This window comes from Lepus europaeus, chromosome 6 (genome assembly GCF_033115175.1).
Source record: "Lepus europaeus isolate LE1 chromosome 6, mLepTim1.pri, whole genome shotgun sequence".
Taxonomy (NCBI): Eukaryota; Metazoa; Chordata; class Mammalia; order Lagomorpha; family Leporidae; genus Lepus; species Lepus europaeus.
In genome coordinates, this window is record NC_084832.1 from 44,800,940 (window position 1) to 44,873,028 (window position 72,089).

The window sequence follows — 72,089 nt, forward strand, 5'->3', positions numbered from 1 at the left end:
TCCCCTTATTTCTTTTATGCAGGTACTACTTCTTAGTTTATTATCTTACAAAATGTTTATAAGGTAAAATAAACAGTTGTTCATCAATAATTTTATCAACATAACTTTTTATATCTACAGCTCACATTGTTTTTATTAGAATTCAACTATATTTCTTCTTCAGAAAACCTTGAAAGGATAATTGCTCTATGTTATTTATCTTTTTGGTTTTCTTTTTATCTCATTCTAAACAAGAATGAATGTGTCTGCATATGTGAATCTTATATTGCACATTTTTATGATTTATTTTATTTATTTGCAAGTCAGAGTTACACAGAGAGTTGAGAGGTCGAGAGAGAGAGAGAGAGAGGTCTTCCATCCAATGGTTTACTCCCCAATTGGCCACAATGGCCGGAGCTGCACCAATCGGAAGCCAGGAGCCAGGAGCTTCTTCCATGACTCTCACGCAGGTGCAGAGGCCCAAGGACTTGTGTCATCTACTGCTTTCCCAGGCCAAAGCAGAGAGCTGGATGGGAAGTGGAGCAGCCAAGTCTTGAACTGGCGCCCATATGGGATGCCAGTGCTTCAGGCCAGGGCATTAACCCGCTTTGCCACAGTGCCAGCCCTGCACAATATATTTTAAAAATGCAGTTGGCCCAGAGCTGACTTCATTTTTAATTCAAAGATTAATCCAAAATGCAGTGTCACATTGTGTGGGTGGCCTGTAAATTCTATTTGAGTTTTTGGCCATAATTTAATATAAGTGATTTATTCACAAACTGAATTGCCTCGTATTTTAATAGTCTATTTAGATAGAATAGAAAACAAATAATTTATTAGATAATTTGTAGATATTATAAAATTTTTGAATTGATACCTTAATAATAATATAATGCCAATTATTCCAAGAACTTAGCTATATATATATATATATATATATATATATATATATATATAGTTTAATCCTAACAACAATCTTATGAGATTTTATTAGTTTCATTTTACATTAAGAAAATCAAGGCTTATACTGTTATATAATATTTTATGGTCCCATAGCTAGCCTATGGCAGAACCCAAAGTTGATGATTCTAATCAAAAACTATAGTTAACTATATTGAATGATCCTGTAATCACAAATTAGATAATATTCCAATGCATACATTTCCTTAGTTATTCTAATGTCCTCAAACAAATTCAACTTAATTGAGCTGAAGTCAGGGTCCACATCTTTTCACCTAATTGTAGCCTCAAATTCTAGAACAGTTATGTGCAACCATTAACTATCCAAAACTATCTTAATATGATTTACTTGAAAGGCAGAGAAAAAGAGAAAAAAAGATGGTATCTTCTATCTGCAGGTTCATTCCCCCAATGCCCACAGCAGCTGAGTCTGGGCCAATATGAAGCCAGAAGCTAAGAATTCCATTCAGATCTCCCACATGGGTGACAGAGGCTCAAGCACTTGAAGCATCATCTGCTACCTCTCAGGATGCATTAGCAGGAAGCTGAATTGGAAGCAGAGGTGCCAGAACTCAAACTAGCATCACAATATGGGATGCAGGCATCCTATGTGGTGGCTTAACCATTGCACCTAAAATCTGCCAATCAGAACTGTTTAATAAATATTAGTTTAGATACACATCACCCAGGTTCTTTTTAATATGGGAATTTGTAGCCAATAGTCAATATCTCCTTTAAAAAGTGATCCAGATTACTTGGAAAACAAGGGAAGAGTATGAGACATTCTCAGACATTTACTCTTCTAAAATCATATATTGTTTGAATAATCTTTGATAAGTCCTTGAGGGTATGGGTTAAAATGAGGAAATACTTAGAAGCCTTCTCATCCCTCTAATCTGAATCTTCTTCTAGTAAAATCCTTTGCTATTTCAAATTTTCTAAAAGCTGGATTCATTTTCCAGATTCATAAAATTAAGTTGCTCTTGGTAAGATCTTTCATTACAGGTACTAAAGGTTTTAATTAGCATGGAAATTACTTTGGAAATTAAATAGTAACAATGAACCAAAGGTCTTTAAAATTAACTGGAAGCAAGTGTTTATTGCTTTTAGAGACCTTTACATCACAGCAAATGCATAGTAACTAATTGGCTACCTTAAAATTGTAATTATTGTTTTCTGCTGAAATCATGTTCATTAAAATAACCTTCAAAGGGAGGAAAAATAATCAGAATATCTGATATTTTCCTTTTTAATGTTTTTATACTATGAGATATCAGAAGCAAATCAATCACTTCCTCTTTTTTTCTTCATGTAACATCTATAACAAGTGATATTTTCCATTTCCTTTTATAACTTATGTTATCTTTACATATGTATGTTTTTTAAAAGAAAACTGTATTTTGTGGAATACTTTTCATTCCATGGTGTTATTTTCCTTTCCACGTGTTTTTGATATTTATTCTTGAGAAATTTTGTATATTATTTAAATTAATTAAATGATTGGCTTTTTATGCTTCTTTACTCATCAATTTTCCTACAGTAACTACATTACTTAGAACTTTTGTTGCAAATACTCCAGGGATCATACTTGCTTATGTTGATTTGGACATATGAGACAATTCTTTTAAGTTCTTTGTTCAGAAGCAGATTATGTTGAGCTATGACCTTCTAGTTTCCTACGCAATATATTTATGTAAATTATGAAATCCACCAGAATTACTCAAGCACATTTAAAATACTTTTATTCATCACATAAAGATTGCTAATCCAATATATATGAAACAATTCTCATGATTATGTTTATTTGATTTTACTAATTATATAATTGAACATTTTCATGCAATGTTTTCTCTTTTGGGTGAATTGCTTTCTTCATTTGTTCATTAATATCATAATCTTTTTTGTATATTTTTACTTATTTATTTTTGTTTATTTGAAGGGGAGGTAGAGAGAGAGTTCTTCCACCCACTGCTTCACTCCCCAAACACCCACAACAAACAGCTGGAGTTGGCCCAAGCTGAATATCCAGGAGGCTGAAACTCAATCTGGATTTCCCACATGGGTATGGAGGGGTTTAAGAACTTGATCCATCAACCGCTGCTTCATAGAAGGAGCATTACCACGAAGCTGGGTGAGAAGCAGACCCAGATCTTTAAATCAGGCACCCTGATATGGGATGCAGGCTTCCCAATTGGCATCTTAATTGATGTAACCAGTGTCTGTCCATTTTGTTTGTCCATTTGAAAGGTAAAGCATTCCATTTGGATGCCTATACTTTCACTTCATTTATGGTGATATTTTTATGAAAGTCCTTTTTTTCTTTTTTTCTTTTTTTCTTTTTTTTTTTTTTTGACAGGTAGAGTTGGACAGTGAGAGAGACAGAGAAAAAGGACTTCATTTTTCCATTGGTTCACCCCCCAAATGGCTGCCACGGCCGACACACTGCACCAATCTGAAGCCAGGAGCCAGGTGCTTCCTCCTGGTCTCCCATGCGGGTGCAGGGCCCAAGCACTTGGGCCATCCTCCACTGCCCTCCCGGGCCACAGCAGAGAGCTGGCCTGGAAGAGGAGCAATCAGGACAGAATCTGGTGCCCCAACTGGGACTAGAACCCTGGGTGTCGGCGCCGCAGGCGGAGGATTAGCCTAGTGAGCCGCGGCGCTGCCCATGAAAGTCGTTTTAAATGTGCAAGCAATTTAGCTTATTTTCACCTTGTAAGTTATGCTTTCTGTACAATATAATTGAGGGCATACTGTAGTCTCTTTTTATTAGTTTCAGAAATTTTTCCTTCATATTTAATGCTTAATTGTCGGAGGCCACCCAACAAACCACACGGAGACGCAGCACTCAGTCAATTCATCACCACGTTTATTGCCTCATCAAGTTCCAGGCCAAGGTAGGGGGCCCGGCGATGAGGGACTGGAGGCCGTCTCCCTGGGGAAACTCTTCAACCTCCAGCTGAGAGCACACAGAAAGACAAGGATATATATCCCAGGCCCCATACAGATAACATTCATTGTGTGCAATCATGCATAACACAGGAACAAAACAAGTTTACAAGGTAGCAAAGATCAGGGTACAAGCTCTGCTGATAGAGCAAAGAACATCATAAACCTTCATCAGAAGTCACATCCTGCCTGCAGGAACGTGGGACGAAGAGTCTTGTGGCTTCAGAACAATAAGCACAGGAAACAGGATTAGATAAGGGACAGCCTCAGCCTGCTGCATCTCATGTAGAGCCAGGGCCACTAGCCCCGACACTTAATTTCTACTTATAGAGCCTATATAACTTCAGTATATTTTTATTCTATGAAATGACTGTATGTGTTTCGAGCATTTGGCCTAGCATATAAGAGATCAATTAATACATTTGTAGGAGTTCCTGGGTTCAATACCCACCTCCAACTCTAGCTCCTGACCATAGCTTCTGCCAATACAGAGGCAGTATTTCCTGTTAAGGTTTCATGAATACTAAATCTCTCCTTCTTCTTCAGCAATAGGAATTTGCCTGAACCACTCCAGATCAAGGCAATGGATCCTGAAACTAGGTCTAGAAACGTGTACAAAGTTTAGTTATGGAATATAAGCAGTAGTAGTCTCTTCTGGCAGCTTCCTTTAGACAGGGAATCCTCTTTCCTAACATTTGCTTCATTATGTTACTTTAACTATGGGTAATAATGGCTACAATTCCTGAAGTAAAAAATAAAAAATAAATAAAATTTTAAAAATATTATAAAAATAACTTTGCCACATCTCTTTTTAAAAACAATTTATTTATTTGAATGGCATAGTTACAGAGAAAGAGAGAGAAAGAGAAAGAGAGAGAGAGAATCTTCCATGTTCTTGTCCACACCCAAAATAGATGCAATGGCCAAGGCTAGGTCAGGCCATAGACAGGAGCTGGTACTGCATCCAGGTCTCCCATTTGGGTGCAGAAACATAAGCACTTGGGCCACCATGTGCTGTTTTCCCAGGCACATTTTTAGGAAGCTGATCTGTAAGCAGAGCATCTAGGATTCAAACCAGAGCTCACGTGGTATGCTGGTGTCACATGCAGTGACTTAAACCACCGGCTACCCACTATCTTCTGAATAAAATAGGAGGACATTGAGGGTATCAGAACTTTTGATGACTGAAAATTGACATACCTGGCCTGCATAGCCTCCAGGTGTTCAAGTGGAATTTTAGATGAACTTCTATCTCCTTTAAGATGACGTGTTTGGAAGTTGGTTTTACGCTGCTAAATATATTTAGTATCTAACTGGGAAATGATGGATTGTGATAAATGAGGGAATTTTGATAAATCCCAAAGTACATGCATCTGTCCATCCACACAAAACAATACTGGCTTCTTGTTTTAAAACATTAAGTAACAAGAATCCAGTATGGGAAGTGAGCTAACTGATCATACTTGTTAGGCAAAGAAAAAAAATTCATAAAATTGACTCATATTAAAAAGCAAGTTTCAAGCCCACGAAGTTTTAGCAGTGGAAATAATAAAACAGAAAATTCAGATACTGGTGTGTGTACCTTCTTGATGTTTTTATCAAAGCTCCCTAAATTAGACACATTTATAAGAGATCTAACCAGTATCCAGACATCCATAAAAATGAAGTCATCCATACTTAGAACAATGCCTGCCTGTATTCTGAAAGCCATAGTGATTGAGAATATGATAATTTCAAGTCTTAAAATTTCAAAAATCCAACAACTTTTGATTTTCCCAGGGCATTAGTTATAAGAAACAGCTTGGAAGCAGCAGCATTTGCAGTATACTAAAATTACGTGCTGCTGTACGAAAGGTTAAGAGATTGCTGGCAGATTCAGGATTAAGGGTACAGGCTTCCAGTAAAGCCAATACGTACATTTATGCTCCAATGTAGATCAATTAACTTGAGTAAAATATACTGATAAACAGAGTTTAGGTGCTTAAAACCCATGTCTAGTCAGTCATTCACCATGATTAAGAGACCAATAGCAAATAAACCCAAAACCAATTTGTTCTCCAAAAGTTTGTATCATCAAAGAAAGCAGACCTGAAGTTTTCAAAACATTTTGTTTTCTGAAAACTCCTGAACCTTCAAACTAGAATAGCCCAATAAGACTGTACGGCCTCCAAAATGGGCCTTTCATATAAGATGGAAGAGAATGATACATGGGGCTATCAGATGGACTGACAAAGAAATCAATCAGACATTTTGTTTCCAATTTCATTTTGTCACAAGGTCAACTGTCCCTCCACCACAAAATGAGGAGCTGTAATTACCTTGAAGTATTTATAGCAAAGATGTGCAACAAGGAGAACATGAAGTTTGTTGGCTAGAAATCTTTCTCAATTATGCTATTGTTTATGATGGACTCTCCCAAATTAAATGGCTTCATAATCTTAATAATTGTGAAAAGAATATTTGACATGCATTTGCACAAATACATAAATACATGCGCACATACAGACATGCAAATAATGGTCAGTAACATAGGAATTTTAATCCAAACAAAGCCTTGAGGCAGGCATTTGGCATAATGATTATGGAACTGCTTAGGATGCCCAGAACTCACATCAGAGTGGGTTTTATTCCTGGGTCTGCACCCAATTCCAGCTTCCTGCTAATGTGCAGCCTGGGAAGTATCAGTGGATGGCTAAAGTGCCTTGGTCTCTACCACTTGGATTGAACTCTGAGTTCTGGGCTTTTGCCTTTGGCCATGTCCGCCTCCACTTGTTGCAGGCGTTTGGGGAGTGAACCAGCAGATGAGAAATCATTTGCTAGCCTGTCTTTTTCTCTCTGCCTATCAAACAAAGTTTTAAGACGCCCTTCATATTACTAAAAGTTCTATGATATTTGTGACCTAGAGGAAGGATAAGAAGAATAAGATTGTTCATTTATTCATTGATAAACGGTGGCTTAACTTTATATAATAAAAGTGGAAAACATTTACCTGTTATTGTATGTTCAAAAGAATACAAAAATAACAGGACACCAAAAGGGAAATTTTGTTGAAAAACAAATTATGAGTTACAGAAGATACTATAAGTGAAGGAGAAGCTGGAATAAATGCACATATAAATGTTAAAGCAGCCTGAGAAACTTATTTTTATTTGTAGACTTTATAGAAACCTGTTATAAGATGGAGACATGCTATCTTTATATGTTTGGCATAACACATAACGAAGAAAGGCTAAAACTTCGAGCATAAATACAAAGTTATGAGTATTTAAAATCCAGTCTATATTATACCCTCTTTGTGTAAAAACATATAACAGATAAATTTTAAATTATACTATTTTTGGGGCCAGCACCGTGGCACACTAGTATATTCCTCTGCTTGATCTGGCTTCCCATATGGGCGCTGGATTCTAGTCCTGGTTGATCCTCTTCCAGTCCAGCTCTCTGCTGTGACCTGGGAAAGCAGTGGAAGATGTCCCAAGTTCTTGGGCCCCTGCACCCACATGGGAGACCAGGGGGAAACACCTGGCTCCTGGCTCCTGGCTTTGGATCCATGCAGTGCACCGGCCGTAGCGGCTATTTAGGGGGCGAACCAACGGAAGGAAGACCTTTCTCTCTGTCTCTCTCTCTCATTGTCTGTAACTCTCCCAAATAAATAATAATTATTATTAAATTAATTAATATAAATTAAATTAAATTAATATAAAATAATTGATATTATTAAATAAAAATTATTATTTTTTCCAAAATTGTTCTACAGTATCCAATTTTGGATATTGGAGGCTGTGAATCTCTAGAAGGCTGCTGATTTCCTAAGTAAGTTGGCAGGGGAGAAAAATATTCGTAATTTAAATCATTATGAAAATATGACCTTGTTACGTTTTTCTGTTTATAAGTATTCATTTATTCTGATGTGGGACATAAGGTCTCTAAATCAAAGGAGAGTTTATGTGCTTACTCACACATCATCTTAACATCACCGTTCACCTTGAGTCAACTCTCCACAATGTGGCATGCTGTAGGTCAAATGTACCTAAGAACCTAACAAAGTTAACATTGCAAATGAAATATCCTGAATGTAGGAGATTTCGAATCTAACAATGGTATCTGTCACTTCTTTTTTTTTTTAAGATTTATTTATTTATTTGAAAGTCAGAGTTACACAGAGAGAGAAGGAGAGACAGAGAGAGATAGAAAGTCTTCCATCCACAGGTTCACTCCCCCAGTTGGCTGCAACTGCCAGAGCTGTGCCGATTCGAAGCCAGGAGCCAGGAGTTGCCTCCCAGACTCCCACACAGGTGCTGGGGCCCAAGGACTCAAGCCATCCTCTACTGCTTTCCCAAGCCATAGCAGAGAGCTGGATCAGTAGTGGAGCAGCTGGGACTGGAACCAGTGCCCATATGAGATGCCAGCACTGCAGGTGGCAGCTTTACCTGCTGTGCCACCATCTCACCAGCCATGATATCTGTCACTTCTGCTCCTCCACCAGAGAACTATAAATAAACTTTTATCTGTAATGTAAATATATCTTCTTTGCGAGGAGTGGTGAAATTCCAATTGTCTAAATATTATCAAATGACTGAAGAAGAGACATAAAATTTGTCTCTGGGTTAATTATCTTAGAATGAAAGCAAACAACATGTCTGAATTCAATAGAAATTCTGGAATATGTATAATAGGTGAAAGATATATAGCTAAACAGATGACTTTCATTTAAAAAGAATCATGAAAAGTTTTACAATCAAATGAAAACTCAGTTTTTGAAATTAAGAATTAAATTATTTTGAAGCAGCAATACATGAAGCTAGCATTGATAAAGTTCAAGGTAAAAACATTATTAGGATATAAAAATAGAAAAGAAAGAGAAACCTTTTAGAATGCACACACAAAAATTAGTCTTCATCATGATGTGTTAAAGCCAAATTTTGAGTGAAACATAGGAGTCATTTTGAGGAATTTGGGAATAATTGTATTATTTGATTACATTAAATAAAGTTGACTGCTTAAATTCAGAAATTATTCAGTTATTTTATTACTGGAACTAGCTGAATCATGCTATAATTACAAAAGATATTGCTTGCATTTTACTAACAAAGCAAATACAGCTACTTATATGAACTGACTAATTTTACTGTCCTGTATATTGAATCAATCTAATTAATGAAGTAAAAAGATAATACATTAATCCAATCTGTAATGAGATGTATATGCTATCATATTTCCTACACTATGAAGACATTAAATGATAGTAATTCATGTTATATTCACACTATCATTATGAGTTCAGTGAGTCAACTAGAAATCACTCCAGGAATTTGAATAAGAAGAGATTTTATGTAGGACATTAGATATTTTAAACTACTGAAATGTAATGTGTATAGCAGCAGCCAAAATTATATCTATAGGCTGAGTACTGGAAGAGTTAAACAACAGTCTCTGATAATCTGCTGCACGAGTTGACTTTAAGAATTTACACGTTTACCTGCACTCACGAATGCAGAAACAAGAAAAGCTATGTGGGGGTAGGTATTTGGCACAGTTGTAAAGACCTTTCATGGGAAACCTGCTTCCTATATTAGAGTGCCTGGGTCTGAATCCCTACTGTCTTCTACACTAAGTCTTCCTAATATGCACCCTAGAGGGCAACAGGTGATACTCTGGGGAGACCCAGACTGAATTCAGGCTCCTGTTTTAAACCTGGGCTAGTCCTTGTTGTTACATTTCTGGGCGGGGGGGATCAGCAAATGGGAATGCTCTCTTAGTGATTTTATATATGTTTGTTGGTCTCTGTCTTTCTGCCTCTCAAAAAATGAAAGCCACCTTTTATGCTTTTGTTGCTGAAATTTCTTTTCAGTTTCTGTCATGGCATTTAAACTCTTTAGGAAAATTTTCATCAGCTTGTTTGCCAGCAAAAAGGGAGTTTAAAATGACAGAAGGTGTCTTCTGTGTCATCTCAAGTCTCATGAGAGTTCATCTAAGTGTGCATTAGTTTTCACAAAATAAATTTTACCAAGTAAATAACATTTTAAAAACATTGAATTAGTGATTATTTTGCGGAACACGTAATGTCTAACAAATACAAAATATTTAGTATTAATGTAACTTTTTACCAAAATTTTGTTATTTTCTCATAATGCATAGCAAAACAAACTCTCTCCTTCTCCCTCTCTCATACTCTCTCTCTTTCTTTCCTTCCTTCCCTCCCTCAGTTCTTAACTGGAAATATCCAATTATCTATATTTACTATTTGGCTCTTTTATTTAATATATGTTATGCACCAGTACCAATCTCCCATATCCTCTTACATTCCAAATTGCTTTATCTTTTTAGTTTCCCTTTCAATGATGACATAATGCCTCTGACACTGTTAGCATGACCTCTCTACTTCTAAATTCTCCTTTAAGTGTTCAACTCTCCTTTGAAACATCTCTGCTACTTGCCAGTTACTTCTTCCCTTATTCCCACCATTTCTAACACAGCCCAATCACAATGCATTATTACTCTATACCACCTAATAATCTCAGATCTCTATGGAGGCTGCCTGTAGGCTATAACAGAGCCTTGACATTTCATAAGAGTGACACTGATCAGTCAATCCCTGTTCTAGAAATAGCACCGTATGGTTGTAGTCCCCTACTGACTTATCAATAGGAGCTGACATTGAATTAAAGAAAAATTTCACAATCCACAGTCTATATTTCTATTAAATATAATATATAACATGTGTTAACATTAGACTATAACTTCTTTGGTATTTAGTCCATTCTTCAGATTCTCAAGTGCACTAGAAAGTTGAAAGGAAGGGATGAACACCATATTCCAATTCTAACAGTCAGGAAGCCATCTACATGCAATTATGGTAAATGCAGACTATCAAATAGCAATGTTATTAATAATAAGACAAGCAGATGAGAGAAGAAAAAGAAACATATCTTGGCAGGTGGAGACTTTGTATTGCAATACCTTCTTAATTAAGAATTCATGCAGCACCTTAGGAAACTGAAGAAAGCACAATAGTGAAGCATTGTTTTGCTTTGTAAAAAGGTGCAAATATTTAAGTTCATTTTATACTCTTTATTTGCCTGGGTATGGTTTTCCACAGTGTGTATTTCACCTCTTTTACTGCAGGCGGCTTTAATTGCACAGTCTTCCTTACCAGTTTTTTGGTTAAGGATATTTAGTAATTGCAATTTAACTTCTCAGTTGCTGTGATTGCTAACAGGAAACTATGTTTTCAGTCCTGTATAATTTTTTTTTTTTTACTAGAGAGCTGCTTCACTCACTTTCCCTGGGCATCTTTCCTGTTGCGATTGTTCTCTGAGAGATTGTAAAACCATGCCTCCACTGTCTCAATGTAGGACACTTCTTAAGAGTCTTCTCAATTTCAGAACTCCCTATTGGGTCACTTGAGATGTTAATGAAACCAAATCACAGCCTGACTTCTTTTTCTCCAATTTCTCTCTCCTTTGGCCCTGTCCACATTTTTTTTTAATTGCAGTAAACAGCAGCTCCCTAACAAGCAAATTATATAATAATCTGTAAGTTTGTTTCCAAGTATTTTAACCTACAAATGATCAGAATGCTTCCAGATTTGTGGAGCTCCTAGAATTTTGCATGTCTTGCCAAATAGAAATAGTTATCAAATAATTTTTGAAACAATATTGCATCACTAAAAATAGAAGTTGAAAACAAGATACTATGATGAAAGTTTAAACAAAATCATGTAGACTAAAATTGCCATTGACATTCAGGGAAGGAAGAAATTATTGAAGGCTGTCAGAGCCAGAAAAATTTTTATGGAAAAGAAATATTGAGCTCAGACTGGATACGTGGACAGGATTTTGATAGACAAAAGGAATGAAGAGCATTCCAAGCAAGATGTATTTTGTTGAATGAGAACTGAGCCTGGTGAATGTCTGGTATTCATTATCCATCAACATCAGAGCAACTTGGTGATACTTAGAAAGGTGGCAATCAAATAGCTCTTATAAACAGCTCTAGTTCAGTTGTTTTAAGGTATACTTTTATGATTTTTCCCTGAAAAGCCCTTAAGTTGATTGTGTCTCTTATCACAGTTTCTATGAAATCTTTAGATTTAATGAGCTTATTACTGGTTTAAGTAAGCTGCCACTGGAGAGCTGTCAACCTAAAATAATCTCACATGTTCTCATTTGAAGAACTCTCCCAGGAAATGGATGATCAAGAAAATGATTACATTGAAAATAAAAGAGTGCAGTGAGATTCTAAAGAGAAAGTGTGACCATACTCCTTTATTGGCATCAATTTCTCAGATAATACCATGTCTTTAGCAATTATGCCATGCTAAATATATTCAGATTCACATTAAAATATGGGTAACATGTAGAATCAGTTTTGACATAGTTCTTATATATCAAGCTTGTGTATCTAAGGAGTTCAGATTTTCAAACGACACTAGCAGAGCCACGTCCTGTCTTCAAATACAGAAGAGAAGATCTGATGAGGAAACACAATATTTGACTTTTGTATTTTCACACATGTGTTCTACAACTTAAATCATTTCAAACTTTTAAAGCAATAGGTCCTATGATTAAACACTTTGTTATTTTAAAATGTGCATAAGGATAGGGAAACTTTCAATTGGTACTAATTGGCATTATAGTAAACATTCTGCAAAAGGACACAGGAAGCAAGAGATGATATGATATAGATGATTGTTATATAGAATGTCTTAAGACCCAAGTCATTTACTCAGTTTCTCATTTGTGCAGGGGCTAAAGCAGTGTAATCACAGCAGAATTAAACCATGGTTCAGAATAAGCCATCACAACCTCATTAATTACCAGGCAAATATATTCAAAGTGTTAAGAGAATCTTTTACTACTAATACAAGGTCAAGAACAGCAGTTACAACTACAAAAATGGGTTGTCAAGTCCATTGAAATGACTGGGCCTTTGTCTTTTCTATTTGAATGGATGAAGCTATATAGTGGACTTAAGAAACAATTGGGAGGTGTTATTTCATTTTACTGAAAGTATCTAGCAAAGCTTGAGACATTTTCAGGACTCCTGTATGGCGCTGTTTGTCAAAAACACACAAATCTAGTTGTTAGCTGTTTTATATATAAAATTTAATTCAACTGAAATCAGTACAATACAACAAAATGCAAAGTGTATTCAGAGTTTGATTACTGTTTTCTCAGCATTCTATAAGTCTCATTGAGCATAGAAGGAACTAAATTAAATGAAAATAAATTATGATGAAATTAGTTTTGACTTTGATGACCTCTTAGAGCTGTCTTATGGTGTCAGTCTATTCTGAGCATAAAAAATAAAACATTTAAAATATAAAAAATGAAATATGGGAAAATGTATACAGTAACAGTCAAAACTTCAGCTATCTGATATTTGTTATTTACAGAAATATTATCCGATAAGTACTCTAATTATTTCTATCTCAAAGATAAGAAAAGTCTAAGAATGATTTTTTTTAAGATTTATTTTATTTATTTGAAAGGCAGAGTTACAGAGAAAGGTAGAGCCAGAGAGAGATAGAGAGGACTTCCATCTGCTGGTTCACTCTCCAGATGACCGCAACAGCCGGAGTTGTGCTGACCTGAAGCCAGGAGCCGGGTCTTGTTCGAGGTCTCCCACATGGGTGCAGGGACCCAAGGACTTGGGCCATCTTCTACTGTTTTCCCAGGCCATATCAGAGAGCTGGATTGGAAGTGGAGCAGCGGGCACTTGAACCAGGGATCATATGGGATGCTGGCGCTGCAGGCTAGGACTTTAACCTGCTACGCCACAGCACCAGCCCCAAGAATACATCTTGAATGAGTTTTCAAGATGACAAAGCTAGTGAGTTTGAGAAATGATTTAAATATCATTGCTCCAGCTGCTGAGTATATGCTCTTACATTCTATTCTGTCTCTTTAATGCTTTTTTATCAACACAGCATAAATAAGACAACAATATTGGAAAATAAATATATGATTTTGTTAAGTAGGATTCTCTGGTACTTCAAAAATGTTCATTCTGTTCAGCTGATTATTAGTAGTTCATATTCTTTTTTTCTTTTAGAGGGAGATAGAGATAAGAGATGATAGGCACAGATACAGAGAGATAGAGGCAGAGGTAAAAGTAGATAGACAGAGACAGAGACAGACATAGACACAGAAATAGAGCTCCCATCTATCAATTCACATTGACCACCTGTAGTTGGGGTTAGACTAGGCCAATTGTGGAGGAAGCTATGTCTCCCATATGGATGGCTTGGATCCCAATACTTGAACCAGTACCTGCTACTACTCTGGCAGCTCATTATCAGAAATTGGGAGAAAGTTGTGACTTGAACACGGGCACTGCTCTATGGGATGTGGGCATCCTTCGAGGCATCTCAACTGCCAAATGCTGACCTTCCCCTTTCTATCTTTTCATATTTCAAAGAGATGTTTTCATTTATCATTTATTTAGTGTGTTATCCATTTCATCAAATGATCTGTAAAAGAATTAAGAGTCTATTAAAGTAATAAACTCTATTTAGAGTAAATAAGTCCATCTACATTTGTCCTTAGAAATCGGCTGACTTAGTGGAATCACTGCTAGATTTTAAGTCTCATAAATTCTAACCCCATTATGTTTATGTTTTCATTGAGTTACTATTATTAAATCAAACATATACATCAAAACTTTATTTCTATATTTGTAAATAGGCATTTACCAACATGTAGTGATAAGGAAATGCCATTTCTACTTTGATCTGAGTGTCTACATCTTACAGCACTGTTATGACTACTCCTGATGGATTATTTTCCACTTGACTGAGTGATGTTGATATGCTCAAGAAATGAGGCATCACTTAGAAATATGAGGAGAACATTGATTATCATAGTTTAGTGGCCATTCATCATTTATATTAACATAATCAGGTGAATATGCAGTTGTATATCATATAGTATAATTTTTGGAATATGATGGTTTTCCATACTGTTGGATAATTCCTAGAGATCAGTCTAATACACATTTTTTGTTTATTTATGTCAAGAATTAAAGTTACCCTATATGGTCTATATATTCGTATTTATAATGTAAAGCATTTAAGATTTTTCAAAGTGAATGTAGATCTTTTTTCCTTCCTTAACAATATTAACTCTATCAGGTTCCTGGAAGTTATCTTATACTATATGATAAACTTGGAATTCTCTTAACATTAGTTAAAATTCTAAAAAATAAAATCCAAAATGTATTTGCTTGCTATATCTAATCTTTACTTCCATTCCCTCCATCAATCTTCATTTATTCAGTAATGTAATACAATGATATTTTCTCTAAAATTAAACGTATTTTGCATTTTCAAGGGCAGAAACTGTGACCTAGTCTCAGTTCTTCTAAATACTGCTCTTTGTCATGAATGTTAGCTATTCCCATTTTCCCTTTTCAGACACACTGTTGCATTTACTCTGTGTTCACTGAAAAAGAAATGTCCTTACCCTTTAATGTAATTTAATTATTTGCAAGAGAGTGATACACATATTTGGATTGGGTGAATAGGCTTTATTGCTAAGTTGCAGTTGGCAAAATGCTTTGGATTAGTTTCCTTTCTGATCATTGATAAAAAGGAATGATAGAAAACACACACTGATTTTTTTCTAAGATGGCAACATACACCTCAAAATTAAAGTTCATGTCGAATACTACAAGAAGATGATGAATGACATATGATCTACAAGTTTCCTCAGGAACGTCTCTGTTTCATAGCAAATTTCAGTTTGATTGGTACATTTCTTAAATCTGGTCTTAGATATATGAGTTATATTTACAAATATTCTGTAAATTAGATTAAATATATTTTCTTCCCTCCTAAATACAGCACATTCTTAACAGATCATTTCTGTTTCCCAGAACAATATAGAATAAGTATAAAGAGCAACTTCAGAATCCTTGAAAATATTGTATAATGAACAATAATTTTACAGAAAACATTTCCTAACATAATGCTTCATAGTACGTTCAGGATTATTATTTACTAACAGAAAAAGGCTAGAGGCAAGTCTCATTTATCATTACGGATAAGTTCAATAATTACTTCTCTGAGATTTGTTATATCAATTAAAATCAGTTTTCTACAATGTATAAATTTTATTAAATATTCTTAATTATATTGATTATTTACCATTTGTAAATTGACAAAACATCACTTTCTCAAAATCACAATTGTTAAAAATTGTTCTCCGAATGATTTTACACCACATGCATTTCATTGTTTGTTGAATACGTTTTTTATCTTAAAATCTAGCTCACTTTTCATCCATAATTTCTAAATCTTTCACATCTGAAATTTGGTGTTTGAGTTATTCAGCCTGTGTGTATTTAAGTTTGTTTTCCTTTATCATCGATGCCCTGAGAATCCCTTGTATTTTAACTGTTTTTGTGACTTCCAGGCTTTGATTCCCTATCATAGGTTCTTTAGACTTCACCATTACAGGGTAATTCGTTTAATTGTTTGCTTGGGAAAAAAACAAACAAACAACAACAAAAAAAAACACTTCTGTCCATCTTTTCTTTTTTTTTAACTTTTTTTTTTTTTTTTTTTTTTTTTTTTTTTTTTTTTTTTTTGGATAGGCAGAGTGGATAGTGAGAGAGAGAGACAGAGAGAAAGGTCTTCCTTTTTGCTGTTGGTTCACTGTCCAATGGCCGCTGCGGCTGGCGCACTGTGCTGATCTGAAGCCAGGAGCCAGGTGCTTCTCCTGGTCTCCCATGTGGGTGTAGGGCCCAAGGACTTGGGCCATCCTCCACTGCCTTCCCGGGCCATAGCAGAGAGCTGGCCTGGAAGAGGGGCAACCGGGATACAATCCGGCACCCCCACCGGGACTAGAACCTGGTGTGCCAGCGCCACAAGGCGGAGGATTAGCCTGTTAAGCCACTGCGCCGGCCTGTCCATCTTTTCTTAATATATCTTTCATGAGATGAAAGATATACAATGCATTCAGGAATGAACTGGCATCTTTAATGAACACTGCTTTTTCTCCCACTTTCACAAAAGAATCACTGTAACAATACTACTAGTTCTCATCAAAGATCCATGTGCTCATCTACATGTGCAATATTCTGCTGTTTTTGAGCATTTATGACTAGCTTTTAGTCCATTTGCTATGGGTCAGAATAACTTAAGGCACTCCCAGCGATAAACTCTTAAAATCAACTCATTCAATCATATTTCTTCTTCAAGCGAAGACTCCCCAGCTAGAGATAACAAGAATGCAACTTATTTTGGAAGGCATTGCCAGAAACACAAACAGGACAGTTCAACCTGCATTAGACTTGGTGTTAAAAATCTTTTCCAGTGAAACAAAAACTGAGAATTAGGGTTTTTTCATGTGCAGATGTACTTCACAGTGGTCAGATTTCTTGAGAAATGAAATTTAATTATTTTATGTATAAGATTAATTATTCTGTCTGAATATGAATTTAAAATTAGTATCTAGTCACAGGAGATCAAAAAATAAGCCAAAAACTATCAAATAGGTTTTCATCACAAGACCAGTGGTTTTAAAAATATAATTCTATATTTGTGTGATAATAACACTGTCACTTTTGAGAAGTTAAATAAAGATGAACAACTAAAATGTGTTCCTTAAAGCTCACAATAATTTTATTCTGCTTCCCCATGTAATTGCCTGTATATCTCAATTATCTTGGTAGCGCTCAAAGTAATAACATGAGTCAGAAGACATTCCTTGGTATTCCAGATTCATGAATAAGTTGGAAGTCGTTTTTTCAGAACTTTGTGATATATGGCTTAATTTTGCTTTTTATAGATATACAAAACATTTTCAATATTACTCAACAGGTGTGTTGCATTACCCAAATTGAAATCCGAAGTTGATAGAAAATTGGCACATCTTGACTTTTAAAATACACGCTCAAAATTAGACTTTTCCCACACAAATGTACATCCTCTGGCAGGGTAATGAATCTGAAGACATTCTAAATATAATATGTCACAATATCATCTATGGTCACAGGAGCATGAATGGAGAGCAGATTCGGCACCAGAGAGCCAATCTAGGGTCAGTATAAAGAAGATCCTATGTGGGGCCGACATTGTGGCTCAGTGTTTTAAGCTGCTGCCTGCAACATCAGCATTCCATATTGGCACCAGTTGGAGTCCTGGCTGCTCCACTTCTGATCCAACTCTCTGTTAATGCATCTGGGAAAGCAACAGAAGATGGTATAAGTTTATGGGCCCCTGCTATTCATGTGGGAGACCCAGATGGCGTTCCAGGCTCTTGACTTCAGCCTGGCCCAGGATAGGGTCTTGCAGTCATTTGGGGAACGATTCAGAGAAGATGATAACCAGATAATGGCTAAAACCTTACTTTCCTGGGAGCAGGTGGGATGCTGATTCATCTCAATCATATTCTGAGAGGAGGGAAAACACATTCTTCTTACTTCAACGATTCCAGGTCCCATAATATAATTGTTGTATTCCAGTGATTATGAGTCTAAGGTTGTGTGAGCTTCTAAAACCTTGTCACATTCCATTAGTTTTTTTTTCTTTTTGTTTAAAAATTATTTATTTATTTAAAAGTCAGAGCAACAGGGAGAAAGGGAGAGACAGAGAGAGTGAGCTCATCTGCTGGATCATCCCCAGATGCCTGCAAGGGCCATGTCTGAGCCAGGCAGAAGCCAAGAGCCAGGAGCTTCCTCCAGGTCTCTCACATGGGTGGCTGGGACACAAATTCTTGGCATCTTCTGCTGCTTTTTGTTGACCATGAGCAGGGAGCAGATATGAAGTGGAGCAGCAAGGGCAAGAACTGGCGCTTTACCAGCTACATCACAATGCCAGACCCCTCAACCATGAGTTTTTAATACTGATTGAGGGGAACTTTAGTTTTATATATATCCTAACTCACGTCTGTATTACTGCCTTACCAAAAGCAGAATCAAATCATCGTTAAGGAAATACAGGAACTGTCATTTTATCCCCTAATAGTTTTTATGTCATGTGAAACGAGAGTTCCAAGATTATACCTAGAAATCCTCTTCAGATCTTGTTAAAATTTTTAGGCTTGACATCAGAACGATCAGGACACTAAACAAAAGCATCTTACAGTTATCCGATGGTCAATCTGTGCCAACGTGAAGCGGAACCAGCTCCTATAACACATTCTAAACACACTCTAAACAGGGATTTGCTGTTTGGTAAAATTAAGCAACACTGGAGCATTTCCAAATTAGATCAAGCATAGAATGAGGACAGCTTATGGAAGCACAAAACATGAAATTGTTCAGACATAAATTAGGTTGCTAGCATAAGGATGAATTTAAATGGTAAGATAAAAATGACTAAAAGCAGAATGAACAAGGGTTAAAGAGCTGATCTGGTAGCTAAAATCAAACAGGCAAATCAACTTCATTCAATAAACTTTTGATATTACAACAGGTACAGATAAGCAGAAGCAAAATAATGCTCACCAGAAATCACAGTGTGGTTTGTAGTCTTTAGTCACTGAGTTTGCAAGAATTTTTTTCATCTGACCTAGTTCAAATGTATTAAGGACAAACAGTACCGATCACTTTATTCTATGCAAATGAGAAGTCTCAATTGTTGAATTAACTTTTCCCTTTTCATTCTTTAAAAAATAACAAGGTTCCTCTAAGAGCCTTTACCACATAATAGAATATCTTGAGTATTTGTTCCTTTGTGTGTTTTATTTTGCCATTCCTGGGTTTTTAGAGCAAGAACTCCGAAGTTTTGAATGAAATTGGTCATTTCACTTGGTCTCCCGTTAGTCATGAACTGAGTTTCAGGTCTCAGACATTTGCTGAGACTTATCTGAAGAAGTATCTGTGTTCTTTTTTTCCCCAATGGGTTAAAATAAAGCACCCTCATTTCACATTAAAAGAATCTCTCAGTGATTTCATTCTTACCCTCCTATGTGTGCTTTTTGGAAACTCCTTCTAAGTCATACATTTCCCTACTATTTCCTTTCCTAGTTTTTCTTTAAAAAAGAAAAAGAAAAAATGAGGTTTATAGCCTGCTTATAGTCCTGATGAGATATGGATTTTTAGCTTTTTATTTTTGCTTTTTTATTTTTTATTTTTACCCATAATCTTGAATATTCTAATTACTGTAAGAATTAATTATAAAGCTTGGAGTACTATATTTTGAATATGTTTCGCAAAGTTCATATTCTGGAAGGTAGATCCTCAATGTGGCATTGTGAGAGTGGGACTAGGTTGGAGGTGTTCTGTTCATGGAGACCTGGTCGTCAGTATTAAATCAAGGCCCTTCTCTCAGGAACAGGAACTGCTCTGCTTCTTCTTGGTCTATCTCATTCTCTTTGCCCATTTGCCAAGAGATGACACAGCAAAAATTCCCCCAGCTGATGTCTGTGTGTTGGTCTTGGACTTCTCAGTCCTTGGAAGTATAAGTCAATAATTTTTTGTTCTTTTTCAAGTTACCCATTGTGTGATCATTGAATAGAGCAGTACAAGCCAACTGACATTGACAAAAGAAGAACCACAAAGGGAGGATGAAAGTTTTTGTCTGAGTGTCTACAGTCATGACTGCTAGATAATTTTCAGTAAAGAATCCCTGAGTTTCTTACAAAGCCATTTCCAAAAACAACATCTCAGAGTCAGAGATTCATTTCCAGGAGAGCAAATAGGTGAGCCAGTTTCCGTTTACTGACCTTTTCTGGTAAGTCAGTTTTCTTGTAGAACTAATACTCTTATAGAAAGGCAAACATGAAGAATCATAGGCTAGTCATTAAACCTTTACTCTTTCTGAAAGTAAAAATAAAAAAAAAAATGAAGGTGGGGTGGGGAATGAGATCCTGTTAAAAGGTTTTATGGTAATTATCAGAAAGTAAGGAGACACCTAGCTCCTTTTTCTCAGCCTTCAGTCTCAAAATTTCTTTAACACTGTGGACACTATACTGTGATGGTTATTTTTTTGTTGTTGTTCTCTCCAGTCTCATGCATCTTAATGAATTTCTACTCTCAAATCCCTTCATGAGCAAAACACAAAAATATTGAATATATAATATGCCTCATACATTCCACAAGTACAACTGATAGAACCAAAATTCAAAACTCAATAACTACTTCTTTCTCAAATCTTTTCTTCTTCCACTTCAAGGTAATGTGCTAAGGGAGTAGATGATAGAGCTACCCATGAACCATGTGACCCAGAATTCCATGTGTGCACCCTCATTCTTCTAACTCATCCATGACAGTCAACTAAGCCTCATGATCTATCTTCCTACAATATCGCTAGAGTATTCATCTGTCTGCATAGAGAGCACCATCACATTGATTGAGTTTGTAATTGCTGGTCTTGAACAGTTCACTATTTTCTTAACAAGTCTTGCTGCCTCCGTTAGTTTGATGAAACCAATATTTCCTAAATGTAATCTGATTTTATAAAATGTGAAATGTGTTTAGGCCACTTATGGAGAAACTTTCAGGATCCTCCATGGCTACAAATTGAGATTGTAGCTTTATTTCAAAACAATGAATGCCTCCCATTCAGCTATAATTGCCAAGAGCTTCCTTGGGGTCTCCTATGTGGGTTCAGTGGTCCAAGGACTTGGGTCATCTTTTACTTCCTTCCCAGCAACATCAGCAGGGAACTGGATTAGAGGTGGAGAAGCCTGTATTAGAACCAGTGTCCAGATGGTATTCTGGCACTGTAGGCCATGGCTTAATCCACTGAGACACAGTGCTGGTCCCTGAATATCCGCTTATTTTACTTTTAATTTATTATTTTATTTTATCTATTTGATAAAATATCTATTTACCTATTTTTATCTATTTTATCTATTTGAAAGTAGAGGGAGAGAGAGAGAGAGAGAGAGAGAGAGAGAGAGAGAGAGAGAGAATATCACCTATTCACTTTTTTAATAGAAAACTTTTATTTAATAAATACAAATTTTGAAAGTATGACTTTTGGATTATAGCGATTCTTCTCCCATAATCACCCTCCCAACTGCAAGCCATCCCATCTCCTACTCCCTCTCACATCCCATCCTTCATTAAGATTCATTTTTAATTATCTTTATATACAGAAGATTAACTCTATACTAAGTAAAGATTTCAACAGTTTGCACCCACACAGACACACCTATTCACTCTTCAAAGAGTAAGCATTTCAGTCCCAGCCTCCAAGGCAGATGGTCAGGAACTAACTACTTAAGCCATTACCCGTTTCCACTCAGGGTGTGCATTAGCAAGAAGTCTTAATGGAGAGTACAACTGAGACTCAAACCCAGGATTGCAATACAGGTTGGGAGCACCCAAAGAGGCAACTTTAACCACTGCACCAAATGTTCCTTCCAGTGTATCTACCTTAACCTGCTATTTGAATTTCAAATGCAAATTATATTTAACACTGAAAACTTACCTTGTATCTCAATCTTGTATTGTACAGCGTCTGACTTTTTCTCATTTATGATTTCTATTCTTCCCAAGATGCAAGTGATAACCTAGTAGATCACCAGAAGAAGGTGTTAATAAGTAACTCGGCAGCGTGTCAATATCTGTCTACCTATCTAGCTAAATATTTAAATATCCAAATACTATGCAATCAAGTTGTTAAAGTTTAAATTATTGAGTTTTTTTAAAGAAACTTATCTTCAACAATAATATAATAGCTTTCTATAGGAAGATAATTTATTTCATCTTAACCATTTTAAGATTATTTACTGAAGATCATGTTTGTGTACCACACATGTACTTCAATTTATGTCTTCAATTTATGCTAGAGTGGCAAAAAGTGTCACCAATTCACAATATATATTTCACACCTCAGATTATGGAGGATATAGAAGAATTAAACTAGCAGTTTAAAACCTAGTGCTAGAGAAAATTGTGTAGCTGAGAATTATTTTTATTCAAGATATATTTGATATAGGTACACTGTACTCTGGTTTTTTGAGGTTAGTTGGTCTTGGTTGAAAAGTATGTTTCTCGTTGTTTGATTAGGCAATGCTATGTGTAGATAAAAATTTCATTATCCTGAAAATAAAAAAAAATGAAATATATATTTTTTCTTACAGAATTTACTGTAGGCAGGTCACGAAATTTTTCTGTCATATATTTTGTGTTTGTTATGAAAATGTGCTTCAGATATGAGTCAATGAATAGCTTTGAAACCATCCAAATAGACAATTCCCATTTGTAAATTATGGAAGATGATGGAAAAATAACAGTAGCAACTATTTATAAAACTCAACTCCAGAGGCCCCATATTGTATCACAGTGAAATAAGCCCACACCTGTGACTCTGGCATCCCTTGTCAGAATGCCAGTTCATGTTCTGGCTGCTCTCTTCCCAATCTAGCTTCCTGTTATTGAACCTGGGAAGGTCGTAGAAGATGACCCAAGAGCTGGTGACCAGAATGCAGTTCCTAGTCCCTGGATTTGGCGTCATCCAGAACTGGCTGTTGCAGTCATTTGAGGAATAAGAAAATGGATGGAAGATTTGTTTCTCTGTCTCTCCCTCTCTTTGGGTCACTCTTTCTATTAAACAATGAATAAGTAAATAAATAAATCAATAAAAATAACTTTATTAGATTACTATTGTAATGACTTATGACTTAACACATTTTAATTTTTTCAAAGTTTATTAATTAAACAAATAAAGAAAATGATATCATTGAATCATATCTGAAAGAAACTTACTGAAAGTCATTCCTTATATAAAGAGAAGTGCACGAACTTGTTACAACCTATAATGCACTTTAATGTTAGATCTGGAGACACAGAGCAGTATTTCACAAATGTTCACAACAGGTCTGAAAATATAAGTTTAACTCAGTGTAATTTACTGTGCTTTAATTTATTCAATGCCATTATGTAGCACTTTTATTCATACTTTTATTTTGATTTTATTTTTGATTCCTTATACTATTCCTTTTTTATTTTTGGTATAATATTGTATTTCTTATGTGTCTGCATTTCTCAGCAATCAAGTAAGAAACTCACTGCATGTAAAGAGCAATGTTTTACAAATCTGTTTCAATGCTTGTTTCTGAGTTACCTAAGTGCTAAACAATTATCAATAATTTTGCTTTCTCTTGAGTGGAGCTTCTTTATTATGAGAACATTATAGGAGAACATTATGACTAAAAACTATGCTGTTCTCCTGTGCTTTTTACCTATTTTTAATACTTTTATAAGGAATTTATTAATACATTAGATTCTCAAGGTAACAGCAAATGCATGATAATTACTGCAACACAATTCTCATCAATTCTCAAGTTAATGTGATATTAATACAAATATATTTTAACTTTAACTAGTCTGACTTTATGTTTTTAATTAATTTAATTTAAAATTTAAGTTTAGCTCCAACAGATAAGGAAGAACATGCAGTATCTGTCTCTATGAGTCTGAATTATTTCACTCAGCCTGATGTCCTCCAGTTGCACCAACTTTATTGCAAATGGTAGAATTCCATTCTTGTTTTTATAGATTAGTAATATTTCAGTGATTTAGAGATTCGTCAAGCAAGAAGGGAAACACTGGTCTGTCTCACTGTGTGAAATTATGAGAAAGATCCAATTTGCTGATCAGTAGCAAGAGTTCAACAAACGTCCCACCAAAATTGGATGTTGCTCTGTCTCATTCCATTTCTCAGTTGTCTACTGACAGCTACAGCTCAGCGGCTTCATACACAGATAGCTCTGACGATGAGACATCCCCCAGAGACAAGCAGCAAAAGAACTCTAAGGGAAGCAGTGACTTCTGTGTCAAGAACATCAAACAGGCGGAGTTTGGACGAAGAGAAATTGAAATTGCTGAACAAGAAATACCTGCACTGATAGCTTTGAAGTTTTAAGCTCTGGACCTGGTGGTTTCATTAGTGAATTTTGTCAAACATGTATAGGAGGACTAGCAGCACTTTCCCAACACTTAGCAGAAGAAAAGGATACTTTAACTTTTTCTGTGAGACCAGCATCAAATTAATATCACAGCCAGACAATGGTACTATAAGATAGAAAGGAAAAAAAAATGTACATATCATGAAAAATTATAATAAAATACAAAAAATTCAGGAGTGTAAAAAGGTTTATGCAGCATTAGTAAGTGCAAGACATTGCTAGAATGCAAGTATGTTTTGACATACTATAAAACAGTTTCACTATGTTATGCTTATCAACTTCTACTGTGTTATGCTTATGGACTTCTCCCAGTCTGGTGAGTTGTAACATTGTAGTCCTAGTTACAGGAGGTGGGTGTTTATAGTATATAGACAGACAGCAAGGGAAAATAGAAGTCTAGGATCAATGCCAGCTGGTTAATCAAGGCCCAAGAAAACTCCAAGGGTGGATGGTGTCTTATGTGCTTGTGCCCGGTTTGCACCATGGCTGGGGAACTCTGGAAAGGAGCCTGCCTGCTCTGGGTTTTATAACCTGGCTAATGTAATTTGCTGGGTTAAGCAATGAATTCTGCTTTTATGGCAAATTGGAATAAGCCCAGGTGATTCCTCTGTGTTTTGGTACATTGTGTTTCCAGGACATTTTATATTTACTCTGGAGAACTAGAAATGACAAAGGGAACGATGCAGGACTCTGTTGTTTCAAGGTTACCTGGAGAAATATCCTGCACATAAAAGTATCAATCAATGTAATACAGTACATCAACAAAATGCAAGAAAACTCACATGATCATTTCAAGTGGTGGAGGAGAAGCATTTCTTGGTAACCTTGCACCCTTTCATGTTAAAATCCCAAACAATCTTTTAATAAAGGAGATTACCATGATACCATAAAAGCCATATACAATCCCTGGCAAAATCATACTCAGTGGTAAAAAGACTAAAAGCTTTTTCTGAGAGATCAGGCACACATCAATGATGCTTACTTTTTGCCACTTTTGGAAGTTCTAGTAAGATCAATAAGACACGAAAAAGAAGTAAAAGGCATACAAAGCAGAAAAATTAAGTAAAATAAACTTTGTTCATAAGTAATATGTTCTTACAGATGAAAAATAAAACTGTTACAATTAAGAAATAAGTTCAGCAAAGTAACAAGGTAAAATTTTAATATATAAAATTATTTGCACTCATGTATATATAAACTGAATAATCTGAAAAGGAAATTAGTAAACAATAACTTCATTTCCAATAGCATGAAAAAAGAATAAAATATTTAAAAATTATCTTATCCAATATAATGGAAGTTTTGTACAATAAAAACTACAGAGCATTGCATACTTAAAACACATAAATAATACAGATACCCAATAGGCATGTGGAAAAATGCTCAACATCACTCAACAAACTGCAGTGAGATACCACCTGGCACTCAGAGGATGACTACGATGAAAAAAGAGAAAATAACAAAGGGTGAATTGCATGAGGACAAATTTGCACAGTGGTATGGACGCTGTTGAACATAATATGTTGATCCCTCATAATAATAACAATAAAATTAATATATTAGCTATTAATTCCACTCAATAGAATTTAAACTCAGTAATTTAAAACATGGTTTGAAAGATATATATGTATATCCATGTTCCTAGAAATACTATTCACAACAGTTAAATATCAGAAGAAACCTAACTGTGTAATTATGTATGAGCAGATAAACAAAGTAGTATATACATACAACAAAATGTGAAGTATAAAAATACAGGACATCATGTTACATGATACAATATGCATGAATCTTAAAGATACTATGCTAGGTGAAATAAGCCAGAAATAAAGTGCTAAGTATTGTATAATTACACATAGATGAGGTACCTAGAAATCACAGGGATGGGTCCCACTTTTCCCCAAGGCAGTCTTCATTGCATCTCTGGGAAGATTTAATCTTCACAAACTCAGTTGGAAAAACCACTGGATTAGATGACGGCTATGAGCCTGGGAGCTCTATAATTCTATCAGTCCCTGAGGATATGATTACTTCAATGATTGATTTATGTTTTTACACAAAATGACTATTCACCATAATAATGTCACTCACTAACTGTGATGAGTGGTAGCTTATATAAGTGGGTGAAAAATGCAATATGTAGCCATCCCCTTTTTAGGCTGAATGATTACACTCTGTTGTAATTCTCAGTGAAAATACTCCATGTCCAAACTACAACTGAGTTATTTCACTGATTACAGTGTAAGCCAATTCAGTCAGGCAAGGTTTATATAAATAATCTGTGTTCTGATAGGCAAAGCAGTATATAAAGAAGAAATAAAACTATAGCTACAGGATAATTAATATTAAGTCATTCTTTTGGGTAATAATTATGCATGAAGGCATATTATTTGTTAAAGCCTCCCTTCATTAGATCCATTATCAAAGACAAGTCTCACTATTCTGTCCTCTGTGTTTTCCAGTGATTAGAAAATAGATACAGATAACCAACTCACAGCACTGATTTTTCCACTTGAAATGGCTTAATTTTCCAGAAGACCATTCCAGATAAGATTTCATCACCGGGATTTCTTTTAAACATCTCAAGGTATAAAAGAGTTGTTCAGGATATATAAAGGAATGAAATATGATAATGTCACACAATATATGTTTGATTGTAGATCTTATTTTTAAATTTTACTTTCTACCTATAATTTAGGCATGCTTATATAAATAAGCAGAAAAATAATGCTGAATATAATAATTTTGGTGAACAGGCAGCATGAACAGGAAATAATTTGATACCTTTTCATCACTCTTCATCTGTTTTATTCCACAAGATTAATTCTTCTGCATGTCTCTAGAGGAAAATTACAACATGCTTATATTCTGATAATCTTTTTCAGATAATAAAAGAGTGATCTACATATGTCTAGTCCAAAAGGCAACTTCAATTTTGTAATTAACATGCATATTTATTCTGGCTTATTGGCTTCAAATTTTTTCTTGCTGTCTAGACATTTGTAGGTGTGTTCCCATGTTCTTTCTGTAGATGTCTTCTTGTCCATTTAGTCAACTGTCTTGGACAGTTTCTTATCCACCCATGCTAGCTCCTGTCTGTTCATGGCTTTTTTTCTGCTGAAAAGGATACATGTCCTAAGCATCCTTGCCCAGGAAAACTCCAGGATATGAAGCCAATTCTATTCCAGCCACCTCCCTTTCCACAGCCACTACATTTAGACAGCATTATAGTTTACTAAGTGCACATTATTTCACTTTCTCTTTTCAAAAATATTTTACCTACTAACAAGCAGATAGATGGAATATTAACAATTTCAGTTGGGGCCAGCATTGATGGTTAAACCACTGCCTGTGATATGGACATCCCATATCGGTACTGGTTTGAGTTCTGGGTGCTCCACTTCCTATTCAGCTGCCAGCTAATGTGCCTAGGAAGGCAGCAGAAGATGGCTCAAGTGCTTGGGTCCCTGCATCCTGGGAGACCTGGATGAGGCTCCTGGCTCTTGGCTTCAACCTGGCCTAACACTGGCCATTGCGACCATCTGGGGAGTGAACCAGAAGATGGAAAACCTTTCTGTCTTTGCTTCTCTCTGTGTATAGATCTGTGTTACAAGTAAATCAATGAATGTTTTTAAAAATTGTAAAGTTTTGTCCTGCTTAGCATTTTATACTATATTATTTGAGGATAGGAGCTGAAATGGCAAAATACTCATGTATCCCTAATGTTAATATAACAGGCATACTGCCATTTCTGAAAATGATTACTGTGAAATTCAGTAAATATATTGATTAATTTCTAAAGTTGCAATGCTCTAAGAAAAGTTAATAATGAAGGTATTACATAAATAGGAATTGAGCACACAAAAGTTTGATCTTATGTTGTTTTATTACATAAATTGTTACCTTATAGAAACAAAAATATGTGGGGCTGGTGCTATAGTGCAGCTATTTAAAGCCATGACCTGCCAGCATCCTATATTGCACTGGTTTGGTCCTGGCTGTTCCACTTCAGTTCCCTGCTAATGCACCTGGGAAAACAGTGGAGGATGGCCCAAATGTTTGGACTCCTGCACCCACTAGGAGACCCAGAAAAATCTCCCAGCTTCTGGCTTTTACATGTCCCAGCCCTTGTGGTTGTAGCCCAAATGGGAGTGAACTAGCGAATGGAGGATCACTCTTTGTGCTTCTCTCTCTCTGTAACTCTGCCCTTCAAATGAATAAAGAAGTCTTTATTTCGGTGTTTGCTGTTTTTCAAACTTTCAAGTCAAGTTTTGACCACGAATTACACTAATTCATTTGTTATGGTCATTGTGGAATTCTGTGTCTTTGGATTCTTCAGTGGTGACGTGTTTTAGATAAGTGAGAATTATCTATTACCTAAAAAGAAAATAAGCATTTAGAAGGTTGTTGTGGATAACCGTATGCTGACAAAGTGGCTGAAATCTATTTCTTCAATTCCTAAGAAGTAAAGTTCAAATGCTCCAACATTCTTTTCATGGCAGCAGCGTGCAGTTCTCTGTGAAATCTCAAATAGAATCATAAAAATGTATTTCAATTTTACATTAAAATCACAATTATAATAAAAACACGTTTACTAAAGCTATGATCTTCCCTAAATTACCAGAATAATTCAGAGATATAAAGATGCATTCAGTTTGAGCAAGCATACACACTCTCCTTGGTAAACCATAACGTTAGAGTTGGTTGGCTAGGCTTCAGGTTGATATCTACACAAATTGGAATCATTTTCCTTTGCTTTCCATACAAAGTGGTCTTTAACAAGTATCTTGCACACCAAACTCTACCAAAGCATCTACCATATGAGACCCAAACCTGAGATATTCTGCATGAGAGCTCTACATTTGTTTGATATTTAATATCTATTGTCTTGAGGGTGCAGCTAACACAGATACTAAAATGTTTTTCATCTTTGGGTGTGTGTGTGTGTGTGTAAACACATTTTAGTGAAGTGTTCAGTAATTCTTTGTACACATCTTGGACAAAATATGATTAAACTTATCCCAACAAGTCTCATTTTTAACTGACCACTAAGTTCTAAGTTCTTGCTAATCTGTATTTAGCCTTATGTGACACTATAGTTGTATGTTTTCCTTTTCTGGGTTCTTAGGAGAGCGTGATGAAAGTCATTTGCTTATAGTTTGTGTTCAACAAAATATTTTTAGTGAATGAATTAAAAACACATTAGGTATTATTCCACCTAATGTTATTTTTTCTGATAATGTGACAAATTATTTGCTATGCATGTTATAATTTTGAATTGGGTAACAAAAATTTATTAATGTGTATAGGCTATAATACTTTGACTATGTAATTTTATTAATCAGTGTAGCAGTACAGTTGGGAAAATTTCCTCATTTAAATATTTAATATTACCTAGAATTAGCTATATCTTCAGAGGTAGTATAAATTTTAAAAGTAACTTAATAGCTACTTTGTTAGTAGTGTTTTTGACTAATACTTAATATTTGTATATTATTCAGCATTTATCTTAATTTTGTTTCCTACAGTTTGCTTTGGTTGCTTTTTCAGAACATACAAAATATATTTGTACCATAGTCATTAAGGTAAATTATATAGCTATGAATACAGACTCAAACATATAAAAGCTCAAACACAAAAGATTATTTCTCATTCACATATCAGTTCAAGGTTCTTTTAGACTTGTAGGTAGTTCTCTTCTAACTGATGAATCAAAACTCTAGTCTAATTCCTTTGGAGACTCACACAACATCTTAGGGTATTGCTGTGCAGAATCCATTGTTGAGGTTGGCTAAAGCCACCCAGGTTCCACAGCAGGGAAAAGGGAAAGAGAATATCTGGAAGCGAGATTTTTTCTCATCAAAATCCTCAATGTGTGAGCATGGCAAATAGTGCTTTTGTGGATATTTCTTTGTCAGAACTTTAATTGCATGACTGTGTTTAAATTGCAACAGAGGCTGAAAAGGTTAGTCTATTGCCAAACTTAGGAAACGAATATGAACAGATAATTCTACCACAAATAGCCTTAGTGCTGTAAAAGTTTATACAACATTGGAAAATTTCAACCATTTAGTAAAGGGATAGTTTAGAGCAAACTCTAGTGTATGTAATTTAAATATACGCAACATTTTGTCAGTTGTATTTGACTTAGTCTCCACCTGTTCTTTTTTTAAGATTTATTTATTCATTTGAAAGTAAGGGGTACAGAGAGGCAGAGACAGAGAGAGAGGAACTGGGTCACTCCCCAAATGGCCACAACAGCTGGAGGTGGCCAATCCGAAGGCGGGAGCAAGGAGCCTTCCCCAGGGTCTCCCATTCGGGTGCAGGGCTATCTTTTACTGCTTGTCCAGGCCATACCATAGCATCTTGGACCTGAACTGGTACCCATATGAGATCTCGGCACCGCAGGAGTTGGCTTCACCCTGTATGCCACAGCACTGACCACTCCACCTGCTTTTAAAATACACATCTTAGGCCTTATTTGTTCACCAGCACGTTTATGATTACTTACACAATTTATTTTGAAAATGTCACCAGTATGTGGGGTTAACTCTCCCATAAAATAACCATTTTTTTTTAGAAATAATAGCAACCACATATTAAGTTTGATTCGGAGATTAGAAGTTTTGACTGAAAGCTGCATCTTTTGTGGCTACAACTTTGAATACAGTCTGTATTACAGTCATTAAAAACTATTTTGGGGTTGAGAAATATGTAAATGGTTAGTTTGGAGCCAGTTTTAAAGTTCTGATTTATTATTGGATCTTACATTTTTTCGAGAACAGCTTAATTAGCCAAATATTAAGATTCTCACAAGGAAACAGTAAGAAAAGAAGCTTCCCACATTGTTGTCCTAGAGATTTTATAAGTCTGAGTTGACGTCCGCTATTCAGTATTTTTCATAAATAGCCAGCAGTCCTCACCCTACTGATTTAGAAAACAGTGTATGGATGAGGAGGAGGTGGTAGTAGGTACCCCAAGCTATGTAGAAACAACTCCCTTATAAAATAAAGCACTTGAAACTGATGCTAAGGGTTTTTTGTAGTTGTAACTACATTCTCAACTCAGTTGATTTTTGACTAGGAGCGTGTCCTGGTGGGCCTCACATAATCACAAGAGCCCTTTAAATTCAGAGATTTTTCTCCAACCAGTTGCAGAATGAAATGTCAGGCTCATGCCAGATGGTCTGAAAGGAAGCTAACAGTCACATTGTGGGCTGCTAGGGGACCACAGGTAAATTTAGAACAGTGAGTAACCTTGGTCATGATCTATCAGGAAAATGTGCCCTCAATTCTACAATGACAAGTATATAAATTCTGCCAGTAACTTGTGTACAGCATTCCTGTGTCTGCTATTTCAACTTTCCACTAAGTGCATGGCTTAAAATATCAGAGATGTGTTCTCTCACAGGCCTGGAAGTGAGAAGCTTAAAATCTGTATTGCTAGGCTGAAATCAATATTTCCTCAGAGATCAAACTCCAGAAACTCCAAGGGACAATGTGTTTATTGGTTCTTCCAGCTTCTGGTGACTTCCAGCATTTTGTGGCTGTAGCCACGTCACTGCAATCTCTGAGGCCAATGTCTTCACATATCTATTGTTTCATCTTCAATGTTTTAGTCTGTGTATACCAAATTTCCCTAGGCCTCCATTTTTATTAATTTTTAAATATTTGAGAGAGCAAAGAGGATATTTCTATCTTCTAGTTAATTCCTCAAAGGGCTGCACCAACCATATCAGCTGGGAAGGCTGAAACCAGAGACAAACTAAGTCTGGGTCTCCCACACGAATATTAGAGACCCAAGTACTTGAACCATCATCTACTGCCTCACTGAGTGTGTATTATCAGGATGCCATACCAGAAACTGAGCTAAGACTTGAACCCTGGTACTCCAATATGGGATGCTGGCACCCCAAGTGGGAGTAACAATGTCTCCCTCTTGTCTGTCTCTTGATTTGCTATTAGGAGCCTTTGAGATAACGTCAAGATACTTATTCACACTTGCAAGAGTTTGTCAAACAAGTTAACTTTCATGGGTTGCAGTAAGAAGGAAGTAGATACCTGTCGGTGTGACATTTTTCAACCTACAACAACAAATAAGCTGGGAAAAAAGGCCCAAAGTTCAGATGGAAACTGTAGCCCCAACACAGCTTTGGATTTCAGCCTCAGACATGCCATGCTTGGACTTCTGACCTCCATAACTGTGAGCTAATAAATAGATATTTCCTTAAATTTTTCTATTTGGATTTATTTGTTACAGAACAATTCCATCCTAATATAAAAACGATGAGCTATGTCCCAGAATTCTTAGGCTAGATAATCTTTCCCTTCTCCAAATTGTTTTTAATTTTACATTATCAAGATAATTAAATTGAGCACATGCCCGGTGGGGAGGGCTGGGACTCGCGGCTCGCACGCCCTTGGCCGAGGCCGGGCGCTCTTTCTCCCTTAGACTTCTGATGCTCTGTTGGCTGAGTCAGTGTATGTGCGGTAACACCATGTCTGCTCCACTGCCCGCCATGGTGCCCTCTGCCTGGAAGGCCACCACTGCGGTAATTTTCCTTCATGGATTGGGAGATACTGGGCATGGATGGGCAGAAGCTTTTGCAGGTATCAGAAGTATACATATCAAATATATCTGCCCACACGTGCCAGTAATGCCTGTTACATTAAATATGACCATGGCCATGCCTTCTTGGTTTGATATTATTGGACTTTCACCAGATTCACAGGAGGATGAAACAGGCAGCAGAAAACGTAAAGGCTTTGATAGATCGAGAGGTGAAGAGTGGCATCCTTCTAGCAGAATTGTTCTGGGAGGATTTTCTCAGGGAGGAGCTTTCTCTTTATATACTGCTCTTACCACACAGCAGAAACTGGCAGGTGTCACTGCACTCAGTTGCTGCCTTCCACTTCGGGCTTCATTTCCACAGGGTCCTATCAGTGGTGCTAATAGAGATATTTCTGTTCTCCAGTGCCATGGAGATTGTGACCCTTTAGTTCCACTAATGTTTGGTTCTCTTACTGTGGAAAAACTAAAAACATTGGTAAATCCAGCCAATGTAACCTTTAAGACCTATGAAGGCATGATGCACAGTTCATGTCAGCAGGAAATGATGGATGTCAAGCAATTCATTGATAAACTCCTACCTCCAACTGATTGACATCATTAAGAGGCCTTGTGTAGAAGTACACCAGCATCATTGTTAGTAGAGCATAAACTTTTCCCTGTGCCCAGTCTTGAAACTTCTAATGTTTGCAAGTGTTAAAATGTTTTGCAATTACACGCCAATGACACTGACTAAATAATGTCTCTTCATAGGTAATAGATGATATTTCAGTTTCCATACGTGTATTTGTAAAATATGATCCACAATATACTGGTATTAATATAGGTGAAGCAGCTAGCTTCTTTTTCTTAACTGTAACTTAGCAAAAAAATAAAATACTTCAATCAGATTTGTTATTACATGATTTGAAAATTAACAGTATGCTTAAGGAAAATTTATGCAGATATGAATAAGCAGTTAAGATATAAGATTTTTGCATGCTGTGACTTAGTCTGTGGATTTATTCCGAAGTTGCTTAGTCACCATGCACTGTCTGGTATTTATATATATGCACTCATATGTAATGACTGTAATACATAAGAAGGAGAAGGTATTACATTATTCCTAATAATAGGAATAATGCTTTTAAGTGTCAGTAAAGAGTAATATTGTTCTCTTCAAATAATGGCCCTTTTATTTTGGGACCAGACTTTTCCCTGTTGACATTTCTGTTTAATATTCTTTTCTCCCCTCAAGAAAAAAAGTGTTCTTTCTTGATTTTCCTTTATAGCAGACCAAATACTGCTTTCCTGCCATAGAATCTGCTGTCAATAATGCTGTAATTTGACATTCTGAGTCACAGACCTATGGTATTGAAAATCTATTTACACTTTAAAAGAAAACAACCGTTACATAAAACTTTCTGTATAACTTATTTCAAACAACTGTACATTAGTGTAAACTTAGACCTGGTCAGTGATTAGAATACAATCTTCAATCCAGGTAACAAATCATTCTGTGTTTTTATTTTTCTGTGTGTAAGTGAAAGAATAATTAGGTCATATTGTAGTATTTTCTGAAATAGTTAAGAACATTCTTAAAAACTAATTTCTGAAATTATTTCATCTCCTGGTAGCAGAGTTTCTTTTCTGTACATTTGTTTCAAACCAGCTACTGTAGGAAATGAGCAGTCCATTAGTTTTCTGTACCAATATAAAAACAGCAATCATTTGATTTTAAATAATCAAAATTTCAAGATTACTGAAAAAATTATTGAAAACAAGTTTATGAGTAATAAACATTAATCAGAACCATTTACTATGGTATATTTTCTGCACAGTTTAATATGTAGCAAAAATGAATGCTTGATATTTCTGAACTGTGTTAATTTTTCTGCTGTATTTCAACTGACCAAACAATGTTAAGAATGCATCTTTATAAATGGGTACTAATTGGTAATGAAAATAATTTAGTAATGGACTATATAGGATGTTAATAATGAAGCCATATGTTTACGTCTGGATTTTAAATTTTTTTTTTTTGACAGGCAGAGTGGACAGTGAGAGAGAGAGATAGAGAGAAAGGTCTTCCTTTTGCCGTTGGTTCACCCTCCAATGGCCGCTGCGGTAGCGCGCTGCGGCCGGCGCACCGCACTGATCCAATGGCAGGAGCCAGGTGCTTCTCCTGGTCTCCCATGGGGTGCAGGGCCCAAGCACCTGGGCCATCCTCCACTGCACTCCCTGGCCACAGCAGAGAGCTGGCCTGGAAGAGGGGCAACCGGGACAGGATCGGTGCCCCGACCAGGACTAGAACCCGGTGTGCCGGCGCCGCAAGGCGGAGGACTAGCCTGTTGAGCCACGGCGCCAGCCTAGGACTTTAAAATTTTAAACAATCATTTACTGAGTAATTTTGCTTTACCTTAAAGAACATAAACTGTTGTTTCAGTTATATAAGTCAGCAAAATCTTATTTATGGCAAGAAATATTCCATTGAACTGTTATGCTGTTATGTGGGAAAATGTAAATGTTTCCCACAGTTTCTATCAATGTGAAATAAAATTTAATTCTGAAAAAAAAAAGATAATTAAATTGCATCTTCTTTCACTCAGAATTGCAACTCATGAACTTGAAAGGGACCCCACTTTCTCTTAAACATTTTGTCAAAACACCTGTCAAAGACAGCATGCCATATTTCATTATTTCATATTTCAAGTTGCTACACTTTTCTTCATTGCCACTGCTACAGCCTTCGTTCACATTCTTACCATCATCATGTGTGTTAAGAAAACTCCTTGGACACAGCGATCAGCTTAGTGGTTAAGATACTTGTGTCCCACATCACAGTGCTTAAGATGGATTCCCAGGGATGATTTCTGACCCCAGCTTTCCATTGATGCAGATGCTCGTGGGCAGCAGTGATGCTCAAGTAATTTGGGATACCTGGATTGTGATTCTGGTTCCTGGCTTTGGTCCTGACCGACCCAGTTTTAATTATTCTGGGCTCTTGGGGAAGGGAAAAGTTCTTTCTCTCTCTTATTTTCTCCCAAATACATACAAAATATTGATTTAAAACATTTAAATCTTAACTCTAGCATCCAATTGTAATTACAATAAAACTTTAACCTTTCCTTAACAAGGCTGACAAAGTGATACTTTGAAATAGCAAATCTCATGCCACTTTCTTTTGGTATATCCTGTTACTTTCATATAGAATTCAGAAAAAAAATCCTCTAATCTTTTTATCATAAATATGTGCAATTTCACATATTTTATAGTAAAACAAAGATATTTTGCTTTTGATACACAATCATTTTTAAACCCTGAGTAAAAGTCTTTATCTAAAGTTAAATGACCTTTCTGGAAGAAGTGTGAGAGCCCTATGCTAACTTTCACACATAGCATCTTCTGTCTATCCAGTTTCACCTAGATGAGTGCTAAAACTATAATGCTCAAATCCGAAATCATTCCTGCTTAAAACCTTTCTTTGCTATCCCAAGGCCAGAATAGGCACATCTCCTTTGCTTTCATGGCAGTTCTGCTACAATTACTAAATATTTACTAACCACAGAGCCATGTTGTTTCATTCTCTTATCTGCACTCATTGCCTAACATAGTGCCTGGCATGTAGTTGTATCTTAGTGTATGTTTTGCAAGTGAAGGCAATGACTAATTGAATAACACTTGAATATATGCTGATATGTTCTCTTTCACTTAAATTAAAAAAATTACTAGATAAAACAATGATCTTTTCACTTTCATATAGATCTCAATTGTTTTTCCATCTATCTTTTCATTGGATTTAACACATTGTGATACAATGAGTTGTTATTGCCCAGACTTGCAAAACTGTGACTTATAAGGAGGATGGTGTTTCCTTCGCCTTCATAGCCCCAGCATCTGGTAGAATATCCTGTGATATGAGGAACCTAATAAGTATTTTGACTTGGTAAATGCATAAAGAAAGGGAGATTTGAAGATAGGAATAAAATAAGGAGAAACTAATGAGAGATCTGGGGGAAATTTTCTGTTAAAGGCAAATGGTACGTAATGTATGGTAGCTTTGGGATCCACAAGGAGAAAAGTCCTATAGATGTAGAGTCCCTACCTATAATTCCGGGGAAGAAAATTCCATGTCAAGGTCCCCATGGGTGCCTAAAGGTCAACCAGTGAGGATCAGACCTGCCTCGACCTTTAACCCCCACACCCTGTATCTATAAAAGGAGCCCTCCCAACCTCTGATGGGCAACTTCCCTGGCCCCTGCTCTATTGGGACCGGGGAAGCTCGCCTGGGAGCGGAATCCCAATAAAAGCTTGTGAATTAATTGATTCGTCTGCCTGGGGAAGATTTGTTATCCGCCAGACACCTTGCAATGTACTTGATGTTGGAAGTGATTTATTTTCATTTCCTTGTTGAAATACTTGTTAGTGGGAGGGAGCAGGATACATAGGAAGGTATAGGACTGAAAATAAAATAATTTTTTGACTGAAAGACTATATTTAAAAAGAAGATGCAAAAGGGTATAATCATGTACATAGAAGTGACTACTCTTCCCTCTGTGCAAGTTTAAAGGAGAAAAAGAAGAAAATTCAAGAAAATTTCAACAGATGACATCATTGTGTGTGTGTAAAATGAGAAAGAAGGATGGCTGAGGGGTTCTCTTCTCTGGGGAAGGTGTTTGTTCAGAAAAATTTGACACAATCTTTCAGGGCTAAATGAAAATAAAATGTGGTGATCAATGAAAAGAGAATAGGATTTTGGGATTCAAATACTATTACCACATTACAAGGGGTAAATTGCAGTATTTTCCATGTAAAACTCGGCTTTTAATCTTTCTGTTGGTATTAAGCATAATAACATAGTTTCCTTTATGTTGTTTTTTCACATATAAAGCTACATTTCTGATATAAGTATAAGTATTTACAAAGTAATTACAGAAGTAATCTAAACCATACTTACTTATTTGGTTTATGTAACACTAAAAAGACTATTTAGGGTCTGCGCTGTGTGTGGTACAGTAGACTAAGCCTACTATTATAGACGGCAATTTGTTTCCCAGCTACCTCTCTTCTAATCTAGCTCTCCTCTATGGCCTGGGAAAGCAGTGGAAGATGGCCCAGGTGCTTGGGCCTCTGCACCCATGTGGGAGACCTGGAAGAAGCCTCTGATTCCTGGCTTCGAATGGGCACTACTCAGGCCATTGTGGCCATTTGGGGAGTGAACCAGTGGAGGAAAGTCTTTCTCTCTCTCTGTAACTCTGTCTCTCAAATAAATTAAAAAACAAAACAAAACAAAAAAAATCCTTTTTTTTTCTTTTCAAATGCACCAACAGATTCATTTTTCAAAAAGATTCATGTATTTATTTGAAAGTCAGAGTTACACAGAGAGAGAAGGAAAGACAGAGAGAAGAGAGTCTACTGTTTCACGCCCCATTTGGCCACAATGGGTGGAGCTGCGCTGATCCGAAGTCAGGAGCCAAGAAATTCTTCCAGGTCTCCCACACAGGTGCAGGGGCCCAATGACTTGGGCCATCTTTGACTGCTTTCCCAGGCCATAGTAGAAAACTGGATTGAAAATGGAGCAGCCTGGACTCAAACTGGACTCATATGGGATGCTGGAACTGCAGGTGTTGGCTTTATCCTTTACGCCACAGTGCCCGCCCCACAAATTAATTTTATTCCAGTTCTGAATTTTATTAATACCCAATAGTACATGAATTGAAATCAGAATTTCTCCATTTGGAGATAAGAAAGGACTCTAGTACAGTTACTTTAGAAGCGGGTGCTTCTATTTATACATTAGAACCAAGACTTAAAAACCACCCAGCCCCGCATATTTAAACAATAAATAAAAATACTTCTTAAAACTTAACACTGGTCCTCTTCAATTTTTAAATATAAATCACTCTTAACTTTCTACTTAAAGTAGCTATAATAAGCAATCCCACAGAAAAGATTTTTGAAAATCAGTGGCCAAACTAAAACTGTTGAATAAAGTAAAATTTCTTCAAACCAAGTTATTTGTTAAATGTCACAAATACTGTCTACTGCCCAGACTAAATCTCTTACCATATTAGGATAGCACCTATTTAAAAACAATGTGAGAAATTAAAAAAAAAACCTCAAAACTAATATATGAAAAATATTTTATGATTGAATCATCATTTCTAGTTGCTGTACTCTTGTAACACACATATTCTGAATTTCAAAATGACTTTAGAGGTAATTATTTTTTAAAAATTCAACAAAAGAAACACACACCATGTATCTGGATGTATAATACTTCAGCTCACAAAAAGTCTGACTCATACCTTTCAACTTGTTAGAAATACTGAGATTTTGGATCCAATGAATTAAAGACCCACTGAATAGCCAATAATATAGTATCTGTTAATCTGCAGAACAAATCAACCACATTAACAGAAGTCTAGTGATTCCAATCTTACTTCAACAGAAGCAGCAATAAAACTGGATATTTAAGTAAATAAATAATAAAAATAACAACATTGAGATAAAATGAAGAAAATTTGTTTTCACTTCTTGTTCAGTAAGTCTGCCCCTCATTTTTAGACAATGAGGACAAAGGTATAACAACCAAATATGGGAAACTGCTTTCTCTTTATTTAGACCCTAGGGAGAAAATAAACTTCGGTCACATTTACTTGAAGGAAAAAAAAATCCATATTTACATGTTTCTAAATAGATAGGACTAAATGATCAGAGAAATAATTTATTCTGTAGAAATTGACCAAATTTTATCAATAACCTAACATACAATGCAATAAAATTATAGAAAAAACTAAGATCATAACATTCCAAATATATGATAGTTGTAATTCCCTTCTAACAGGTATGAAAGTGCCTATTCTCATGTTGCATTGGTCTGAAAGAGAATAGCTGAGTCAGTAAGAGTAAATTAAATACTTAACCTATTGCCAACATTGTTTTAGATTGTGACTGGCAGCAGAAATATCCATATGGATATTGCTCCTATAGCAAAGTATATTTTTTCATGAACACATCACAGTATCAAATTTTTAGTGAGAAAAATATGAAGGACCAAAAAATTTTTAAAAAAGATGAAAGAGCTACAACAAACAAAAGGTATCTGCCTGATACTGCATTTAAAGGGGAGATTGATGATGCTAATATGAAAGGAAGTTGAGTACTGCATTTATTTCATATTTTATACAACTCTTACTCTTTACAAAATTGGTTCTAGTTATGCCCATGAAAGTGTAACCCATGGCATTTGAAAGCAAGCACTCTTTGTAATTATTTAAATGGGACTTTTTAAAAATTATTATACAAAGGTCTGTGCTCTATAAGCAGTCCTCCATTGTGCTTTTAACAGTAAGGCTTGGTCGGCGCCGCGGCTCACTAGGCTAATCCTCCGCCTGCAGTGCCAGTACACCAGGTTCTAGTCCTGGTCGGGGTGCCAGATTCTGTCCCGGTTGCTCCTCTTCCAGTCCAGCTCTCTGCTGTGGCCCGGGAGTGCAGTGGAGGATGGCCCAAGTGCTTGGGCCCTGCACCCGCATGGGAGACCAGGAGAAGCACCTGGCTCCTGCCTTCAGATCAATGCGGTAAGTGGGCCGCAGCGGCCACTGGTGGGTGAACCAATGGCAAAGGAAGACCTTTCTCTCTGTCTCTCTCTCTCTCTCTCACTGTTCACTCTGCCTGTCAAAAATTAATTAATTAATTAATTAATTAATTTTAAAAAAATAAGGCTTACTTTTCATACGAAGTCTAAGTGTTTGGGAGTTATGAACCACTGGACTTAACAAATATTTTATATTTGCTCTTTGCATCTTTTGGTTTTGGGGCTCTTCCACTTCATCAGGGTGCTCAGCAACTAGCAACTTGAAGTTCTTCAGCAGGTTCTTCTTTATCTGACTCTGAACCACTTTCAGACTCATCTAGACTTTCAGGATCAGGTGAATCATCATCATCATCATCATCATCATCACCTTCTCCATCTTGCTCTTCTACCTCACTGAAGCCAAGTCCACAATGTCACCGATATCTCCCTGATAATTTACTATCCACACTTTGCTGATACTGAAACTCTAGTTCTTCATTAATCTTCTTGTCTTCTTTTCCTGTTTGGAAGTGAGATGTGGATTTGTGATCTCCTATGACAAGATGACCAGTATGTTCTTTCTTTCCTGCACCCATAAGTCTCAAGGACTTTTATTTTCTCTCTTCACTACCCAAGTCTGCTGCCTCCCAATTGCTAGATCCAAAATCATCCTCTAGGGAGGCTGAATGCTTCAGTGCCCCTAAGACTCCCTGGTAACATTCATTGTTATGGTGACATGGAATATGCTTGACCCACTTGCCTTCCTCCTCAGCCACAACACGTGCAGCCTGCAACCTGCCACCTGCCCAAGCAGTGCCACTACAGGACGCAGAGCCCCTCCAGGACTTCTCCACCACACTCTTTACCCATAAATCTTCTTGTAAAGATTTATTTATTTATTTGAGAGGCAGAGAGGCAGAGATACAGAGAGGCAGGGAGAGAGAGAGAGAGAGAGAGAGAGAGAGGGAGAGAGAGAGCGAGAGTCTTCCATCAGAACTGGGCAGATCAGAAGCCCGGAGCTAGGAGCTTCTTCTGGATATCCCACACAGGTCTGTGCTCTATAAGCAGACTTAGGCCATCTTCTACTGCTTTCCCTGGCCATCACAAAGAGTCGATAGTAAGAGGAGCAGCCAGGACTGGAACCGGTGCCCATATAGGCTACCAGCACTGCAGGCAGCAGCATCATCCACTACGCCACAACACCGGGCCCCTAAAAACTAGATAAATAAATAAAAACTATTCTACCATATGCATACACAGGAGAACACATTAATTATCAGATGCTATCAACTATACACTAAATCATTATGAGATGCTATAGAATACAAAGCCATGGAAACAGGAAACTATCAGAGAAGTAGAAGTAAACAAGGAAATTACACTTACGAGTTAAGAACTCAGTATTTTCCAGGTTAGCATCCTGACAGGGCAGCTTTAGCCTCTGACCGCAGCATTAGAGAGTCCATGTCCAAGAAGCTCCACTTCCAATCCAGGTTCCTGCTAATGGCATGGGTAAGCAGTGGAGGATAGCCCAAGTGGTTGGACCCCTGTGCCCACGTGGGAGAACTGGAAGAAGCTCCTGACTTCTAGGTTTGGCCTGGACCCTCCTTGGCATTTGAGACCATTTGCAGAGTGAACCAGTGAATGGAGGCACTCTCCCTCTCTCTCCCTCTCTCTCTCTCTCTTTCTCACTTCACACACACACACACACACATAAACACACACACATAATATGTCAAGTTCATTATAAATAAAATTAAAATATAAGAGTAATTGAGTCTAGATTAATCCACCTTCTTTAGGTTGTATTTTTCATCTTTGTGCTACTGTGGGGTGATTTTATGCCTACTCTACAGTGATAATTATTCTCATCACAAAGAGCTGAAATTTTATCAAGAACTTTGCAACACAGTCAGTGCTACAATTCCTTCATTAAAGCTGTTAAGCGAATTGCCAATACTTGCTTTAATGACAAAGCTTGTAAAGCTGTGATTTCCCCTACTGGATACTCTCTCATTGTAAAAAATTAAGCTTTGCTCATAATTGTGGAATATGTAAGTGTTATTACATTTATATAATGTGACTACAATCGCTATGCCAAAATACTTAGTACTCCCAGAAATTCTCTAACAGTAGGATTCCACAAACCTGTCTGATAGACTGACATTGTCATTTAGGTCATTCAAATCATTTCACCGATCTGAAATGCTCTAAGACTGCAGGATTAAGTAAAACTGAAATCATTGAGTAGATGACCCATATTTAGGGGAAGGAAGGCCAATAATAAATTAAGATTGGGATGAAAGCACTTCAAGTAAAATAAGAATTTGAATGACAAACCATTTATTAAAATTTTCACTAAATCGTATGCCACTGTGTAACTAGTTGTTGAAAAAATGAAAATGGAAAAATCACAATTTCTAATGTAAATGCCAGTCATTGGAATCTTATGGTGTGAATTATATTTTAGAATTTAAAAATATTCTTTATTGCAGTAACATAAAGAGTAAATAGTTTTGGCAGGAGCTGGCACTGAATATATGGCAAATATTCTATTATATAATAAAATGATAATAAAATAATAAATAAATAATAAAATAATATATATTTAAATAATAAAAGATTCTATTAAAAACTACATAGGTACTCATATTTCTAAGCATCATTTTTTAATCATTAAAAATACAACACAATTAAGGAACATGGCTTTGAGGACATACATGGTTTGTCAGCATTCCTAGCATAGAAACAAATGGAAGAGCTATTTAAAGTAAGCACAATGTAATATGTATATGTATTTGTGCATCAGTGATGAGTGTTTGTCAAAAACATGATGGAAAATTAAAAGATAGGATTATTTTTGTATAAAAAGTTTTGAAATCCATGTGTAGCTTCTTCATGATATACATTTCTCATGAGCCTTTTGAAGACCCTTCATATGTAGTGATTTCAGAAATGTGGTTCCAAATAAATTTATCTTTAATTTAATTTTTCATGAGTTTTTGAACTACTTTTCTATGTAAGAAAAATTAAACATTTCTATCATTCTAAAAATATGCATACACATAGTAAGCAATGTATAATGTATATAAATCATCCCCAGAAAATCAGGATGCAGTGTCAAAAGATCAAATGGAATCAGCAAGCTTTATTTATTTATTTTTAAAATTTATTAATTTATTTTTTAAAATGTCCAGTTTTTTACTTACTTTTTTAATCTTTTCAATTTTTTATTTAATTTCCGAAGTATAGCTTTTGAATTATAGCAGCTTTTGCCCTCATAATCTCCCTCCCACCCACAACCATCTCATCTCCCACTCCCTCTCCCATCCCATGCTTCATCACAATTCATTCTCAATTATCTTTACATACAGAAGATCAACTTAGTATATACTAAGTAAAGATTTCAACAGACTGCACCCACAAAGACACACAAAATATAGAGTATTCTTCAGGTAGTAGTTTTCTGTTAATTCGCATAGTACAACACTTTAAGGTCAGAGGTCCTACATGGGGAGCAGGTGCACAGTGACTCCCATTGTTGATTTAATAATTGACACTCTTACTTGTGACGTCAGTAATCACCTGAGGCTCTTGTTATGAGCTTCCAAGGCTATGGAAGCCTCTTGAGTTGACCAACTCTGATCTTATTTAGACAAGGCCATAGTCAAAGATGAACTTCTAAAGATGTATTTATTTATTTTAAAGGTAGAGTGACAGAAAGAGAAGACAGAGGAAGAAAGGGACAGATAGAAAGAGAGAGAGAGAGAGAGAGAGAGAGAGATGAATAAATAGATTTTACATACACTTGTTTACTCCCCAAAGGCCCTCAACAGCCAGCCCTGGGCAGGCTGAAGTCAGGAGCTGAGAACTTCATTTGTGTCCCCCACACAAGTGGCAGATAGCTAAATACTTGAGCCAACATGGCAAATTTGATTTTGTTGAGCATCTTTGCCTCTATGTCCATTAAGGATATAGGTCTGTGGATTTCTTTTCTTTCCTTTTCTTTTTAAAGATTTTTTTTATTTATTTATTTGAAAGTCAGTTACACAGAGAGAGAAGGAGAGGTAGAGAGAGAGAGAGAGAGAAGAGAGAGAGAGAGAGAGAGAGAGAGGTCTTCCATCCACTAGTTCACTCCCCAGTTGGCTGCAATTTAGCTAGTGCTGCGCAGATCTGAAGCCAGGAGCCCAGAGTTTCTTCTGGGTCTCCCACGTAGGTGCAGGGGCCCACGGACTTAGGCCATCTTCTACTGCTTTCCAAGGCCAAAGCCGAAAGCTGAATCAGAAGTGAAGGAGCAGCCAGGACTTGAACCAGCACCCACGTGGGATGCCAGCAGTGTGGACAGCGATGTTACCTGCAATGCCACAGCGCGGGCCCCTGTGGTTTTCTTTTCATGTTGTATCTTTGGTTTTGGTATCAAAGCAATGTTGGTCTCATAAAAGAGTTTTGCAGAATCCCATTCTGTTCAGTATTTTTTAATAGCTAGATGAGTGTTGGAGTTACCTCCTCTTTGAATGTTTTGTAGAATTCAGTAGTAAAACCATCAGGTCCTGGTCTTGTCTTTGACAAAAGACAAGGTAGAGTGACAGAAAGAGACTGCTTTAGTCTCATTGCTTATTATAATTCTGTTTAGGTTGTCTATATATTCTTGGTTTAATCTTGCTAAATTATATGAATCTAGTAATTGGTGAATTTAATCCATTTATGTTCAAGGTTAGTATTGATAGATAATATTTTTTTTATTTTTTTGTTTATTGAAAAATTATTTTGGTTATTGAAGAATGATTTTACCTGCTCTGCTAGTGAATTTGGTGGTATCATGTGTTTTCATGATGTTTACTTCTAATGCAGAACTCCCTTCAGAATTTGTTGTGAGTCTTGTCTGGTGGTGATGAATTTTCTCAGGTTTTCCTTATCTGGAAAATATTTTATTTTTCCTTCACTTTTAAAAGATAGCTTGCTGGATATAGTATAGTTGGCTGGAAGTTTTTTTTTTTTTTCCTTTTCTTTTCTTTTTTCTTTTAATATTTTTGAATATGTCATCCTACTCTCTTCTGGCCTGTAGGGTTTATGCTGAGAGGTATGATGTTAATCTATTTGGCTTTCCTTTGTATGTAACTTGACATTTATGCTATCTTTAGGATTCTCTCCTATCTAAATTTTGAAAGTTTGATGACCGTATGTCTTGGAGAAGACATTTTTTGGTTGAGTCTGCTTGGGGTTCTTTGAGTTTCTTGTATGTGGATGTCCTTGTCTCTTTCAAGACCTGGGATATTTTCAACTATTATTTCATTTATCAAGTTCCTAATGTCTGTTTCCCTCTCTTCTCATTCAGGAATACCTATAATACGAATATTTGGTTGTTTAATGGTATCCATATTTCATGTAGACTTTCTTCATTCTTTTTTAATTCCCTTCACTTTACTTTTGTCTGATTGGATTATTTCAAAATACTTACCCTTGAAGTCAGAAACTCTTTTCTCCACTTGGTCTATACTGCTCTAAAGCTCTCAATCTCATTTTTTATTAACCAATTGAAGATTTCATCTGTGAAATTTCTGTTTAGTTCTTTTTATTTTTAACAGACAGTGTTATAGACAACGAGAGAGAGAGAGAAAGACAGAGAGAAAGGTCTTCCTTCCATTGGTTCACTCCCCAAATGGCCACTACAGCCGGCGCTGCCCCAATCCAAAGCCAGGAGCCAGGTGCTTCCTCCTGGTCTCCCATGTGGGTGCAGGGCCCAAGCACTTGGGCCATCCTCCACTGCCCTCCCGGGCCTCAGTAGAGAGCTGGACTGGAAGAGGAGCAACCAAGATTAGAACCCGGTGCCCATATGGGATGCCAATGCAGCAGGCGGAGGATTAACCAAGTAAGCCATGGTGCCGGCCCCTGTTTAGTTCTTCTTAATGAGTTCTATATCCTTAGTAATATTTTCATCCATGTCACGCATTGATTTCCTCATTTCTCTAATCAGTCTATCTGCATTCTCTTGCATCTTATTGAGTTTCCTTTCCATCATTATTTTGAATTCTATTTTCTGTCATTGCTTAGATTTCTTTCAGTTCGTGATCTAATTCTGGGGGATTATCGTGTTCTTTGGCAGATGTTATGCTACCTTGATTCTTCATGTCTCCTGTGTTCCTACATGGATGTCTGCCCATCTGGTGCATTTATCTCTTTATGGTAGGCTTTACTGGAAGAATTTATGGTTTGGCGGAATGCAGGGTGTCTCGTGGCTTGTTGTTTGGCTTTAGTTCTAGGTGAACCCTCTAGTGTAATTTCTGAGTGATTTTATTTGTTCTTAATCAATGCGAGCTCTATGTGTCACAGTGGTCTAGTCTGCTGCAATTCATAGTGATAGAAGTGTGGCTTTGAGATGAATAAGGGTTCCCTTGGGTGTGTATCTGTTGTCAACAGGCAGTTCAGTGTCAGTTTCCCCAGCAAATGTGACAGCAAGGGCCCTGTTCTTGGTGCTGAGGGAGAAAGGGGTGGCTGACCTCTTGTCCAACATGCAAGCATGATTGATGTTGGGGCTTATGGCACCAATTGCTGTGGCTCTAGAACTGTGTGATACAGATGAACCTTTTCTCAGATCCTGCTAGGAGAGCCCAACTTGTGCTGTAACTTATAATACCAACAGCCCAAGTTCTAGGACTAGGAGATGTGAACTGGACCCTGTTCCAGTCCCACAGGGTGACTACAAGATATACAGGAGATTTTACTCCGGAGAGTATGAGTCCAGAGAGGTGGAATGCACATAGATTCCTCCCTATGTTCACCAGTTAGATTTCAGTGGCCCTGAGAAAATTAGAATGAATTGTTAAAGTATTGTTTTAAGGGTATAGCCATCACCCAGGTCTCCTAGGGTGGATTTTTATTTTTTTATTTTTTGTGGGCTGTTTCTGGAGTTAGCCCCCAGAAGCTAAGGTGAATTCCCCTTACTCACGTAGAGTGAGTGAGCACAGTTCTGTGACTTATGTCCCGAAACCTCCACAGTTGCAGGATGCAGGGAATCTATTCTCTGTCCAACACGTTGCCCTGACTGACTATGATGCTGGTAGAACAGAGGCATGCTGTGTGACTTTCCACTGTTGATTATGGCGCTCTGTGGGAGTGTGACAGGGAAGGAAGCAAGTCTACTTTCCTTCTCTAAGCCTAGCAGTTGCTCAGACCCTAGTGAGCTCTCCAGGATGAAATAAAAGTCAGTGGGTGACTGTGGAATTCCCACTCAGCTAAAATTGTGAGTGGTGGGGTGCACAGTGTTTTCTTCCAACCTTGGCATGATAAAATGGAGGCTCACAGCAAGCAGCTGGCTGTGCCGTGTGGCTGGTAGCAGTGGTGTCTCTGTCTTCTCTCCTGTTGTCCCATGGAGTTTTCATTGTTTTTTTTTTTTTTTTTCACTTATTCCCTGAAATTTTCTATCAGTGAGACCCCTGGAAATGTAATGCTTCCTTTGTTCTTTTCATTTCTCAGAGCAGACTAAGTTAGTGTGGTTATACCCTATTCAGAGAGAGCTCTGTTTTCTATTTTTAAGATTTATTTTACTAATTTGAAAGGCAGAGTTTTAGACAGAGAGAGAGAGGGAGAGAGAGAGAGTGTGATAAAGGTAGATCTTTTGTCTGCTGATTCACTCCCCAAATGGCCGCAACGGCCAGGACTGGGACAGGCTGAAGCCAGGAGGCAAGAGCTTTGTCTGGATCTCCCATGAAGTTTCAGACTTGAACCATCCTCTGCTGTTTTCCCGGGCCACAGAGCCGGATTGCAAGTGGTACAATCAGGACTAGAACAGGCTCCCTTATGGGATGCTGGCACTGCAGGAGGTGGTTTAATCCACTAAGCCATAGTGCTGGACCCTGGATCAATAATTCTGACAGAGCACGGTGATAAGGCTTTCATCTTTCCAGTTATGCCTGAGGTCTTGCCTGGGAAGATCTGAATGACTGAGAATGAATTATAGAAGGTGATCTACTCACTATTACTATGTGACCAGTGTACAAAACAGCAGTGTACAAAATAGCACTAATCTCAGTGTGCAAAACAGCAACATCTCTTTTTTATTAAGCTAACAGCCCGAATATGTTCTAGGAATTAAGAAAGAAAACCACAGCTGGGTATTCTCAGATGGCTTGAGGTGGAAGATCTAAAGGTGGAGGATCTACTTCCAAAATGTCTGTCACACATATGTATTGAACCTGGGCTGGAAAGTCTGTCGATGGACTTAATGAGGACACCCAGCCAGAGAGCCAGTACACAACTTCTTTGTATCATTTCAGCTTTTCATAGCATGCTGACTGTGTGGGAGTGTTTTTTAGAGAAAGTTATGGAGAAGAACGGATGTTGCCTTACCATCATGCAGTTTTATTTCTTCTGTTCTTTATTGGTCACAGAAGCGTAAGACAGCCCCATTTCAAGGAGATGGCTATCCATTCCACGTCTCAATAGGAGAATACCAAAGAATTTTGGGGAAATGCTTTGAAAACACCACAAAATTAGATGCAAAACATACAGATCCATTTTTTTCTTTTCTGTCTTTAAGAATTTATGCATAAGTTCTTTTAAACATATTTTCATCTTTGACCTTGCATTGTGGTATAAGGAGGTCAGCTGCTACCTGCAATGTTAGCATCCCATTTGGGTACCAGTTCTAGTCCCAACTGCTATACTTCCTATCCAGGTCTCTGCTGATGTGTCTGAGAAAGCGACAGAGGATAGTCCAAGTCCTTGGGCCCCTGCACCCATGGGGGAGACTCAAATGAAGATCTTGACTTCAGCCTGATAGGGTGTGTGGCCATTTAGGAATGAACCGGATGGAGGATATCTCGCTCTCTGTCTCTGTAAAAAGAAAAAAAAAAAATTACACACACACACACACACATATATATATATATATATATATATATTAACTTTTGAACATTCAGGACTATAAACTAGACTAATCTCTATTTATATTTCCTTTCACCTTAAACTCTATCACAGAAGTAAACTCAGCAATATTTTCTAGGTCTATGGTTCACTTCATGTCTTTATTTTTTTTTTTTTTCAGAATAAAAGTGTAATTTTGTTAGGAAACTAAGTTAAATGAAATTCTTTACCTTTTTCTAGTAATCTACTAATATATTTATTTCTTCATCAAATATTTTCAAATATGCCTTTTTTTTTTAAAGCCCAAGGCTTTTTTTTTTTTTTTTTTTTTGACAGGCAGAGTGGACAGTGAGAGAGAGAGAGACAGAGAAAAAGGCCTTCCTTTTCTGTTGGTTCACCCCCCAATGGCTGCTGCGGCTGGTGCACCGCGCTGATCTGAAGCCAGGAGCCAGGTGCTTCTCCTGGTCTCCCATGGGATGCAGGGCCCAAGCACTTGGGCCATCCTCCACCGCACTCCCGGACCACAGCAGAGAGTTGGCCTGAAAGAGGGGCAACCGGGACAGAATCCGGCGCCCCGACCAGGACCCGGGGTGCTGGCACCGCAGGCAAAGGATTAGCCTATTGAGCCACTGCACCAGCACAAATATTCCTTCTTAAATTTTCTCCCAAATGTCTTTTTTTTTTTTCATTCTTGCTTAACATTAGTGCAAACCTGTATTTTATTGTATGAGGATCAAATACTTTTCTTCATGTTCAGCCAAATTTTGATCACTTTCCTTCAACTGACCCTCTTCTTTGCAAAAGTATTCAACCAAAAATAGTACTAAGTAAATATTAACTACTGATTAGAGTTTTGATTATTCCAATGTTTATAGAATAAATTTAGTTTTTTTTTTTTTCCTCAGGGAACTTTTAAAGGAAATGTTGTGTATAACCTTGTTAATTCTGTTATTAGTATGTTCTGTGGATAATTATTTGAATGGATGTTTGGGAATAGATACAGACATAAAACCAGAGAATATAGAAGCAGTAGCCCTAGGCTCTTGCAGATTCAAATTTACTCCCATTGATATTTTAAGATTACATTGACACTGACCTTGAGTTGAAAGAGAAACTGCAATCAGAACAGCAAAACCACGGCCAGATGGAACCCAGTTGACAGCAAATTTTGAATCCACTTGTTTAACCTTGTCCAGATTGAAGTCCTACATGTTCTATTCCAGCCAAGTTTGCCTGCACATTGTTCTTTTACAACAAAGCCCATTAGAATCCCTATTATTGCCACACATCTTCAATATACATGAAATCTCTCCTTTCTCCCTGTTGTTTTGTCAAGAGCAGTTCCTACATTGTTTTAAATATTACAACTTTCTTACTTTTGGACAGTTTGATTAATGATGCACATGTTTCTTAAGCCCATATCAGAACTATTAATTTCAAATATAACAAGGGACTAAAATCTTTATTTTCTCAACTGAAAATATGCAGTTTTATCAACTTCAGGAGATACAAATGAACCTGATTAATGGCAGATAGCTATTAAGAAAAAATATTCTGGCCAGCACCACGGCTCACTTGGCTAATCCTCTACCTGAGGCACTGGCACACAGGGTTCTAATCCCAGCTGGGGCACCAGATTCTGTCCCGGTTGCTCCTCTTCCAGTCCAGCTCTCTGCTGTGGCCCGGGAAGGCAGCGGAGGATGGCCCAAGTACTTGGGCCTTGCACCCGCATGGGAAATCAGGAGGAAGTGCCTGGCTCCTGGCTTCAGATTGGCACAGCACGCCAGCCGTAGCGGCCATTTCTGGGGTGAACCAATGGAAGGAAGACCTTTCTCTCTGTCTCTCTCTCTCACTATCTGACTCTGCTTGTCAAAAAAAAAAAAAAAAAAAAAAGACAGAGAGAAAATATTCTAAGATAAGTTAATTGTCCTCCACTTGAAATGAAACCACATATTAATTTTGTAAGACTTTATGTTTTTAAAGGCCTGTCATTTTGGTACAATGGGTTAAGTCATAGTTTGCAATGCTAACATCCCATATTGGAGTGCTGGTTCCAGTTCCAGCACCCTGCTAATGTACTTGGAAAGCCAGCGGAAGATGGCCCAAGTGCTTGAGCCTCTGCTACCCATGTGGGAAACCCAAATGGAGCTCTAGGTTAGCAACTTTGGCATGGCATAGCCCTGGCCATTGTGGCCATTCCAGGAGTAAACCAATTTATGGAAGATTTCTATCTTTCTACCTTTCTTTGTCTATCTATCTTTTCTACCTGTCACTCTGCCATTCAGGAAATCTTAAAAAATAAAGCTATTTGATTAAGGAATAGGTTGGGCTATTTTGGCGGAAACTTTTACTGTCATCAAAATGAAAATGTTCTCAGAAACGTCAATCTTGTTGCAGACATACTGAAAACAATTACTGACAATGAAATTAGTTGTATTATAGGTAAAACATTGATTTGGCATTTTTCTTTTGTGCAGTATAACTTTGCTTCTTTTTGAGATTAACATCACTTCAATCAATTTCTTAGACAACTGATATTATTTAAAAGTAAGTTTTTGCATTATAAATAGATGAATGATTAATCTTCTCTACAGAATCACTTTGGGACTGTTAATTAATTGACACAATGACAAAGAAAGCATATTGTTATTTACAAACTCATTAATGCAACTATTTGTTACTATCAAATAATAGATTTTTTATGATTTATTTGGTAAAATCTCATAGGTGGAATTCCTTTCTCAACACCTATTCCATTTCTTTTATTTCTTTTAGACTTTAAAAGAATAATTGCAGAATACATTTAAAATACTTCCATCAGGATGTCTTTGAAAGTAAAAAATAAAAACCAATTCAAACCATTTCAAAATTGGCTTTCTCTCAATTGCTTCTGTGATTTTGTGCTTCTTATTTTGTTTTTGTTTTTTTCTTTCTGAAGATCTTTTTTAGGCTAACTTTCAGCATGCTTCATGGATCAGTGATTCTGCTGATTGTTTTCTCTCACCAAGGTCATTAGTGGGACCCTTCAATTTCAGTCTCCAATTTCCACAAAGTCTTTCATCTATTTTACCATATGTAACCCTAATAACTATATTTCCTGAGATTCTCAACCAGAGGGCTTGGCAAGTTAGGGTTGGTTGATTTTTAATTTTTTTTTAGATTATAAATTATGCTAGCTCTTTTTTTATAAAAGATAAACTAAGTAATATGTATTAACCATCTATTATATTCTGAGTACTGGCCAATTTTTCTACTATTTTTATTTCATTAAAACCTCTAACAACCCTAAATAGAAGGGTCTTCTAATATCTCCTTGGCATAAATGAGAACAGTCATTAGGATCTTGTCTAAAGTCACAAGTTAATAAATATCACAAGTGAGAATAGAGATGTTTGTGTATTTGAATCCAAGCCCTGATCTTCTAGCTAGTTATTTTCTCTGCTTGGTTTTACTATATTACTTTTGCTTCATAACTCTACTAACTTCACATAACTCAATGGTTTTCAAAAGCTTATCTAAAAATGTGCTGGCCTGAAATAGTTACTGGCTGTTCTTGAAAAAGCACCATAAAATTCAAATACAGATTTTTTTAGATAAGTTGATGAAAGAAGTGATGAGAAAAACAAATGAAGACAAACTCAAAAAATTCTCTCTATCCTTAAAACATGAAACTTTATATTTGATTATTTTGTTTAGGTAATTCATGGTTAAATTCTTCTATATTACATAGAAGATGTATGTATAACTCCTTGATTTTAAATATCTTTAAAATTCTCAGCACTTTTCCACTGTAACTTAATTTTCTTCTCTTTAAATCAAATAAGGTAGAAAAATATGCAATATATTTTATGTTGCCTAATTATTTTTGTGAATATCACATGAATACGTATCATTTTCATGTAAGGATGAGTATTATCTTACAAAGAGATAAGTCCTGAAGTTGGACTATAGAAGAAAGTTTCCAAATTAGTAGGTAAGAAAGCATTTTTTTCTCCATCAGTGTCAGGAAAGTGGAAGAAAGAAGTACATAGAGTTAAACATATGTATATAAAGTCAATTGAAAATAGATCTCAGTAAAAAATAAGAGTGGGAATAAGAGGGAGGAGGAAGAGGGGTGGAGGTATGAGTGGGAGGTATGAGTGGGAAGAATAACTATGTTCCTACAGTTGTAATGATGTGTGTGAAGTTTGTAACTGTAAAGCTGTATGGTTCTGCATACATTCCAATGGACTTACTTCTTTTTTATTTTATTTTTATTTTTATTTTTGACAGGCAGAGTGGACAGTGAGAGAGAGAGAGAGAGAGAGACAGAGAGAAAGGTCTTCCTTTGCCTTTGGTTCACCCTCCAATGGCCGCCGCGGTAGGTGCGCTGCAGCCGGCGCACCACGCTGATCCGATGGCAGGAGCCAGGTGCTTCTCCTGGTCTCCCATGGGGTACAGGGCCCAATTACTTGGGCCATCCTCCACTGCACTCCCTGGCCACAGCAAAGAGCTGGCCTGGAAGAGGGGCAACCGGGACAGGATCCGGTGCCCCAACCGGGACTAGAACCCAGTGTGCCGGCGCCGCAAGGCGGAGGATTAACCTATTGAGCCGCAGTGCCGGCCCCAATGGACTTATTTCTAAAGGTACAATTTAAAAACTTGCCATGGGACTCCAAATCCCCTTAATCTGGGTGGTAAAAACACTATCATGGGACCGGCACCATGGTGCACTAGGTTAATCCTCTGCCTGCGGGGCTGACACCTCATATGGGTGCCGGTTCTAGTCCTGGTTGCTCCTCTTCCAGTCCAGCTCCCTGCTGTGACCTGGGAAAGCAGAAGAGGATGGCCCAAGTGCTTGGGCCCCTGCACCTACGTAAGTGTTAAAGTGATCATATGGATAGGATAAAGTGTCTGGTAATAATAATAGATAGAATTAAAAAGGAGTAAATGCTCCAACACAGAAACAGTCCACACAGCAGACTCACAGAATGAGAATTTCTTTAAATGACACCCTGACCTCAGAATCAGCCCTTAAGGCATTCTGGTCTGGCTTCAGTCCATAAGCACATTGAAGGCATAGAAAGCCAAGTCACTGTGACAAAAAATGTCCTATATGAAGGACCACAGAGAGTGAGACTCTAGTGGAAAGAAGTGGTCATCGAAGAAGGAGGTACTTTTCTTTGAAGGGAGGAAGAGTACTTCCACTTTGCTTATGGTCTTGTCTAAATACAGAGTTTGTGGATCCAAAAGGCTTCCATATCCTAGGCAGCTCATGTCAAGAGCCTCAGGTGATCGCTGACATCATATATGAGTGTTAATTGTCAAATTAATAACAAGAGTCATTGTGCACTAACTTCCCATGCAGGACCCCTGTCCTCATAGAGTTGTATTAAAATTATGTCTAAGTGCTTGCAAAAGATGTACCATTCTTGGGTGTTTCTTTAAAGTTAATTAAGTTTCGAAAAAAACAAAAAGTAAAATTAGCTTCAAGATGTGATGACTTTGAACAACCCTTGGCTTTACTGTTGAGGAACAGTATTGCGTGTGCGTGTGTGTGTGCAAATTTGAACTCTTTACTTAGTATAGAGTTGGTCTTCTGTGTATAAAATAAATTGTAAATGGATCTTAATGGAGAATGGGACTGGTAATGGAAGAAGGATAAAGAGGAGGGGTGGGAGAGTGGGTAGGAGGGTAGGTATGGTGGGAAGAATCACTATATTCCTTAAATTATACTTATGAAATACATGAAGTTTGTATACCTTAAATAAAAGTTTTCTTTGGAAAACAAAAAAAAAAAACCAAGAAATGAACCAACCTTGAAATCACAGAAGTCATTATCTAATAGAGAACGTTGATAATTATTAGAGTTTTACCTGGAGATATGAGTGCTAAAATTGAATCATGTGAATGAGGAATGAACAAGATAGCTTAGGATGAGGGAATAATTCACTATGGAAAGAACAGGTTGTACAAACTCAGGGAGTGAGACAGAGAATGCTCTTTATTTGTTCAGGTGTTGAATCTAAGCATGTTGTCTTGTAAGGGTCAGCTCAGAAAGACTTTGTATTCTTTCAATACATTTTTTAATTTCACCTGACAGATAATCAGAGAACAACATCATCAGATGGTATTTGCCGCACTGTGTTCAGTGGGATGAATTTTAAATAGTGTTATAAAGAAGATCACTGCTTTACCACACATTGTATCTTAGAATTCTTAACATTATAGCTTTTGCTTCAAGTGCTATTGTTTCTTTCAAAATTATCAACATAACATATTTTTGACCTTTAAAATATGAGTCATTTTTTTGTGTGTAATATCAGCTTCCCTACTAGTGCTATAATCCCTTTGCCCTTCTCAATCCTCACATCAAGTTTTCCATGGTTGACCTAATTCTTGTCTAATATATTTTTCTTAAAAAAAAATTGAACCAGGAATATCTTAGTGCAATATATGTGAAACGTTTTTCCTTCAAAAATGGCTGGTATTTTAAATTGAATTTACAAAATTTAGCAGATTTGATATTTTATATTTTAATGCAAATATAAGATGCTAAAATCCCATAAAAATAATAAGACATCAAGACCCCAATAAAGAAAGGTCTTAGTGCAAATAATAATAAAATATTATGTGCGCACATGTGTGTACTGGTGTATGTGTGTTTGTACATGCTGGTTTATAGGGCATATATTATATCAATAAACAAGGAAATGGGGGCGGAATTCAGTTTGTACTCTCATGTGGTATAGTAAAGCCCATACGGGAATGTACAAACACATATATTGAGATCTATAGAAGTTCACACAGACAGTAACCTTATGTCATAAGTGTTGACCTACTTAATGTATCTCCAGATTGTAATCTACCATGATAGTCTATCTTCTTGTTCCAATAAGTATTTATGAAGTATCCACAACATTCAATATAAATTTCATTTTAAAATCCAAGATGAGAAGAGTGCTTTCCTTGCTCCAAGTCCATTAAGACTGATCATTTGTAGAATATTTGAGAAGATTCACTCTTTTCATTCTCAGATAATTAATACTAAACTGTATTAATTGCTTCAAAAATGACCTTTGTTCATTGACTATTCAGTAAGATTTCATTAATCTTTTCATTTTTTCCTAAAATAAATAAATGTGTTTTAAAGAGTTTCATTTCAGTGTATTTATCTCTGAGCAAGAACTTGCAGACCAGGGTTCTGCACCATACTAGGAGTACAATCATGAATAATGCATGATCTTTGTTCTGAAAGCCCTTACACTCAAGGTCAGGGTTCTGAGAATGTCTTTATAGTTTCAGTCTGAGAGTCACTTGAAAAGGGACAGAGGTGCACTATTCTGGAAAAAGGATCTGTAATTGTCACCGCATTGGACATATCTTATTCTTTTTAAAGTAATTTATTTATTTATATATACAGAACAAATTTCATGTATTTTATATGTACAGATTTAGGAGCATAGTGATAAACACAAAAAAGTAAAGAACTGTTGATGGTCATATCACCTTCAACTGGAAATTCTAAAATATGATACAATTGATATTTTGAGAGTGATCTAGAAAATTCTGTATTTATGATGTTTTATTCAAGAGATTCCAAAATTTAAACTTTTATCAATATCAACATATCCACCACTGTTCGTTTTTGAGTAATTCATTCTCTTCAAGTTTAACTTCTGGATTTTGATTTTGTGGCATAATTTTAAAAGTTGTAGAATGAATCATAATCCCAAGAGCATCATATATCTGCTATATAAACTTAGATAAGTTACTCGAATCTCCTTATAAAAGAATATAACCTGGAGCAATGTTGTAAGAAGCACGTAAGAGAAAATATATAGAGGAAAATGCTTTAGATTTATACATAAGATGTAAAATCAGTGATTATTTGAGTATTTGAGTACATTCGTTTCAGGGTACTGGAGCCTCTTTTACACACACGCACACACACACATGTAATCCTTTGCCACAGTATTTTTCAGTTCTAAAAAATAAAGTTAAATCAGGTAATTTATCACATACCAAGCATTAATAGAAATATTTTGAATAAGTATGGTTTTCAAGTATGGCTTTTCACACATAAAATTTTATGAATGTTCTTACCATCTCTTTTATTGCTATACCCAACAGACTAGGTGAACTGAAGAAGTTTTATTTTTATTTCCTTGGTTTTGTTTAGCTTCAGTATAACAACTAAAATAGCAAATCTTTCTTCAGAAAATTTCTCTTAAAGCCCCATTTCCCTTTTAAAAAATTAGCTGATTAGTTGTTTTCTTTCCCTACAAATAAGCACATAAATATAAAAATACCAAAAGGGAAACACTGCATTGCATTTATACCACCATCTGTTACAAAGTGCATTCTATGTATTTTGTTAAATAAGGCAAACTATAGACTGCTGAAACGAGTGTTCTTTCACCACTTCAGTGAAACTTGGCTCAATTCACTGATTTTATTCAATCAATAAGAAAGTAGAATGCCTTATAAATCACACACATTCATTTATATTTACTCTATAGCTTCTCTGTGAGCTAAGGACACTTAAATAATAAACAAAAAGATAAACAGTATGGGGTGCACTTGCCATGTATAGATTTATTTCATAAGACTGATTTGATGATTATTTTAGTGACAAAAATTTTAAAATACTACAGAGACATTTTATTTTATCCTGATTATGTTAACATGGGTTTTTAATGTAGTAATGACTAAGAAACTATATTTGTTAAGTTCATATACAAAATTTAATTAGTGTGTGAGTTTTGAACATTTAGTGAAATCACAAAACCTTTCATTAGTGCCTTCTAAAGTTTTCATGTTTGATCATATATGTGCACAAAATGACAGAAAGCATAGATGAATTCTTTCCAAATAGCCTTATATTTTTCTATAGCTGTCTAAATGGAAATCTCAGCACTGTAAACCCATGTGGGCAATGTTGGCAAATGACATTAAAAAAAAGCTGTATTGTCCATGAGAACTGTATAAGTTATTTGTAGAGCAGAATGCATGTGCAGAAAATACAACTTACTGAGTTAACTATAATCCTATATAGAAGAGAAAAAATTGTCAAAAAGCTTCAATTACAAACAAAAATATTCAGAAAGAGCCTAAAGGATACAAGTTTACTGTGGACTTTGTCTCACCATTTTTTTTTTTTCCTTTGTATCATGTACTGACATATTGAAAGACAAACTGGGTTGAACCACAAACCATTCATATCCATTTCTGGTGTGCTGAAAGTAGCAGAGATATAAGAAGAAGAATATGTAGCATCATGTTTGGACTTTGCCTCTTATTTGCAGTTATCCTAGGAGATATCAGCTAAATTTATGACCTTTACATTACTTAGCATCAAAAGGCAATAGTCTACCTGCCCTATTTCAGGGAACTACTGTGAGATCAGGGTCATTACTTAATGAAATTTGAAGGATCATTTTATCATTGTTTTTTGTTATTGCTTTGTTCCTCAAAGTTAGTATTCAGTTAGACCACTGAAAAATAATTTAGTATTTACATAAATACATTGATAATCATAACTAACCATTTGTATTTATAATAGTGCAAAAATGATATCATGGCCAAAGGACAGAAAAGAGCTCTCTTTAAGATATCTGTATTTAGGCCGGCACCGCGGCTCAATAGGTTAATCCTCCGCCTTGCGGCGCCAGCACACTGGGTTCTAGTCCTGGTCGGGGCACCGATCCTGTCCCGGTTGCCCCTCTTCCAGGCCAGCTCTCTGCTGTGGCCAGGGAGTGCAGTGGAGGATGGCCCAAGTGCTTGGGCCCTGCACCCCATGGGAGACCAGGAGAAGCACCTGGCTCCTGCCATTGGATCAGCGCGGTGCGCCGGCCGCAGCGCGCCTACCATGGCGGCCATTGGAGGGTGAACGAACGGCAAAAGGAAGACCTTTCTCTCTATCTCTCTCTCTCACTGTCCACTCTGCCTGTCAAAAAAAAAAAAAAAGATATCTGTATTTATCCATATATATACATACATATGAGCAGAATTCAAAAGATTAATGTAAAGGATACACTATAAAATTATATGTGGATTTTAAGGAGTGTAAATTAAAATACAATATATTAATTTAAAATTTCTACAAACTTTTAAATTATCCTATATGTGCATGTGAATATATGTCATAGTTAAAGAAAAAGAAAGAAAATTTCCCTCTCTCTCTGTTTCAGAAATGCCCATCCACAGAGTATCTATGTGCCACTGTGTGAAGATGAGCATAATTTCAGTCTCCCCCACACTTCAGGCACATAAGTTTCTCTGTCAGCTAATCTTAGCATTTCAGCCAACCTAGCCAAGGTGTAAACATATATGTGAAGAAATCACAGTGGAAGTGGACACTCCAGCACCATTTTAAACCAGCTATTCCAGGTGAGTCCTCCCAGGTAAGGTGTTAGGTACACATGCAGAACCAAGTTATTACTTCTATGCCAATAGGAATCCTTAACTTACAAAATTAGAATAAAATAGATTTTTTGTATCACTGCATTACTCTGTTTTTCACTGTTACAATGAAATGCCTAAGTCAGACTACTTTTTTTTTTTTTTTGACAGACAGAGTGGATAGTGAGAGAGAGACAGAGAGAAAGGTCTTCCTTTTTACCGTGGGTTCACCCTCCAATGGCCGCTGCAGCAGGCGCATCTCGCTGATCCGAAGCCAGGAGCCAGGCGCTTCTCCTGGTCTCCCATGCGGGTGCAGGGCCCAAGCACTTGGGCCATCCTCCACTGCCTTCCTGGGCCATAATAGAGAGCTGGCCTGGAAGAGGGGCAACCAGAACAGAATCTGGCACCCCAACCGGGACTAGAACCTGGTGTGCCGGCGCCAAAAGGTGGAGGATTAGCCTGTTAAGCCACAGCGCCAGCCGTCAGACTACTTTTTTAAGTACACAGTTTTAAAAGATTAAATATTGAGCATGTCCCAAATTATACATCTCCTCCCTCTCTTTTTCCCACTCTTATATTTAACAGGGATCACTTTTCAGTTAAAATTTAAACACCTAAGACTAGTGTCTGCTAATACTAACTGATAGAATCAAAAAGGGAAAAAAACGATCCAACATGGGAAGTGGGATACACAGAAGACTCATAGAATGGCAGATGTCCTAAATAGCACTATGGCCTCAGAATCAGCCCTTAAGGCATTCGGATCTGGCTCAAGAGTCCATGAGAGTATTTTAGGTATGGAAAGCCAAGACACTCTGGAAAAAAAAAAAAACCTAAATGATGAAAGAGCTCTGCGAGTGAGATCCAGGTGGAAAGAACGGGGCCATCAAAGAAGGAAGTACCTTTCTCTCAAGGGAGGAGAGAACTTCTACTTTGACTATGACCCTAGAGGAATAAGATCGAAGTCGGCGAACCTTAAAGGCTTCCATAGCCTTGGCAACTCATGACCACAGCCTAGGGAGATTACTGATGCCATAAACAAGAGTGTCAAATTGTTAAGACAACAACAGGAGTCACTGTGTACTTATGTCTCATGTAGGATCTGTCCTTAATGTGTTGTCCAATGTGAAGTGATGCTATAACTAGTACTGAAACAGTATTTTTACACTTTGTGTTTCTGTGTGGGTGGAAACTGATGAAATCCTTACTTAGTATATACTGAATTGATCTTCTGTATATAAAGATAATTGAAAATGAAAAAAAAAAACTGGTGTTAAGTTGGAAAATTGCATAGAAAATTAATCAATTTTTTAAAAATATCATGTAGGATCTCTGTCTTTAATGTGCTATACACTGTTATTTAATGCTATAACTAGTACTCCAACAGTATTTTTCACTTTGTGTTGCTATGTGGGTGCAAACTGTTGAAATCTTTCCTTAATATATACTAAACTGATCTTCTGTATATAAAGAGAATTGAAAATTAATCTTGATGTGAATGGAGGAGAGACGGAGCGGGAAAAGGTGAGGTTTGTGGGTGGGAGGGAAGTTATGGGGGGGAAGTCATTGTAATCCATAAGCTGTACTTTGAAAATTTATATTCATTAAATAAAAGTTAAAAAAGATTAAATATTGGGTATCTCCAATAATTTGGCCATCAATGAGGGCCTGTGGTGGTTGGAATCATGATTGAAGAGTGTGTGGGATTGAGAAATCATGTACTGAGACAGGAGGTCAGAAAGAGATTCAAGGTTAGGTTTTCTTTTATAATAACTCAGTCTCAGATGAGCTCACTCCAGGAGACTTGCACTCCTTTCTGAGATAGCACCTCTGATGAACTAAGGATCAATCATTGGGATCCATTCCTTTAAGATTCTGCCATTTCCACATCACCACTCTATGACCTTTGGGGGACACACTCAAACCATACCAAATCACAGGTTACAATGTTTTTAGATTTGTTTGCTATCTGACAATAGTAACTTAGAACTAAATTTCTTATCTGGAAATAAAATTAATGCCACCAACAAAATCTTAAAACATATGGTGCTAGGTAAGGTACTACTTGGTAGTAACAATGTGGAAAGGAGTTACAGACACTGTTAACAGAAACTTGATAGGTTTCCAGAAGGTTGGTGAAGAGAATCCCAAAAAAGAGCAATGTTATCATAAATTGTTATCATAAACTGAAGTCATCATAAACTGAAGTTATAAACTGATGAAAAGGAGATGCCTATCATGTGTTACGGTGACTGTGATAAAAACACACCTGCGGTCAAATGATTGGGAACTGAATGGTAAAAGTGCAAACATCACTGATGGAAGTATAATTAATTTCCTTTTTGTTGTTATTTACAAATGTCAACTCATACTTTGGGCATTCATTTATTTTAACATCACATTGTATTATTCAGTTAAGGAAATATGGTAAAAATGAATTTTTTTCACTTTCAATATGAATTTAAAGGAAATTATAAAGGGAATTAGAAATGCTTTCTTCAAAAACAAAGCTATTCACAATTGCAATAATTCCTGAGAGAAGATTCTCCAATTAAGAGAGAATCTTGAGATAAAATGCAGAGTGCTATTGGGGAAATATGATCTGAGGGTAAAGATTTAACGAACAGTGTGACCATAAATCTCTTTGGTAAGATCATACAAAGATTTACACTTATGACTCATAAAGTCTTTCAGATAGAACAAAATTCATTCTTAATGGTATGCCTGGCAGAATGTATCATAAACAATAAGGTTTCTAAAAATTTTTAGTTATTTTTTATGGAAAGCTTCAAGAAAGCTAACATAAAAAAGAGCTAATATCAAAGAGATGTGTGTATAGATTTTAATTAATGGGTTGAATTAAAAAGAGGTTCATAAGAAACTCATTTAAAAGCTATTCCAACTTGGACTATATAGAGTGTAAAAGATTACAATGGTTCCCCAACTTTCTATGTGCAGAAAGATGCTGAGAAAAGTATTTGACTATATACATAGTCTTTTTTTTTTTTTCTTATGGAAAAAGGATGACAAAGGAAGAAGAGCCAGAAGTCAGGGGTAATCATTGCCAGAAGGAGTACTGCAGCCTAATCAAGAAATTGGCCATTACTGCTTATTTTGATTTCAGATTTGCTAGGACCTGTGTCCTCTATGTGCCTTCCCTTTTTCTATTTTGAGCATGATTGGTTATTGTGGTAATACAAGGTCCTTTATTCCATTCTGTGTTGTTTATGAGAGTGACAAAGAATTTGTCTATTTAGTTCAATGGTTTAGAAGTTGATAGAAACTGCACTGAAAACAAAGACTGAGGGGTCCCATATGTGATTAGACTTCATTTAGATGAACAGTTCCTAGAACTTAAGTCTTCTATCTGATGTCCTAAACGGATTGGCCTTCTAAGTAATCATTACAGGAAGAGCATTTATTTTAGAGGTAGGAGGAATGTGAATAATTTCTTGACATACAGTGCATTAAGGGCTTTAAAAAGTTAGCTGGGGAATAGGCATTTAGTCAGGTGGTTAAAAGGCAGGGGATATTCCCTGTCTCATACAGAAATACATAGGCTCAATTACCTACCTCTACTCCCTGTGTAGTTTCCTTCTAATGCAGACCTTGAGAGGCCTAACCTATGAGAGACTTGCAATGAGTTCACAGCTCTCAGCTTCAAATTTGCCAAGAGCAAGTCACTGGAGGCATCTGGGCAATGAACCTGCAGATGGTTCTAGTTCTCTCTAGTTGTTTATTTTTCTCCCTCTGTCTCTCTGCCGGTCAAATGAAGTATATGCATATTGTAAAAACAGCTGTACATTTTGTGACTCATTTCCCTCTGAGAGGTTGAAACTGTGTGGTTTTTCTTTCATTTCTTGAATTAGCATGCTTATGCCTTTTTAGGCAAATTGAGTACAGTAGCATTGATGTTGTATGAATTTCAAGTCTAGGTTATAAACTGTCATGTAGTTTCTAACTTATAAGCTTATATGTTATGAAACTGAGCTGAATTGTATCCCAGCTATGCTATGACTGTCATGCTAGAGAGGCTATGTTTGTATCTTTGAACTTCAAACCCAGCTAAGTAGAGCCTTCTGCTCACACAGGCTCATGAGCAAAAAAAATAAATAAATAAAAATAAAAAAATAAAAAATAAATTAAAAAATAAAATTACTTTTTGAATTTAGATTTTCCAGCAACAGCTCTGCCACCTCAATTCTTCAGTCATCCCTGATGGAGCAAGACATGAGCCTCAGCATGCCTCCTCTCTATTCTGTGCCTCTTTCCCTAACAGTTATGGTGCCCATGTGAGGAGGGCAGCAGGGAATCATATCGTGCCCAAACCAGCTGCTTCTTTGTCTCTGAGCAAGAGCTGTGATCCCCCACCCATCCTCAAAAATCTCTTGTTTCCTGAACTCCTTCCAGTGTTTACTGTCTCTGCCCACCTGTTACCTTCTTTCTCCTACAATCTCCTTTTTTCTCTTCTGACCTGAGCGGTGCTGAGATGACTCTCCAGAACATGTTCTCACTCCCGCTTGCACTTCTCATTCTCCAGTGAATATACAGCCAGAGCCCTATGCCAGATCTCATCGTTGCATACAACACTGGATCTCATGTTCAACCCATTGGATTGGCAAGAGAGCATTCTGTCACCTTAAGAATGCTAGAGCAATGCTTATGACTGGTTCATCCCTCCACCCCCCATAGGGTCTGGGCTGTCCTGTTGGTTTCCCTTGCTTAGAACTGGGACATTGGTCTATGCTTGGGATTTCTTGCTCTCTCCTCTTAGGAAGACTCGGGACTTCAGTTCTTGGTTGGGGTAACCCATTCCTGGGACACCCTGTGAAAATGACCCCCTTTCCACAAGCTATATTTTGCCTAATTCATGGATTCCAAAATTTCTTGCATTTCACCTGACTCCCCTTTGCCTGCCTCTTAAAAAGCTTGAGCAAGCTAGGCCTAAAGGGAGAGATAAAACAAAGCTTTTAATTAATCTCTGTACTAAAATTTGGCTTCAATATGAATTAGACAATGGCTCAAAATGGCCAGAATTTGCCATGTTTGATCTCCAAATTCTCTGTGATTTTAATAGTTTTACACAGAGAAATGGCAAATGGTCAGAGTTCTCTTATGTCCAAGGTTTCTTCCTCCTTCAGGGTCAATTTTTCTAACTCCAGATTCTCATAGAGGAAGAAGGCTTGGATCCTTCTCTTAAGCTTTCTAACTCCCCAGCCCTCCCTTCCATCTCTCCACCTGAAAAGCTGGCACTTCATGGATACAGCCATTTGCTCATTCCACCCTTATCTCTTCCCCTCTCCTCCTCCTCTTCCACCCTACCAGCAGCAGTTCTCTCCAAGGAAGGAGAAAAAAAAAAAAAAAACTCATTTATGCCTTCTGTCCCATCCCTGTTCCCTCCCTCATCTCATCTCCTCTGTGATCCTGATCCTGCCAATGATCCCCTTTTCTATCCTCCATCCCTAGAAATTCTGGAGCCTCAGCTTCCAGACTCCTCTCTGACCGGCCCATCAAATCCCCCATTGGATCCCACCCCACCTCCGCTCATCACCCTACCCCTTCTCACCTTGCCTCCTCCCCCTACCCTATCTCCTCCTCACATGTACTCTGGAACTATGCAACACAAGCCCCTCCTCCCCTTGAGGGAGGTGGCCGGAGTGAAAGGTCCAGTTAGGGTCTATGTGTCTTTCAACTTTAGCCAGATTGAGGAACATCTAGCTCACTCTCTGAAAATCCCTTCAAATATTCTAAGGGATTTCTCTGTCTGACTCAGTCCTATATCTTAATTTGGAATTATCTATATTTAGTTCTATCCTCTACCCTAACTCCAGACAAATTTGAACATATCTGGTATGCTGATGAGGAACACCACCAGGTCTCAAACAGACACCCAGAGGCAACTTGAGCCATCCCCAGAGCCAACCCTAACCTGGATTGGACTTACTAACCTAGGGATCCAGGACTATATGCCAGAGACCACATGATCTCATGCCTGCTGGTGGCTATGGATAAGAACAGCCATGAACAGATTATTAGACAATCTGAGAGGTCACCCAAGAACCTAACGAAAACCCTGCCCTATTTATGTCCCACCTTACAGAGCCAATGATAAAGTATACTATCACTGATCTCAATTCCCTAGAAGGATGCCTGTATTTAAACACCATTTTATGTCCCAGTCAGCTCCAGATATCCTTCACAAACTCCAAAAATTACAAGATGGTCCACAAACCCCCTAAAGGGACTTCATAGATGTAGCTTTCGGTGTTTTTAACAAGAGAGATGAGGAATTAAGGATTCAGAAGGAAGTAGAAAACTAAAGTTTCAGATGCTTGCCTCAATCACAAGACCTCAATCACAAGCTAAGTCCCACCCCTTAGGGGTCCTGTTATCAATGTGGCAAGGTTGGGCACTGCCAAGGCCTTCTGCAACTCAAAGCTCACCTTTATTAAGGCTCTAGCCCTCCCAGAGCCTGTATTAAGTATGGCAATACCACACACTGGGCCAGGAGCTGCCATAACCCGAGGCCTCCCCTTACCTCATGCCCCAACAATAGACAATGGGGTCAATGGAAGATGAACTGCCTCCAGGGAGGAAGATCCCCTTTCAGGAACAGCCCTCTGCTCAAACCCCTCTGGCACAGGACATCTCATCTCTGTTAAACTTAACAGAGTTAGGAAGCCCCGGGTTCCACAGCACCCATCACAGATGAGTTCAGGGACCAAAGGGTAATAGGGACAGTGTCTGGCAAGCGAGTTTCTTTCTTGCTGGACACTAGGGCTAGTCTGTCTGGTTTTTTTTTTTTTTCTTTTTTCTTTTTTCTTTTTTTTTTTTTTTTTTTTTTTTGACAGGCAAAGTTTGAGAATGAGAGAGAGAGAGAGAGAGAGAGAGACAGAAAGGTCTTCCTTTTCCCGTTGGTTCACTCCCCAAATGGCTGCCACGGCCGGCGCACTGCACCAATCTGAAGCCAGGAGCCAGGTGCTTCCTCCTGGTCTCCCATGCGAGTGCAGGGACCCAAGCACTTAGGCCATCTCCACTGCCCTCCCGGGCCACAGCAGAGAGCTGGCCTGGAAGAGGAGCAAGCAGGACAGAATCTGGTGCCCCAACTGAGACTAGAACCCTGGGTGCCAGTGCCGTAGGCGGAGGATTAGCCAAGTGAGCTGTGGCACCAGCCAGTTTGTCTGTTTTAAATGAATACTGTGGTCCACTCATTCCTTCCTCAGTCTCTGTTGGCATAAAAGGCCTAATCCAAAGGCCAAATAACATCCCTCCCTTATATTGCTCTTTCTGAGATGTTCCTCTCCAGCATTCCTTTCTCATCCTTCCTAACTGCCCCACTCCCCTCTTAGGCAAGGGCCTTCTCGACCACTTGGGAGCACCTATATCTATTCCCACCGGGGATAAAACACAAACCTGTATACTTCACATTATTGACCTTTGTCTTCCCACCTCTCCACCCCAGACTCCCTCCCTTCCCTTGGTTAATGCTATAGTGTGGGATACCTCCTACCCAGTAATCATCGCACACCATATCCCCATTCATGTCTTTCTAAAAGACCTTACAGAAATTATGGTTCCCAAATATCCTTTAAGCCCAGAAGGCTACTCATTCCCACTCATTCTCCTCATAACACACCCATACTCCCAGTTAAAAAAATCAGATGGATACTATTGTTTAGTACAGGACCTCTGACATATTAATGCCACTGTCCATCTTATATATCCAGTGGTGCCAAACTCCTACATGCTCATTTTCCAAATACCCCTTATGACTTCTTTCTTTTCTGTCCTGGAACTAAAAGATGCTTTCTTTAAAATTCCTCTTGATACCTTTTCCCAGCCACTCTTTGCCTTTACCTGGTCTGATCCTGATACCCATCTTACTTGACAGCTCACCTGGACTGTATGGTTTCCTGAACAGCAGGCACATCTTTGGGCAGGCCCTCCAGGCAGATTTATCTTCTATTAACCTGTCATCCAGCACCCTTCTTCAATATGTTAATTATCTTCTCTGTAGCCCCTCCCAAGAGACCTGTCTCCAACATATCACTAGTCTTTTAAGCTTTCTAGCTGAGAAAGAATATAAGGTATCTCCAAAGCAGGCTCAACTAATTTTCACTTCTCTTACCTTCTCGGGACTTCTTGTGATGCCAGACACTCACACAATTCCTCCAGCCCAAAAGCAGGCACTTCCTATCTCATGTACTGAGACCTCTTCTCTGTCTTTGGACTCGTAGGGTGGGATATTTTTGCATCTGGACTTCAAACTTTTCTCTTATTGCTAAACATAGCTACCAAAGGCAATCTAGATGAGCCCTTGCAAGAAACTTCCTCCCTAGAGACCCCAGTCCTAACCCTAAAGAAGGCTCTTTTAGAAGCACCTGCCTTGAGCCTTCCTAATCCACCTAAACCATTCCTCCTCTATATTCATAGCTCAAATGGACAAACACTCAGTCTCTTTGCCCAAAAGGCTGGAGACTTAATACACCTGTGGACTATTTCTCCAGACAATTAGATGGGGTTTATCAAGACCCAATGCCTAAGGATCCTGGCCACAGCAGCCCTTCTCATACCTGAGGCCAAGAAGCTCTTTATTTACCCTTACAAATCTGGTCCTCTCATGGGTTGCAAGACCACCTCAGCCACTGGGCTTTTCAATTTATATTATCATCTCATGTTGAAGATTTTCATTCTACCCTTCTCTAGCCTGCCATTATCTTTCATAGCTGCCCTTCCCTCAACCCAGCTACTCTCCTCCCCACCTGTCTTTGATCCCCTCAACCCCACTCCTGTCCTGACTTCCTTGACTTTTCCCTGACTACATTTCACCACCTCATAGACATTCCTATTCTCAGAGCCCCAAATTGGTTCATTGATGGTAGTGCTTCTAAACTCCCCCTTTTCCTGTGGGATACTCAATAATTGATGGGCATTGTAATGATACCTCCATTTGTTCCCCCCATAGGGTCATAGAGGCTAGGCCCCTACCTCAAGGCACTACCTCCCAATAGGCCAAATTCTTAGCCTTGATTCAAGCCTTCATCTTAGCCAAAGGAAAGAAAGTCAATATATACACAAATTCCTGATATGCCTAATATTATTCATTCCAATGCCCAGATATGGCAAGAAAGGGGCTGTCTGGCAGCCCAAGGGACCCCTATAATAAATGGCAAGCTGATTAAAGCTCTTCTTGATGCAGCCCAGCTGCCAACAAAAGCCACTACTATTCATTGCAAAGGACACCAGGAAGGTAAACAATACCTATCTGAAGCTAGCAACCAGGCTGATCTGACAGCTAAAGCAGTGGCTCGAGGGGAAACGATCCCATCTTTTCTCTTTAACTTAGCTCCTGTATATTTAGACTTATAAATCTCTCAGTTTCAACAACTAGAGGAAAAACTAATACTCCTTTCTCCTCTCCAAGCTACCTTTCTAAAAAACCTGCACTCTATCATTCAAACCCAAACTCTCTTCACTTCCTGCAATCACATATACACCTAACTCCCACAATAAGAGAAACTCTGCATAACAAATCTCAGCAATGTAGCATCTGTCAAACCACTAATCCCAACTCTATTATCAGGCCACCCCCATTCTCCACTCACTAGGCCAACGGATCACTCCCTGGAAAGGACTAGCAGATTGACTTCACCGATAGGGCACCAGTCAGGTGAACACGTTACTTTCTGGTGATGGTGAACACCTTCTCTGGATGGGTAGAAGCTTTCCCCACTACTAACAAAACAGCTTCCAACATTTCCACTATACTATTAAATGATATTATCCCAAGATTTGGATTACCTGCTTCCATTCAGACAGACAATGGACCAGAGTTTACCTCTCAAATTACTCAAATAGTATCTGCCTCTCTTCATATCTCATGGCCTTTTCACATTCCCTACTGTTTCCCTTCTTCAGGTAAAATAGGATGGATGGGCCGGTGCCGTGGCTCAGTAGCCTAATCCTCTGCCTTGCGGCGCTGGCACACCGGGTTCTAGTCTCAGTCAGGGCACCGGATTCTGTCCCGGTTGCCCCTCTTCCAGGCCAGTTCTCTGCTATGGCCCAGGAGTGCAGTAGAGGATGGCCCAAGTGCTTGGGCCCTGTACCCCATAGGAGGCCAGGAGAAGCACCTGGCTCCTGCCTTTGGATCCGCGTGGTGCGCCGGCCACAGCACGCTAGCTGCGGCAGCCATTGGAGGGTGAACCAACGGCAAAAGGAAGACCTTTCTCTCTGTCTCTCTCTCACTGTCCACTCTGCCTGTCAAAAAAAAAAAAAAAATAGAATGGATGAATGGAATTTTAAAATGGGCTCTAACTAAACTCTCCACCCAGGTCCACTTAGACTGGGTAAAAATCCTTCCTTTTACTCTGTTAAGAATCAGATCTTGGGCCGATGCTCTGGTGCAGCAGGTTAACGTCCTGGCCTGAAGTGTCGGTATCCCATATGTGTGCCGATTCATGACCTGGCTGCTCCACTTCTGATCCAGCTCTCTGCTATGACCTGGGAAAGCAAGCCCAAGTCCTTGGGCCCCTGAACTTGCGCGGGAGACTCGGAAGAAGCTCCTGGCTCCTGGCTTCGAATCTGTGCAGCTCTGGCTGTTGCGGCCAACTGGGGAGTGAACAATTGGATGGGAACCCCCCACCACCACCTCTGCTCTCTCTGTGTAACTCTGACTTTCAACCTGGTGACTGGGTTTATCTAAAACAAAATGAGGCTGCTCTAAAGCCAAACTGGAGCAAGTCCTACCAGGTGATATTGACTATCCCTACTGCTGCCAAACTCAAAGGGCACCCCGCTTTGGGTACATTTTACTTCATTAAAATTAGTAACATCTCCCTCATATGTCTATCCCCACAGGACCCACCTCTCTCTCAAGTTGACCTGTTAATAAGATGTATCCACAAGGTAGCTCTTTCTCATTTTGGCCATGGTTTTCACCATGAGCAATCTCTCTCTTATCTTCTTTTTTCCTTATAATCATAGTGCTCCCATGTCTACCATGTATAATTAACTTATTCCAAAGATTCTTGCAGTAACAAATAACTGCTGTATCTCAAGCCATCTCACAGGAGCAACACAAGACTGCTCATCTTCTTCAATCAATCCAATCTCGTATAGACCCCCATTCGCATCCTGGCTCCATGTCTATGCCATATATCAGCAGGAAGTAGCCAGAGAAATGGGTGCCCCTTCTCCTTATCTATACTCAAAGTAGAATTAATGGAACAAAGACATAAGCTTCAGTCATTCTCACTCATTGCCCAAAAGATACATAAACAATGGAATTTATTTCTTGCCAATCTCAATAGGGTCTCAATCCTTATTACCTTCATACTCCACCCACCCAAGGCCACCTGAAAGGCCAGTTGCTGGAATACCTGAAGGACCAGTTCCAGGAATTCTCCCCCGCCTGCTACCCCCTATTCCCACCCCCATCCGTAGCCCTCCTAACATATAAAAAAGCCCAGCCCTTGGGGTTTGGGGCCTTCCGCTACGTGTTCCATCATGTGCATGCTGGCAGCTGGTCACCCACCTCTACGAATTTATTTTCTCTGAATAAACTTGGTCTATAAATTCGTACACTGCCTCCTCTCTATTCTGTGTCTCTTTTCCTAACAATCTCCAGTATATTCCACATTATACTATAATATGGAGAATTTTACCTTTTCTGTTTTCATGAATAGTGCTCTCTGTGTTTATTGTGTAATGGTATCCTTATTTTTATATTTAATATTGTGTCACTAACTCTCATAATACAATATAACCCCTTTTCTTATTAATTTTTGTGTCATAAAGAGTTCAGAATGGCTATGTTTCTGTCTCAGAAGAAATCTATCCTGAAAATACTTATTTTAATAATAAAACATCTCCATCAACATACTACATAGTATCATGATAAAAATATAAATATTTAGGTAATGTGTTAGGAATAATCTTATAATACTCTTCTTTCCCTACCATGCTTTAGT

The 72,089-nt window shown here is 37.5% G+C and overlaps 2 pseudogenes; one reads left to right on the forward strand and one right to left on the reverse strand.

Annotated features, from left to right (window-relative positions):
• The first annotated feature begins 33,341 nt into the window (after nucleotides 1–33,341).
• On the forward strand, nucleotides 33,342–33,947 carry LOC133762303 (acyl-protein thioesterase 1-like; annotated as a pseudogene).
• Nucleotides 33,948–41,057: 7,110 nt separating this feature from the next.
• On the reverse strand, nucleotides 41,058–41,564 carry LOC133762304 (small acidic protein-like; annotated as a pseudogene).
• Between the last annotated feature and the right edge of the window lie 30,525 nt (nucleotides 41,565–72,089).